Source organism: Rhinichthys klamathensis, unplaced genomic scaffold (assembly GCF_029890125.1).
Source record: "Rhinichthys klamathensis goyatoka isolate OS25496 unplaced genomic scaffold, OSU_Roscu_1.1 h1tg000485l_1, whole genome shotgun sequence".
Taxonomy (NCBI): domain Eukaryota; kingdom Metazoa; phylum Chordata; class Actinopteri; order Cypriniformes; family Leuciscidae; genus Rhinichthys; species Rhinichthys klamathensis.
Genome location: NW_026606972.1, coordinates 2027241 through 2092569, shown reverse-complemented (window position 1 = coordinate 2092569; position 65329 = coordinate 2027241). Strand labels below are relative to the sequence as shown.

Sequence of the window (65329 nt, the reverse complement as noted above, 5' to 3'; positions counted from 1 at the left end):
TCTTGGATCAAACTAGATTAAACAAATTCATTAAAGATACACTTAATTAGGGTGATCAACAGTCCTGTTTTACCAGGACATGTCCTGTTTTCACGTCCTGTCCTGGCCGTCCTGGCTGTTTTTTATAAAGTGATGAAAATGTCCTGCTTTTCAAAAAATTGCTTGGAAAGATCAGCTCTACAGCAAAATATAGATGGGCAAACAAGGACGAGGAAGAAAAACAGGATAAAGAGGAAGAAAACTAAAGATATAAATACATTTTATATCTTTTTATTTACCTTAAATGAGGTGTGTGCCTGTAAAAAGAACTTGTGGTGCTTCATATGGATATATGATTCCTAATTCCTTTATCTTCGTCTTGTATATTTATTTTTGTGATGCTAATAATAAGTGTGATGACATGACGTGGTGGGGGAAAAATCGATTCTGTTCAGTATCGAGATATTTTGTACCATGATTTTGCGCATGCAATTATATCAATACTGTAGCGCAAAGTATTTCAATATTTAGGCTAATTATACTAATTATATTATTAGTATAATAATATACTAATAATTATATTATTAGTATAATATACTAATAATATATATTACCCACGGTAATGGATCTATGAGTAGCCGACGGATGTATTCCGTCAAAATGGCTGACAAGCGGCTAGGGGTCACGTGACTGGGAGATCCCTATACAGCCCATGTTGCAAGCACAGACTATTTAGTTGAATCGGTCTTTCTTTTGATTATATAATCAGCATCAAACTATATAGTTCTTATTCACTGTGATTAAAGATTATTAAATGAAAAGTTTGAAAAATGATTGCACAACCACCAAATAGGTGCGATATGCATTATGTAAATCGGCATTTAACAAAAGAAAGTGGTATGGTGTGTTTTTCTTAGCGTCCATTTCCATGGTGTAGATTCGTCGCTCTGTTGAGAATGTCTGGTGTGTTAACATGAACTTACTCCTGGACACGTTTTTGGTACCAGCATACCTCCATAGACAGTAAAAGAAAGCATACCTTGAGTAAGCAAAGTTTGGGTTAATCAACCGAGAGTTCAGGGTTTGTTTGATGGTAAAATGACCTTGCTTTCTGGAATACACCACTAGAATATGGCCAATACATTAAGACATGAAGTTTTAAAAACAAATCCCATCTTAATTGTTTTCTCTAATCTAAGTGATTATGGGGAGTTTTTGTTTTAAAGGAATACATTTTCTTGTTTTTTTTTTTAAATTAGTTATTTTTATAGTTCTTATAACAAAGGCTCGTTTCTTAACGATATCCTCCCAAATGTGTTCTTTTTTTATGCTATTCATTAAGTTTCATAAAATTGTCTGAGCTGTTGTTTGAAAATGTGTTATATAGCCTACATAAAGTCGCTTGATTGCTTCATGTTACAGCAATACAATTACAAATACCTGCTTGGAAGACTGAAGTTAACATCCTGTCTGTGCCAATCCCTTGATCATATTCTGGTTCCTGCTGAACCCTTCCAGGAGGGGGCGATAGATCTCCATTTTTGTACCCAGAAGTCTTTTTGTTCATTGCTGTGCTTCAGACTAGGCCATTCTCACTGTAAACCCCTTGACATTATGTAATCATGAGCCTGTCAAAAGAGCTTATAAGTGATGTCATACTGGAGGTAGGTTGGTCAAGATTAATTTAATTGTAGAATTTGATTTGTATTTTTCATGATGTAAGGCTAAAATACCACATGTATAAAATGCTTTGGGAATTGGACAATAAGGAGTGGAAAAAGGTCTCTCTGTCTGTAAGAAGCCATCAGACTGGACAGATAAAAAAAAAAGGCAGGAAGGTTAGATGAGAGATTAGAATCAAAAACATAAATTTGAAGAACAAATTCTCCGTAGAGGCAGAAAAGTTTAGTGCGAGTGGGTGGATGTATAGGATATTTGCTCTGCACTGGACATTGCCTCTGTGGTGGAAGATGGAAGTAATTATCAGTGTCTGTCTGCCAGAGACCATACCGGAACCCTTCGGAGAAAAGAAAAAAGCAGTAGTCTGAAAACGGCATAGATGTACAGAGAGAAAGGCCTCAAACCACAGCGCGGCTGTTCCACAGAGGAGAAGCTCCCATCCCAGCCGCAGTCATCTAAAGCGGTCACTTCCTGTTGGATTTTCCCTTCTAGCATAAGAAAATGAGAATACTGCATCAAACAGTATCTGTGAAATCTAAATTAAATCCACACAGACAAACATATTGCTCAAGGATTCATCTCAGATGTGGTAGCAGCTCTGGTTTATAATTTTGTTCACTCACAGAACACAAGTACAACTGAAACGTTTTTAAATGCCACCCATCTGAATATTCAGATAGTCCACAGGAGAACCTTAAGATTTTGTCTTCCAATAAATCTCTGAAGATTCAAACTTTAATACCACAGCTACATTTCTGGAAGCACACAATTCTGCTTTTAAGGTTTTGAGCAACTGAACTGGATGGAAACATTTTCATGAAAGCTTTGCGCAACTTGAAGAATACTCTATGATTATCCTTAAACCAAAATTACAACTCTGGAGAGACATGTAGCCCAGACGGACATTTTGTACGATCTGAAAGCTGACACCCAGTAAACATAGGAGACGTGTAGAGACAATGTCAGATAATATATGACTCAAGAACTGTAAAACCTTGTAGAAAAACAGTCAGAAGGCAAAAAGCAGTGCAGAAACAAAACGTCTTTGTCTATATCTTCCATCATGGTCTTTTGTTTAGGGTTTCCGTTACCACACTGGGGGGAAAAAGGGTTGTTTGGGAATATGATGTCTAAAGTGTGTCTGAAGTATGTACCAGGACAGAGTTAACCAACACAGCCATTAAAACTGCCTTTTTTCACTCCAAATAAGGGCACAAACTCCAAGATGCTGTTTTTAAAGCCCAATTAAGCATGAAAATAAAACCCATTCCTAGTTAAAAATCGGTCATTAATGTCACTGTGTCTCAGCGTAGGCAGGTTGGATCTGCACATATGTTTTCCAGGTCCATCAGCCATCTCATTGAAGCCACGTTGGGTCATTGTGGTGAGAGTCAGTTTGCTTTGTTAGGTGAAATCATTTGTGCAGATGTTTGCATAAGGCTTTCTGTCCACTCACAATCTCCATTTTCAACCCAAAGGTCAGACATCTGCGGGAGAGGATCTGTGGGAAGAGGTTCAGAGAGTGGAGTTTCCCCCTCTTACCCCAGAATTGCAGAAACAGTCATTCAAGGAGAGCAGAAAAGGCTGGTTTGCTGGCTGAAGTCCTGTAGGTGCACAAGCCCTATCAAAAAGGAAGAGGCAGTCCTTGCATGGAGGTGCAAAGGGAGCTCAAGAGGAAGCAATGTTACGAGATTAACAGCTGCAATGCTGTATAAATCATATTCAGTTTAGATATTCAGAGTTGATTCTGCCAAACAGACATCTGAAATAGACATTTTGTCAGTCACATGTTGCATCTATCAATAATAAATTACTGGCTATATATATATATATATATATATGTGTGTGTGTGTGTGTTTCTCATCTTTTAGGCCATCTTTAACAGCTCCTGGCTCATTTCCTTCTCCTCGTCTCCTGTTGAGCCACCTGCAGACACAGAACACAAGGAAACATTGGGAACAAGCCAAACCATACTGCCGTGTTTTACATTATTCCCACACTCTGTCTAAACCTCGCTCAGATACAGTCAGTGCTGCATGGTAAAACTGAACAAAATGCCAAATTGATTTTTGATGCTATGCTTGTACATAATTGTTTGACTTTACTGACATGAAAAACTTTTTAATCTGTGGATAACAGATGCTAAATCAGGATTACAAAAGCCATTTGTCATTGTCTTTGCTGAGGAGTAAGTCTATGGTGAAATTACTCTTATCGGCACAGCAAAAAATCTAAACGTCAACCACATCCAGGCCAGAAACTGTAATGACGGCAGAAAACTCTGTCGTTCGGAACTAACCAGGTTGCACCCTGTTTCTATTTAGAGGGAAACCAGGCAAGAGCTACAGGGTGATTGCTCATGGTATGAGTCATTATATAACTATGTACCCCCTGCTAATCAAAAATGTTTAGGAGTAAAAGTGGAATTTTTGAGAGCTGCCTTAATATACTGTATCTTGTGCCTGAGTTGTATGGAACAACAGGAAAAGAATGCTTGGGAATTCTGTTGTCAAAGGGACAAATGTGATACCTCCCATGAACAAGCGAGGATAATCTTTGACCCTTTCTTCCAAGAAAGTTGAGAAATTTGAATGTTCAACACTCTAATAAGAGTAAACTATAGTCTTTGCAGACATCTCCAAACAAACAGCTGAGAAAACTGCTATGAAGAAGTTTTTTGACAAGATGTTGCAACTCCAAAAACATTGCTTGTAAAACGAGCCAGAGATGAGACATGAGATGCAACGGAAAGAGAGAAATGAGGCTCATACGAGAAGCCGTCCTGCAGGAATTGGCATTGTGATGAGAGAAGGGGGAGCGAAAGAGGAAGTCACAATGGGAGGAGAGGGATAATAGGACAACTAGGCCGTTTATCTTTGGTTTGACTAACTATTGGAGCCGAAGCAAGGACACTGCACTCTTTTGCCCTTTTGGCATGTTTTGACTGCGTTTTGCAAGTGCTCTGTTATATTATTACTGCTATTTTCGCGTTGCTGTTTTCATAGGCATTGTTGCGATGCATACACTGACACATAGTGGGTTGATTTTGTTCTCTACACTGGAAACATTGAGAATGTTTTAGTGTTGACTTATTCACGTTACTTGCTGTATGCGAAATAAAATTGAATGTAACCAAGTGATTGCATCTTCTAAAGCAATGTAAACAAGTGCATTTAAAAAAAAAGAGAATCTGATCCATCACCTTCATCAACCTTTTTTAGGATTGTACTGCACTGTTTTGTTTGACAATCTTTGATAGGGTTTCAGCAGCTGGGCTTACAAGGAATATGAGGATCTAATAAGGTTTTGATCTCACAAATGCTTCCCATTTTTCAAAAAAACTCGTATCACTTGTTGCCTCTCTCCCCAAGTTTGTAAGGTTTACGAATTCAGAAATCATTCATTAATCTCAGAAAACCAATGTTGATGCTGTAAGACTTTCAGTTGTAAATCGTCAATCATCTTAGTTAAATAATTGGTTGCAGAGATAACTGTGCTGGAGAACTGTTTACTATCAAGTTGAACACATGCAAACAGTGATCGACAGAAAGATGGACAGACAGCAGTAACAAAGAAAACCACAGTATACAGCAATGGGTCATCTATTTAAGGTCAAATGAAACCAGATGCTGAGGGAGGTTCTTAGTTTATCATATACACACTGCCCGATAAGTTAACCATTCTGGAACAAATCCAGCTTGCATCTGCTTGGGAACTTGAACTCTCACATTCCACATTATAGTTTATAAATATAGTCACTGTTTTTCTAGATTAATATATTTTGTAGATGAAACTCAGCTTAAAACTTTTTTTTATTAAAAATGAAGAGCATTGAGTTTGTTAAACTTTGTCAGCATTTCTTTCAAGTGGCAAGGGTTGGTTTTTAATAGTTGTTCGCAGCCATGTTACAACTGCTCACGGTTTAATTCAGTCGACATAGCTTTGCCAATATCTTGCTTTTAAATGGAAAAACCACAGAGCTTTCAAAAGATAGGGCAAAAGAAACTATAAAACCAATTTTATAGATGTATGGAGAGAACTGTGGTTTAAAGTTTTGCAGAATTGTGGAGGCAAGGAGAGAATATCCAAACAATGGCCATTTTCCCCCATTACAGTCTCGTTAACGCCCATTATATTTTAAAACCCTTTGCTATTAAATATCCAGAAAGAACTATAAATAACTTTGTTGATAATATATGAATATGCGGTAAAAGTAAGAGGACATTTAAGTCACACTTTATGTATGAACATTATCACATTGGCAAAATATCAAAGTGCAAACAAAAGAAGCTAAACATTTTCTCAGTAACTTCATTTTCTCTACACATTTTTTTGCAATGTCATTTATCGAAATGGTCTCAAGCTGATTTTTGGGGACAGAATAACCACGGGCGTTGTTCATATGTATCCATTGTTTTGTGAAATGTGAAAAATGTGTTTGTGCTACCTTTTTTATTAATGAAATGACGTAATTTGATATTTTGTTATCTGTTGCATGGCATTCATAAATGATTAAATGTTCCTTTTGTGGTCCCTCTGGCAGTTCCCAATCTCTTCCGCTTAAATAATCTGACTGGCAAGCTCTGCCAAACCTTTGATGTTTATTATCTGCAAAATGAACTCAGATGTTTCAGTTTTACTCACCCAGCTGAATACTGAATCTCCCCATATGAACATGGTGACGAAGGAATGGGCCTCTAATCATACCCCCAACCCTCTCTCACTTACATTTCTCTCTTCAGTCTCAGCCTTTTTTCTGGGTTGTCCAGATTTGTTTTAATATAGATTTATAGATATATACAACTGAACATTGGAAGCTGCAGTGCTCCAAGTCAAGGCAAGCCCGAGTCATGCTGCGTTCCCACAAGTCAAGATCATGCAATAGTACCTCTTTATGCTTTCAGCTCACCCACAAGCATACAATTAAAAGCAGAGTACCTAAAAACATTGACAAGCAATCAGAATCCACTCCGCTTTAAAGAGCTCGAGCATTTAAAGCGGCAAATGACAAAACTTGCAGCAGTGCTTAGAATAAATTAAACTGAACGATATTGTCCGCTGATGTGGATACTAATATTAGGTTTTTTTTATAGTTATCGTTCTTGGTGTGAACGGGCCTTAAGAGTTTCAAACAACATAATGATGTTTAATTAAACTTTATTTAGTACTTTATTTATTTTAGTGTCCTTGTTTCACATTACATGTACTTACTATAGTAATGACAGTAAATTATGTATATTTACTTACAACTAACCCTAAACCAAACCCTAACCCTAAGTACATGTTGCTAATTAATATTAAATGTATAATTGCACAGTAACCTTCTCATTTATGAACACAAATATTTTTCCCGCTTCTCATTTATGAGCACATGCTTTTGTTGTGTGTTCAAGTGTATTTTGTTTAAATTCTACTAAAATATAATTATAACCTAAGTCTGTTTACTAAGGAAATCCTCTGATCCTTTCAAACATCCATTCTTAAAACCCCCCACGTTTTTTCTCCGTACTGGTTTTGTGTAGAAGCATACACACAAGAAAGCGTGACACAGCATAAGAAAGTAATTCCTAGTCAAGGTCTAAACAAAAGTTTAGGAGGAGCATGACCAATCACAACACTATATGCTTATATAAACCACTTTTTAGCTCACCCCAGCAAAAATACTTCCAGCATCCCACTTCCACCCCGACTCTTCTTTACATTTATTACTAAACATTTAAAATATTTTTAAAATATATATTATACATTTAAAAAAAGGCATGAATGGAGTGAGACAATGAGTAAACATAAGACACAATGAGGAATCAATGTATATTCAAAGACATCTTCAAACACATCTGAGTGTCACTGGTCCTTGTCTGAAAGTACAAATGTTGTCCAATAAAAGTGTGTTCAAGTCTATAAAGTTGAGAGTGGTACTTTACTGTCTGTGCTATATGGATGAGTCATTCAATCATATTTTAATACAGATGGGAAAACCTCAACACTGGCGCCACATCACAGCTATAACAGTCTCTAGGCTAAAACATACACACAGACATGCACCAACACCGTAAAGCTGCTCTACAGATGTTTGTGAGTAACCACTGCTTCTTCCCCTGCATACATACATCACACTGCAAGTATGCATCCTATCAGGAGAGAAAGCACAGACAAGGAAGCAACAAAATCAGCATGTTAAATCTATCAACAAACAAGTCAGGTCTCCTGTGCACCCCAGCTTTAGTTCCCATATACACAGAGATTAGACCAGGGATAAAGACTATACTTTAAGAAGGATTGCAGCCGTTGTGTTCCCGAGCAGGTCCATGTGTGTATTTGCATGCATGCACCTTCATTGTAGGCAGAATATGTCTTCACAGGATGTCACTCTTCATTTTCAGACAGTAATGACTCTAGTGTGAACCTAAAAAAGTGTGCCAGGGCTGTTGGGCTCTTGTTAACTGAACTGTGTGCTAATCTCTGCCCCTCGCCTGTGCCCCCTTAACTTGACAAATTAAGGGAATGGGAAGGTTCTGCCAGGTGTGAGCCATTTGGAACCTAAGTGGGTCCACTTGCTTTTCCACAGCGGAACCTTGAAATGATTGAAATTCCTTTAGAAATGATAAACATGGGCTCAAAATAGAAATAACACAGGAAATAACATTTGGATAGGCGCCTTGATCTGCTCCTCTCTCTGAGGTAATTAAAATAATGTCTTTATCAGCATTTCTGGATGATAAAGGCCCCAATATACTCACAGCGAAGTTCTTTTTAATTATTTTGCTGATCTGTTCGAAATTCGTAAGATCTCATTCGTACTTTTCCGTACGATTGGTTTGAACCCCAGTGAGGGTAGGTTTAGGGGCGGGATTAGGGGTGGTCCTTCATAATGAGATTCGCTTGAAAATCGTACATTTTTGTACAAATCAAATCGTACTAATTCATACGAAATCGCCACCTCGTAAAATACTTAGGTTTTCCCGTGAGATAAGGTTGTAAACACTGTGCTGAACACTTTCCTCTCAATAAACACAATAAACATGCAAAACACACAACAAAAATTACAGTGGAGAGAAAAGAGCAGTTAAGAAAGCTTTGCTTGCATGAATTGCTGGTCCACAACAGCAAGTGGTAATTGTCAGATTTAACAACTCTTTTTTGACTTCTCTCAACTGCAACCTATACTCATTTATAAGGTGAGGGGGTGGAAAATTCCAATTTCGGTTGGTGACATTTTATGGTGAAGAACAAAATACACTTCACCTTTAAATCCATAATCCTTTTTGTGGTCATCTTAAAATACAGATACTTCACAGTTCATTAGAAATAATGCAAAAATAATAAGATTTTCCAAGATTTGTGGTACAGATGAAGTTTGCTTTGTCTGCCTAGAATGAAAAAGAAAAGCGACTTGCCATTAAACCTCTGTCATGCACAGGTTTAAGAGTAGCGGAGAAAGTGGATACCACACATCTGTGAAAACAAAGTGTGTATACTGAGGCTTTGCAGTTACATAAATCACCCTCTAAAAATAAATCAAGCAATGGTTCCTTAGACATTATGTTGTTTATCTTTAGGGGTGACGTCACACATACAGAAGGAATCTGGTGCAGGTTCCAGGTTTCATGTGAGGTTTCATTTTTCAAAGAATAAGAAGTGAATCCAGTTTCTCTTGCAACAAATCACACTCAGTTCATTCTGAAGAAACATCATGCAGCCAGCCAAAGTGTCCTGGACACTTGAAAAGGGAAAAGAGTGTGTTTGGTTGTTAAAATCCTCCCAGCTCCAACCATATCTTTACTTTCACACACTTCCTTATCCACCTTGTCTGTCCCATCTAGAAAATAAACTGTGTGCGAGATTTATCTTATTTGCATTGACAATATGAAGGGAAGATGAATTTGAAAGAAATGTGCTTTTGAGTTTACCCCAGATGCATAAATCATCCTGGTATTGCTCATTAACCACAGTTGCTTGTATTCCTTGCAAAATAGGCCGTCTTAAGGGCTCTTTACACAGAACGTTTTTATGTTTCGAAACGCAATGAATGGACTTTTGATGATGCTGGTTGACCCAGGGTGACTAGCTGGTTAATCTCACCAGTATCTCATGCTGGGGACCAGCATCCAGTTCACTATGCTGGTGGAAATCCCCAAGAGATCATTTTGGAGGCGTTTGTTCCTGATCTAAACCCAATGCCGTGATTTCTCTTGAACTCATTTGGGTACAAAAAGAAGCCGAACCTGGTTTGGTTTTACATGGGATGGTCTACTTGTGGTCTTTCATCACAGCGCTGTTTGGAATCTATGACAAATAAAAGCGCCATGCAGGGTGTCTGGCTGTGGTCTGCTGGGCCTTGTTTTATAAGGCTGTAATGAGGAACAGATTTGTCAACAATTAGCACATGTTGCTGTGACACAGGTCCCAATTACTTTGCTTCCTACAGTTCAAAACTTGTGTAACATTGGGACAAGAAAGTGAGGTCCTCTTCAGGATCTGGGTAATTGGAACAATACGATCATTTTCAGTATCCAAGCCTTTCCTGAATGCTTTGAACTTTTAGGTGTAGGTTCAACCTACAGTCAGTGCATTCTGACACAAAAATCAGGAAGAGGTTGTGTCGAACAACTTTGTTGAAACTATTGTGCTTGGATATTTTCTGTCTCTAAGAAACTGACTAAGCAGGGGGTGCAACCACAGAAACCGAAATTTCTCGGGACAGCAGCATGTGTCCAAATTTTAATCTTAACCGTTCTATTTCATCAGAAACGATCTTGAAACAGGGCTTCAAATGTAAAATACCGAACTTGTCCTTTAACAAATTTGACCTGCCTAGCTGCTCCTGCTGATGAAGACTTGCTATTGCTAAGAAAATAAATCTGTCAAAATTTACTCATCTCCATGCCATTCCAAACAGTATGACTTTCTTTTTTCCATGGAACTCAAAATGAAACAAAGACAATTTCCACAAAAGTACAATAAATGGAGACTTAAGCTATCAAGCATCAAAAACACAAATGGAGAAAAGTTGTTTTCCAAGCAGTTACAACGAATCATGACTGAAGCTTTTTACAAAAATATAAAACTGGTCCATATGACTTGTGAAGTCTCAAAATATTTTTGTGAGTAAACAGACCAAATATTACATTTTTAACGAGCCTCGAGTTGAACTCAAGAACCAGGGGTCTCATTTATAAAGCGTGCGTACGCACAAAATGGGGCTGGAAACGTACGTAGGCTAAGGTTATATATCACAACCTTTGCCAGTTTCAACGCAAAGGTTGTGATATATAAAAAACAAACTTGACGGGAGAATGTGCGCACCTTTAAGCAAACTTTGAGCCGTGCGTACGCCATAGACAGTAAAAGAAATGGACAGAGCGATCTCATTGGAACTCAGTTGAGACAGTTGAAGCCCACTTTTAGCGCTTTTTGAGAACTTCCGTTCCTGACGCGCAGACTCAAACCGACTCAAACTAAGCTTGATGACGTGAGCAACCTGTCTGACAGACGTGAATCTTCTAGTAGCTGTGCGTGAAAATTGCCTACGTTAATCTTGCAGAGACGGGGAACTTGAGCAAAGAGTCCTTTATCGTGAGTGAGCAGGAGTAAGTATTCCGTTGCTTTTATGGACTCATTATCTATGGGCTTCTCTCTTGACGGGACGTCCCCCCGATTGCCTGCGAGCTTCTCCTCCTGTCTGTACGGTCATTTCTGTACAGCGCGACAGAGAGTCGAGTGGTTATGACGCAATCGTTAGCCTATTTTTACTAAAACTGTTTCTACGGGGCCATAATGTAACATAGAAGGTAATGGAGCCATTTATACATTGTCGTGTTTCTTTAGAAATAAATAATGGACAAATGGAGTCTTTAAACGCCTCAGATGTAAAGTTATTCGCTGTCAAAGTGACGCCAAAATGAATGGTAGTCAATGGAAATGCTAACGCAAGTGAAGTTCTGCTACAAGATGGCGGTACCCGGCCGGCTTCAACTTCCGGTCGATGGATTACCCCCTTGGCGTACGCACGTTTTGGAGACGGAGCAGTTTGGCGACACCGATGGTGAGCTGGAGCTAAATGTTTTTTTGGTCACTTTTAGACCGAAATCTAAAGAAAATTATACATACAGTATACAGAAAGATAATACAAATATAATTCCACTCACCAAGCCTATCACATGAAGCAAACATCCATCCCTTTTTAAATGTCCATCCCTTTGTTCTTTAGTGAAACTGTCTATCTAAGCCTATCTAAAACCGTAAATCTTCATTATTATCATAAATACAGTGTTCTGTGAAATATGTTCACAATAACAGTTTAAATAAATAAAACTATGTTTTACTTCTGATATAAACATTTAGATTAAATATGCCATTCTGATGAATGGAGTTAGACACTTAAATTACATGAAATCATTACTGAGAAGTTACAACATTTTTTTATATTCAATGAATAGAAATATTTGTTGTGGATGCAATTTCAAACACTTTCCCTCTGTCATGCTGTGTTTTAATGTGTTAACTACAGAGATAATTGCTTATCATGATAATAGCAGATTGTCTGAGAAAATAGTTTCGTGCAAATAATGCACTACAAGGTCTATCTGTTTCCATTAAAAATATAAATCAATTAAAAATACTCTATGGCCAGTGGAAAGGATTGAGAAAAACTTTCTCTGAAATGTATTTTACACTATTTGATTTATTTATTCAAAAACAAGGCAAGGATATAGGCTACTAAATTATTTTTTATTAATGTAACTAATGTGACGGCACATCCGTATTTCATATTTTCCAAACGTCTTGTACCGTTAAACATGTTATCACGTGGATGAATAATCATTTGCAAATGATATGTAGACGAGGATATGCATAGTAAAACTAGGCGTTGTAAGCTCCATATATGGTTGTTTCGGAGAGGAGACGCAAGTGCGCACATTCTTCCGCTGACTGGGATTTATAAAGTGAATTCTGCGCAGGTTCTGGCGTACGCACGGTTTTATAAGTCAGAATATTTATTTGCGTATACGCCATTTTTGGCTTTCGGACGCACGTACACTTTTAGTAAGGATTCTACGCACAGTTTTATAAATGAGACCCCTGGTCATTCTGATTTGTGAATCAATCATTCAGACCAGGTTAGTGAACCAGATCAACTTATTCATTGAAAAGATTCAACTCGAAAGAATCATTCAAATGTTCTTCTGTGTTGTGCAGAAGCAAAAAATTCATACAGATTGGAATGACATGTTAGTAAATGATTGCAGAATTTTATTTTTTGATTGAACTACTTCATTGCTAGCCTGACTAAGTCAGACTTCGTACTTCCGCTCAATTTCATTTCGCTTCTGTACTCAGTTTGAGACAGCGGCCTATCTATCCGTTTTCTTCCGGCCTGAAAACAGCCGGGCCAATCAATGAACAGAGGGCGGGCTGAAAGCCGTGACGTAGTCGCTAAGCGCCGAGTTTAAGATTAGGTCAGGGAAATCGAACCGCGGATATGGAAACGCGGATGCAATTCGCTCTGTTGTGGAGAATATTCCCGGCATTAGCAAACTGAAGCCCGAACAAGAAGAGTGTGTATTAAACATTTTGAATGGAGGTGATGTTGTGGCCCTACTCCCTTTGGGAAAAGTTTAATTTATCAACTATTACCGATCGTCAGCGAGAAACTGGGGAGCCTTTTGACAGGTCAGTGGCTCATTTCTTTTCCAGGTCTTAAATATTGCCATGACATGCTGTAATCTTGCAATAAAGTTGCAGCATTTCCGACAGACTCGAGATGAACAAAGAGCTGTGCTTAACAGAACTAATCCTAACTTTGACAGTTGGCTGCAAATATTTTTTTGTTTCTCTCTACTGTCAAATATCAGTTTAGAGGCCCTGATCGTACCGTGGATGCGTAGATTAACTTCACATAATCTGCACAAGTCGTTTACAGCCATGTTCACTCCGGTATTTCGCTCGCATCATCAAGTGTCATCAAGTCTCTATTATGCCATTCCAGACTCTCTGTCTACGAAGCAAAGTGAAGTAGCAGAGTCTGGTATTACCAGGCTACTTCTTTGCGCCCAAAGCAACATTTAAAGATCTCACCTTGAACCCAGCACCTAAACAGAACAGATCTGCTAAATATGATTTCCACCAAAAAGAATCTTTGTTTTAAAAAGCAACCAGGCTAGATGTCCACATGAAGTATAACCTTTACTTTAGGAAAGAAAACACATTTTCAGCACTTCATTTACTCCTGACACATTCAGGAAGAAAAAAAATGAAATACGAGACATGTGGAGCTTGGTGATACATACTGTATAGACACAGACTTAGCCACTTTATAAGTTGCTGAGATATGATCCCCGCCAGCTGCACACAGTAATGTTAAGTAAGAATTGATGGAAAACTCAAATCAAGCTTTGATCTCATGAACTGTCTTCGTGATTTGTCATTACATTTGAATGACAACTGCATCTACAGAACATAAAGGTTTATTAAATTATTAAAGAATCAACTTATGGATCAACTTATGGATCAACATTCGCAACAACAATAATGGCTTTGTAACAGGAACGTTGAATTTGGAAGCTGAAAGCAAGTTGGCACAAATATTGCTGAGGAACGGCTCTGGAAACTGGTCCACTGGATCTGTTGCCAGTTTGTTATAGTTGCCAACCAAATTCGTTCTGCATAATATCAGCAAGACATACAAATCCACTTGTTCATTGTTTCTCTCTCAAACTCTCACACACATAGCCATTTGACCTTGCTTTTGGGCTTTTTGTTCATGGTAGATAGAGTGTAATGCGTGTAAGAGACACATTGAAATCTATCCCAAAGTCCGCTCTGCCTGAGTAATGCCCTCCTCAGCAGCTGCATCATTTCAATCATTGGAAGAACCAGAACGTGGCTTTATACATAAACTTTTAGTTCTTAGTTTAAATTAAACTGTTTTGTCTGGACTAAAAGATAAAAGGTCATGAAGGATTTTCCGTCAAACAGATTAAAAGAATGTATTATTGTTTGCAGTACTTCACATGATCCAACCATAAATTAAGTCTCTGAAAGTACATTAACAAATTTAAAACAAAACAAATCGTTTCATTTTTTTTTTAAGTGCATGAAAGAAGATGCTTGAAAAAAAAACAAGCAAATTTTTCTGTGCCTAATTTGCTCATTCAAAACAAATGTTGATCTGATTTTGTTGCAATTTAATTCAGCTTCAATGGTTACAATTTAGGTTCCTGTCCCTCCAGAAAGCTGTAGACAAAAGTTAAGCTGTTATGTACAGTAAGTGCATTTGACTGACGTTTGTTTAATGTAGTGCAAATAAAATCTGCCATCACTCTTCAAGGCCAGACACTTCTGCCTCAAAGAGACACACAACATGTTCTAACTTGAAAAATGCACAAGGACTAGTGTCCCAACAATACAATGTGATAATTTAATCATTTAGTAAATATGGTCTTAGTTAAGTCTGGCTAATTCCTAACATTTGTTTTTTATTGTGCTTTACTGGCAATGTCTGTTTAAGAACAGGGTTTGAGGAGAATGTCCGAATTTATCTTCATGACAAAATGTTCCTATTCCTGGGATGTTTGATTACATCATGTCTTGTGCAACTAAACGTGGCGAAACCAAGAATCCGTTTTTTAATCCAGCTCCGGCCATAGTTTAAACCCACTGGGTATTTTTACACATTAGTAATTATAACAATACAGTAAGTTATCCATTGCACTGTCTAACATGGAATTTTTCAAAATTCAGTATATTTTAATAACCTCAGACGACCATTAATAAAAATTATATTGATTAATCATATCCCTATGGAAGCACTGTGTCCATGCCAACAGCAGCAAGTTCCAATCAGCTCGTGGACGCCAACAAAGGATGTAAGTTGTATTTAATTCTTCTGAGTTCTGAGAAACATATAGGCTAACAACAAAAATATAACTGGGTTTGGTAAAACATTTTGATCCTATCATTTCAAAATGCTAACTTTAGCTGATAGCAGGAAAAGCGTAGCCTGCTACGTCCCAACCTGGTCCCAACCAACCATAGGTCCCAACCTCCCTGGAGACTCAGTTACTGCAATACCAATATCATGTGTCATTCACCGGTGAGAAAACTTTATAGTACAGGTAGTAACACTACAGTACCAAACGTAAACAAATTCTTAAAACAGAATTAGATGCAGTAAGTTTTTGGTTTCGGTTTGCAGTGCCACTTGTTGTCAAGGAAAGTTAGGTTGCTGCTTGTCTGCCATTCTCGCTCGTACGTGAACGCGCTGATAAACTCTGCGTGAACAGCCTGCGCAGTGGTATGCATACACACATTGGGTCTCATTCATGAAACACGAGCAGAACGAATTTTTGTTTAAATCGTGTGTAAAGTGGTTCTGGCGTAAATTTTCGGATTCATTAAAATGTTCGTATTTTCCAAATGTTAGTTGGTAGGCCTACACAAGAAATCTACACCTGCTCCCAGCCACGCGTAAATAGTGCGCTTAACACCCGAACGTTTTGCTCATTAATAAGGCTGCATTTTAATTCACTTTAATCGGGTACATATTTGCACAGCATTTTGAAAAAATATTATATATAGTAATTACGGTTTTTCTTATTATGAGAGCCAGTAATAGCATCTGCGATGGTGGTCCTTCTCCAGTTTGAATACTATTTTTCCGAAGTGAACTAATTCGTTTTTTGCTCTCAAGCTTAATGTCGAACCATTTTCTTCTCACTTCTGGGAATGTTCGATTAAAAAATGAAACTCCATTAACTGCATCTGTAATATGCTGCCAAGCTTCCTTTTTTTTAGGACCTGATATGCCACTATGTACGCTTGAAAATAAAATGTGGCGTTTTGAATGAACTTCTGATAATAAGACTTCAATTTCTGCATCTGAGAATTATTTTTTTTTCATTCGCATTCATGTCATAATATGATGCCCATTGCCCATATATAGTTGTCAGTCGGATTTAATGGGCGGGATTTATGGTAATTGAGAATGAACGTGCACGCGCATCCCATTTACGACTGATTGGAATTCATTAACACACACACACATTTCACTATCACATCTGACGTTTACGAAGTATTTGTGAATCAGGAGTAGAGTTTTCGGGAAGGTCTCTTTACGCACAAATCACTCGCATATTTACTCATATTTACGAATGTTTCATGAATGAGACCCATTGACGTCAGGAAACACATGCTATAGGACCGTTCGGACAAAATGCAACGATTGAACGAACATTTTATGGTCCTACGCCTTCCACAGAGGACATATATTTATACAAATTAATTTAGATCGCTTAACAGAGTGATTGCTGTCAGGATATGAGGAGACTTTCAACCAGCATAACAAAAAAGCATTCTGCAGAGAATCAGCTACGGCACCTTTAATAGAAACAAGTCGAAATCAGAATGATCAAACATCTATTTTTCAAAAACACATCTGGAGAAAAAAAATCATAAACACAAGACTACGGTAGAAAAGGTAGACTGAAAATACAATGGTTACTAAAAGGTTGGTTTTGGGCACAAAACACAACACTTTTTTCCAGTACCTGGAGGCTGAATATCCCTATTTCGCAAAACTATTGTGAAAATAAAGATTCATAATCTGTTTTGGGATTTTACATTTATGGATTTGGCTGATGCTTTTGTGCATCTAAGATTAAATTTACCAATTTGGTACTTTCCTGTTATCCGGACCCCACCTCAAAAAACAGTAAAATTGAATTTTTTGCAATAGTTTATTCAAGTAGTATAGTAGTTTATTATCAAAAAAGCAATATAAGATCATGACAATACTTGTGGTGGCCAATGGATCTTCACTTCTTCCAGGATAGCATCGAAGGGGTCCTCTTCTCCAATTGTGCTCCTCCACATGAATTCCGCCAGGTATGACTTGAGGAAGTGCCTATCAGTGCCCCGGTGTTTCTTGTTCCTCCACTTGGACGATCCCCACATTCTCTCCACGGTTTGGGTGTGCGCGTCAGTATCCGGATCCTCGAAGTTGTAGCGATGGTTCACCTTGAAATGCTCGAACCCGGCCACCTCCAGCTCCTGCGTCTTGTAGCCCCTCCAGCTGTCTGAGATGACAGTGGTTCCCTCGGCGATATTCTCCAGAATGGCAGCCAATAGAGTCAGAGCGTTGCGATTGGGCACCTCCACCAAAAAGCATCGATTGTCCTCGCGGCAAATTCCTCCGAAGATCCATTGTTGAGGTAGCACACGGCCGGCGTTGTTCTTGCGCTTGGTGAAGAGAGATTCGTTGATTTCCACGATCCTGCCCGGCCCTCCGATCTTGCCTTGGTTCCGCGCCAGAAGAGCCTCTACACTTGCTTGCCGCATGTAGTTGTTCCAGTCCACGGTAGTGTTCTTGTTCATCCCGAGTTCCCGCTGACATAGCTTTACAGAAGTCATCTCCCAGGCCCAGAGGTAGATGAAGCGCACCACAGTCACGAATGGAAGACGGGAGAACGCGAACCAATTGCCAGAGCGAATCCTGATCTTCTGGCGGCATGTCCGTAAGTTACATCTCCAGTAGTGCTCGTTGGAGGTGTAGAGCTGCATCTGGTGGTTGTTCTGGCATCTTCGCTCCGCCGGAAGAAGTCCTCGTTCTTGCAGAAATTTGATGGCGTCCTCTTCATTGTTCGGCAGGCTCCAAAGATTCATCATGATGTTGAATGGCTAGTTGGTAGTAATTAGGCGGGAGTTGAAAACAGTGATGAAAACAGTGATTTTGGCGCGTATTTGAAATTTTATATTGTGGGGTCCGGATAACAGGATCAGTTCATGCATTCAGTGGGAATCAAACCCATGACCTTGCATTGCTAGCATCATGTTCTAATGTTTATGTTTGAGCTACAGGAATAGTATCCATATAATCTACAATTAAAACTCCTGGCAAACAGAGTGAAAGATCTGGCAATCATTTTTAATAAGATAACTTTAATATACCCCCCACAGGTCAAAGCGTTCTAGCTGTTAAATGCAGTCCAGGATGGATATTTGGAATGGCTCAGACTGTGAAAATGGACCTGCCAAAAATGACTAGTTCTAGCTCAATTTCTAGCTCAAGAAATGAAATAATACTCTATAAAAAAAGACTATAAAAATGTCCACAAGCCTTTTAGGATTATTTGAATTTCCATGACTGTTCTAGGCCTGGATTTCACACTTTTGAAATTAAATGATATTTTAAGGTTTACAGTTGTGTTAGGGCTGTTTCAGATATTTCACTGAAAAAAACAACAACAACAACAACACAAAAATACCAGAGAAAAAAACTGTTTCAAAGTGAATGAGAATTCACTTGTTCTTGTCTAAAATGTGCTCCTCAACTTGTCAGGAATTGTTCTTATTTGGTTTAGTGAAAAACATATACAAACGTCTTTTGAAAATGGACACATCAAAGTCCTTTCTGCAGGGCAGGTCATATTTCACAGGGGTAAGTGCTGTTCATTTTTGAGGTAATATAACAAACATATATGGGAAAAAAGCCCCAAAGGCATGCCAGAGATAAAAGCAAGAAAGTCTCCTAGTGCTTCAAACACATTTTATTTACAAAGCAAGATGCAGTTCTTTCATTTTGTGGAAATTTCATGTTTCATGTTTACGCAACTCTGAGAACATAATGTAAAATGCATCTAATAAACGCTAGACAGTTCTCAAAGCTGAAAAGTTCCTCAAGATTCCTCACAAGCATTATTTCACACAAAAAACTCAATCTTGTCATCATTTAAGCACTCTTATGTTGTTCCAAACCTGTACAACTTTCGTTCTTCCCTGAAACATCAAAGAATAATTTTGAATAATGTATTGCTTGTGAGTTCGAACTAGTGAACTTGAGAATCAGATTTTGTTTTAATTTTGTGACCTAGATGAACTGATTCAATTTGTTTACAAATTGGACACCATGACTTCTCTCAAGTTTGGGCACATGTCATGACATAATTTTCATTTTTGGATGAACTACCATTTTAAAAAATATATGCAGAAACATACTGTCCACTTCGTTTGAATGGGGTTGCCTCAGTGTCTCTTTTGAAAGACTCACAAAGTGCTGGAAGCCTGGTGGCGGTACAGTTGTAAACGGGACATGTGGGTTTGCTCGCCTGCACAGAGACGCAGCGTGTAATTTAAAACCAGGCACAAGCTTGGGGGCTGCACTGAGCCTCACACACACATATGCTCATGCACATACACACACATAGTCAGACCGAACGGCACGCAGAGTTCAGGCATCCAGCACCACACAAAGCTCATGACAGGACAAAAAGATAAGCAAACAGGACATATCCAGATTGGATGAGCTTTCGGATGCATTTCCCTGTGCACAGGTATCTAAAGAACTTAAATTATAAATGCATGTGTTTGCATGTGTGTAGTTTATGTACGAGAAAATCTTTCCCGCAATGCCAGTGGAGATGGATGTTCAGTAAGTCGTGCACTGGACTGCACTTTTGTAACAGAGGGCTTGCATGCTTCCTGCAATTTTAATTTTGGCTGGGATCAGGGCATTGGCTGGAGCCAGTTTATGTGAAAAGTTTGTTTAGCAATTGTGTCTCAGAGCAAGATGCACTGTCTAACTCTACATGCCGGTTCAAAAAAGTAGCAAAGACTGGGTGATTATTCTAAAATGCATGTTTGTGGTCTTCTATTAATTTATTTTTAAGTACAGACAAAGTATTGATTTTTTTTATGTTGGTCTATGTGAGTCCAAGGGTTCCTCTGCTTAAATATGTGTGCCGGCCGGGGAGGTTTTTCATTTGAATAGAGATTTATTCATTGTGTCACTTGTTTTTTAAAGGCTGAGTTAAAATTAATTCAGGAAAACACTCTGATAGAAGAAGAAAAAAGTATTTTCCTCTCAGTGCAGGAAGTTCAAATGGTTTTAATTAAGCACTGCTGGCCATGTAAGCTTGTTCTCTCTCACACACATTGTCCTGATAACTGGGATCTACACGGTGTGGGTGTGGGGTGGAGTGGGGTGGGGGGGGATAAATTCTTCTCAAGGTCTCTAACCTAAAAGACTAGGGTGTCCTCAACTTTGGACCTGAAATAATCAGGAGCATTCTTTTGAACACACTGGAATTTGGGTGGCATGGAAATTAAAAAAAGAATGGAGATGAAAAGAAAATACACACTCCCCCCTCATGTTGGACAGCGAACAGTGCCTGTGTTCTTCTCCATTTCCCATTGAAGTTTTCCATCCCTTGGTTCTCCTTTCGTTCTATTATTGTAGTAAACCAAGGCCATCATGGCAGCCAGGGTCTCACACAAGGGCTGCGTTATGCTGGTTCGTTCACCTGAAGTGCTAACTGCTTCCTGTTAATGTCCGCTCCATTAGCAGAGCTTATATGTTTCAGACAGAAATCCGTACAGGCTCCCTTCATACCTGGGATTAACATGCGTTTCAGTGATCGGATCACACTTGACAACATCAAAAATTATCTATAGCCAAGGCACATTGAGACTGGTCTCGGATCAATTAGAACAAGGGCCATATATTATAATTTTGTCATGTTTTCTTGTGACCTTGACTTAATTTGTTTTCTAGATCTCAACATTTCAAAAGTAGTTTTTTTAAATAATTTCAACATCAAAATCTCAAGATTTGAAACTTTCTTATCTGTAATTCTGCAAATGCCAGACAATCTTTAATTAATGCATCCTCTATAAGCCATTTTCCATTTTTCTTTGGTAAGTACTGTACGACTGGATGTCTATCACAGTCACAAAGGTGCAGATGAAAGGCTTAGTAATTATCACATAGTGTGTTCACATGATGTCAGTCATATAATTGTATCACTGGAAAGAAAGAACATGGAACAGTTCCTGCAAATACAATTTCTACTATTTAATTGAATGTGATGCATCTGTGAAAATAGCTGCAAAGCAACGTAATGTAGACTGGAAGAGTGTAGTCTGTCAGAAGTTCAAGACTTGCCAAGACCTGTTAGTAGTTTTACAGTGTCTTGAAAGGCAGGGAAAGCCCTGAAGCCTCAAAATCCATCTGTGAATTTAAGATTTTCACTGATATCTGCTAGTGAGAAGGACGAATGAGTGCTAGTGCCATGAATCGTTCATCAGGGAGTTACTTCATAACAGATTTTTGGGCAGATGTTCAGCAGACTCAAAGATCAGGCTGGCGGCACAATGAGTACAGTACAGCATATGTGTTTATTACTAGATCTACCCTTCCAGCTTGGTCCTGTTTCTTCTGTAAGCAAATTAAAGGTGTGCTCTAAATAGCACACTGTTGTCTCATAGAAGGAGGACTATAATAGAACTGTGAACATTCCCATTCATCTTAATTGACACACAGAACTACTCAAACAAACAAAGCAATGTTCTGAAGGTGCTACAGAGCCAGTCTTTACTTTTGAGGAAGTCAATCAACATATGGCTTATAGATGTCTCCTCACAAAAAAAAAAACATGTAGGAAATGAAGAGGACTACTTTTCCACTGTTATTAAATAGTAAAAATAAAATGTAGCATTTAGCCACAAGGCAAATATTGACATTGCAGGGTGTGGGAAATGAAAGGGATTATGACATAATTCGGGTTGTAGCTCATTCTGTTTTTATGCAATCACTGGGGAAAGCAGTTATCCAAATATTTTAATTAATTTTTAATCATAGTTACATTAGGCTGCAGTAATCCTTGACAGTAATGAAAAGTTTAAGAAGTTTTCCTACTAAGGAACAATTTATGATGGGCTATTCAATTGTTGATCATTAATGCATAACCAGGTGGAAATGCAGCCATGACACAAAGTGGATGTCAGGTGTGCATTCATTTCAATAATTCAATGCTTACTTTATACAAAATGATATCACAGTTGCACGTACTTGTCTATAATGTGTTTATTTCAAGATATTTTTCATTCCTATACTGATCCTGTGTCTACATCTACTTTTTATGACCCAAGCCGCCACTCTTAGTAATTTGGAAAGAATGTGGCAAAGTGATATTGAAATGTAGTGCAGTCCACAAACCTGGAACTACATCACAGCCATGCCATAAAAATCAACTTTGAATGTCTGTCAAACAATCAAAATCAAGAATCTAAAGGAGAACTCCAGCGCAAAATGAACCTTTGGTCTAATAAAACATTGGTGCCTAGTCAACCATTCTCTGAGATTTGTTTTCATGATAATCGAATGTAAGGAGTTTTATCTCTAAAAACTGTTTAGCGTATAACGCCAGTAATGGGGGCATTTAATAAGTAAAAAGAAATCGCTAGTTTATACCACTAACAAGGCTCAAAATAGCCCCACACGAACACAGTAACACAATGAGGGTCCCTACATGCAAAACGAAGCATTGAGAACTTTGTAAGTGTACAGACCGTTTAATAAGAAGATAAAGATAAAGACAGTCCACTTCGTGTATACAGACAGGAGCCATCTTTGGAAAACAGTCTCGACTAGTCAAACCACGAACGACGTGCTGAGTGAGCTGAACTGTATCAGAGACTGTATGAAGGTCAGTCAACTTCTGAACTGTATGAATGGCGTTTGTGGTTTGATTAGTCGAGACTGTTTTCCAAAGATGGCTCCTGTCTGTATACACGAAGTGGACTGTCTTTATCTTTATTCTTATTCTTACTGTGTTAGTGTGGGGCTATTTTGAGCCTTGTTAGTGGTATAAACTAGCGATTTCTTTTTACTTATTATATGCCCCCATTACTAGCGTTATACGCTAAACAGTTTTTAGAGATAAAACTCTTTACATTCGATTATCATGAAAACAAATCTTAGAGAACGGTTGACTAGGTACCAATGTTTTATTAGACCAAAGGTTCATTTTGCGCCGGAGTTCTCCTTTAAATATTATTTTAAGATAATGAATTAATTGGGTAATGTTTCGCACGGGTGATGATTTGTGAGCAGTAAACAGATTTTAGAGATGATGTAATAGGACTGGCGCATATCATTTCCTAAGTCTTGAAGTTAAAAACAGTTTAAATAACACACCATCAATGAAAGTAAACAGGGCAATAAATGCTAATTCTAAGAACACCGATAACCAACAAAAAACAGTCTACAAAAGGGTTGTAAGCAAAATCTATCTGACAAGTCTAAAAGTTCATCTTCCTAGAACATAATTTTTATGGAAGCATTAATATAAGTGCTTTAGCAAAAATATGAGCTTCACCTTGTGGCATTTGAACCCTTCAGATGCTAGCACGAAGATACAATTATTAGTTGTCCACTGAGTTTAACTTGAACCTGCATTATTCCTTTAAAAAGAAAGCATTGTCCTACAAGGTTTTACTTGTCATGAATTTACAGTTCGATAAAGGTTCTTTTCACTTATACATATGCCCTCTCCCTCTGTTCAGAATACAGCTCTTGGCTGTGCAGTTATTTACATTTCCTTTGCCTTTTCTTAGGGACTGCAGCTGTGCCCTCTCACTCTGACAAAAGGAAGCGCTTGGTTCATAGAGGTTACGCTGAGACTTCACTTGACTGGTTTACCCAGCTGCTGCTTTTTGCCATGCGGCTGCTCTGCGGTCTGCTGCTGCTGCTGTGCCTGGTTACCTGGGCAGCTGATGCACGAAAGGGTGGGAAGGGACTTCGAGTGCGGAGTCGAAAACGTTCAAGTACAGTCAAGCGGTTTGCTGCAGACTGCAAGGAAAGTTCAGTCAATGGGGAAAAGTTCTTTGACTGCCAAGACCGCCAACTGACAGCGGTACTATTGGGCTGGCCGGAGGACATTCACCACCTCCAGCTGGCACGGAACAGGATTCAGGTGCTGCGAGACAACACCTTCAGTCACTTCCGGAACCTGAGGAGCCTGGATCTCCAACAGAATGAAATCTCCCGCTTAGAGGAGGGAGCGTTCAACGGCCTGAGCAGTCTCACCACTTTACTGCTGCAGCACAACCGTCTGCAGGTGGCGAGCGAAGGCACGTTGATCCCCATGCCGCAACTCAAGTACTTGCGACTCCATGATAATCCCTGGAGGTGTGACTGCCAGCTGGACACCCTGGTTAGGTTCATACAAGTGCCCAGTAACCGTAACATCGGCAATTACGCTCGATGTGCAGAGCCTAGGGAATTTGAGGGGAGGCAACTGAAGAAGCTGGATGCAGAGCTGCTGTGCTCCCCTCAGCAGAAGAATCAGACCTTACCGGCTTCACAAAAAAAGTCTGATGCAACCTCTCTCTGCCACACCTATGTCCACCCTGTGCCCCGTCTAGACTGCAGGAACAGAGGTGAGAAATCTATTTATTGCGTAACAATGTGAGGTTCCTTTTGTAGAGGGACATTTGGGGAGAAGTGGGATAAAAAATACAGTTGGGGTTGTGAAGTAACAGAACACATTGCCTTGTTTGGGAAAATCCAATCATTCACAATTGGCAAATGATGGTGACCATAATGGCCAATGTAATGGTTCACACAGTATTTTAAGTTTATGTTGTGATGTTGAAAGTGTCTACAAACAAAAGGGTTACTTAGACAGAGTGAGCGACATTTGGCTAGTTGTGTTAAAACAACGGTGGTATCACGAACAATTCTGTCCACCAAAGAGCTTTTAATAGGTCCTCTATTCAGTGATTAGTATTCCCACTAAAACAATTAAAAAAAATTAAACTGTTAGACCTCACTAATGTAGCCTACTACTCAGTTTATTGAATTATCTGTAATTTTTTTTTAAATATTTTCCATTTCCATGAAACATGAATATGGAAAGATTTGTGAAGAAGGCTGCCAAATGAAATGCAATTAAACAATTAAATCTGACAGAAAGATGAACAGGGTTAGTTTGAAAATTAGCAGTTTCTTTTAAGTGAATTGAAAAGTTTTTTCTGTGTCATCATGTACTCTAGTGGTTACTCTGCAGTACCCGTAAGGGCAAAGTGTAATTTATTTCACAATAAACACTCTGAAAAAAAAAACATTTCTGAAAGATTTATCATTTTTTGTGCTGACTCAGCATGTGGTAAGTTACTCTAATTCAAAGCAGAGTGGAACAAACGTCTGGAAACATGAAATATAAGATGCAAAGAACTAGCGGAAAGGGAATGAGTATCTTTCCAGCTTCAACATCTGGAGACCCTGCTCTAAGGACAGATTAATGTCATATTCAGACTGTTATCAAAAGGTAAAGGCTCACATAAGATCTCCTTGTGACTCTGTCCCCTAAAAAAAGTCTTAGGAAAAAACACATTGCTATGGCTATACATGCAAATCTCCATGGGAATCCGAGAACAATGCTGTCTGTGTCATATGCGTGTCTTACAGTGTTTAGGACAAGAGGGGATTTATCTGACGAAGAGATGGCTGTAAGATATGACAAAGAAAATGGGAATACATAATTCAGTGTTTAACTATGAAAGAGTCCTTTGTTATTGCAACATTTTTCTCTTCATATGTAATTAAATTAAAGCAGAATTCTGTTATTTTCCCAGAAAGTCAAACATATCATCAATCAGCAGATTTTATTGAACTGATATATTGAACACTACTTCAATGCCACTAAATTGCACATTTCTGTTACAAAAGCTGAAACTGTTACTGATTAATCTATAAAAACGATACATCTGACGATCTCTACTTGGCAACTTAAAAATGGCATTTCCCACATATTTTTCACTTATATTATCTGGAACTCTTAGTTTCAATCTGAATCTTGAGTTTTCCATCTTGTAAAGTAAGGTTTATTATTTTGAAAAACTAGCTAAACATGTTCTGACATTCATAACGAGACAAGAGACACAGCCAGGCCAAAGACGGAGTCATCAGGGTTAGATGAGGCAAGCAAAACGTGTGTGATACATTACAGTCAATGTGAACTAAATGAAGTCAGATGGGTTTCGAAGTCAGTGGGATTTGGGCTTCTCCACTTGTCAGAAATAGTGAGTCAGCAATCTGGAGCTGAGGGAGGCATCCTGAATCAAAAGTCACACTTTTTTAGTATTACATCATCTGTTCCGGGACCTAAGGGATAAATGGCTATATTTCTTTGTCAGCTTTAAAAAGGCTTTCGCAGAAAAAAAGCTGGGAAAGCTTTTCCTTGAATTAGAATAACGGCATGTAAATTTCTTTGGCTACAATTCAGAAGCCTCCAGATCCCAGAGAAACTGTAAAGTAGTATAAAATCTACTCTAGTAGCAACTGTGGATAAATCTGTTTATATAGGTGACAGAACAAAAAATGTAGACTGCAAAATGTAAAATCTGAGCAAGATCTCTCACTCTGGGGTTTAAAACAGGTGCTCTGGCGGGTTCAAGCGGGAAGTGCAGCTGTATCTGTTCTGCATGCTGCGCATTCACACATGTCAAGCTGACGAGTCCCACGATAACATTTCCGAATATCACAGAGACAGTGATGTCTCGCAGAGTTTCGAGTGTTACCACCAAACGTGTGCCATGTGTACGATTTTAATAGCTCTCTCCGTGGTGATGTAAATAAATATGGCCAGACAGGGTTTGCTGGAGCCCTCTAAAGTGTTGCGTTGAGCTTTCGAGTGCCCAGATTCTTCCAAAATAAATAGAGAGCTCCTTCACAATGATTACTGTCACACATACAATTTAAGATCCATATACAGATACTAGTTAGTTTGAATGCTATTATCAGTAAAGAGTCTGAGGAAATGACTTTAAAAGACCACCACTGAGGAACCAACTGTACAGAACTTCCAACAATTGTCATGACAGATGTTTCCATGTATGGTTATGGTTAGCCTGCTGGAAATCATTTGGCAAGCACTTGGACAATTTTGTACTATACAATATTCCCTTGGAAATCAAAATGAAGCAACATTTGTAGGCGAATGCACTGTCAATCAAACTTGTGTTAATTATGAAGGTACCACTACAATAGGCCTACATGATCATAGTAATTAAACTCTCTCTTCCACAGACCTTAAAACTGTGCCGGCTGACATCCCGCTGGATATTGTGGGATTGGATTTATCCAGAAATAACATCAAGCAGCTGAGACCAAAGGAGTTTGTAAGCGTTAAAGACATAAAGTTCTTGAACCTGAGCGGAAACAGTCTTGAAAGCATCGACACAGGTGAGCCATCGGTACATGTCAAAATCCCGTCATCAAGACGTATACTTATTTGATGGTTGAGGGATGAAAGAACAAAGATTATGTACAAAGTACAGGAAGCAGGTGTTTGGTGTACAACAATGTGTAATACAAGGAAGGAGTCTCAATTAAGAATACGTCTGAAATTAAAGCTTTAAAGCATCTTGTCAAGCACTGACTGAAAAGACAACACCCGTTGTGGAATCCATGGTTGGTTAACTGGAAATCCTTAACTTTCCTTTCTGTTGGACTCAAAAAATGAGGCATTCTACAGTATGTCCCACAATCACTCATCAAAAGGAATGGGTGGGTGAAAGGACCTAAGAAAATTATGAGGTTTTTTGAAAAGTAGTCATGAGAAAAATCAAAGCGTGCCTCAACCATGCAGCTCAGCTATTAAGAGCTGTTATTGTGGAGAAAGCAATAATGTGACAATTTTAACATGCTATTAAAAAAATATCTGTGGGGTATTTTGAGCTAAAACTTCACATACACACTCAGGGGACATCAGAGACTTATTTTACATCTTGTGAAAAGGGCATTTTAATGATGGCTAAAGTGTTACCAAGACAGCACAGCTGGGTTGGTTGAGAGCAAATCTGAGTGGTGGGTTCCTAAACTTTCTGAAAATCTTATCATCAGAGCCTGTCAGATACTGTGCAGTCAACTGTGTTTGGTTTAAAGCAAACCCATTTCAAAAGTCCTTTGTACATAATAATACATGGCATGCATTTAATTACCTGACCCGCCTGCATTTTTAAGTCAAGTCTACCCCAAAAATGCTTCCTCAGACATTTTTTGGTATACGACTAATTCACATTAGCCGTTTTCTCTCACCATAGAGAGAAATACAAACAAAAACTAAGTACTTGCTGATGTTGCTATAATTATAAGACACTTAAGCCTTTCTAAACTGCTTCAAAAAATGCACTTAATCACAGTCAGTTGTTTCTAATGAACAGACCAGCAGGGTGTGTCATCTAATGGTTCCCAAGAGAGAGATGATAACACTGATTCAGTCACACAACAGAACTGCAGTCTTCCTTCTGTTTAGTTCATCAGTCGGCTCAGAGATCACAGCGAGAGCACAGCTTGAACAACAGACAATTTCCCTCACTTCAATGTAAAAGATGTGTAATTCATTCAGACGTATCCTCTAATTAAAGAAATGATTTGGATTAAATTAAAACGCAGAAAATAACGTGTAATCAGTAAAAAAAAAGAAGAAGAAAGTAATGATGGAAAACTTATGATGGAAATCTATTGAGAGATTGTACCAGAATGTTTAAAATCAGAAATGTCACAGTCACTCCAAAGGGAGTTATTCTCTATATCAGTAAGCTCTGTTTCTGAACTCCCTGAACCGCCTCGATTGTAGTCTTTAGAGTTGTCTTCCGGGAATGTACACGTCACAATATCCCTCTTTTAAATAATTAGGCTACCGCCCAAGGGATAGGCAAAAGACCTGGTTGAGTTGCGTTAGGTGGTTATGGTTAGGGGTGTGACATTCACGTAACACATTCGAAGCAGTTGACCAATCACAACACACTGGTCCATCCAAACAATCAGACCACATTGCACTCTCTGGGAGGAGGGGCTTCATAGAGACGGGAACTAAACAGAGAGTTACTGACAGACTGGGAAGAGAGTTGCTACAACAATGTAAAAAAAATAATAATGTGTTTATTAAACATTCAAGCATGAAAAACCCCAAAAAGACTTTGGAAAAGGGTATAATAGGTTGTGTTTAACTGAATAATTCAGTCAAGAATATATATTATATTCATATAATCATACTGTATAAATCATGTATAAATCACAAATATATAAAATCATATAAATCTATTTTATTTATAATTACACATAACCAGACATATTTCACAATGTATTTTCTTAAAACTGAGGGAGTTTAAATTCTATGATATTCAAAAGCATATCACAGTTGCAGTCAACACAGTTTAATTTGTACTTATTTTTATTTTATTTTAGTCGTAATTAGTTTATTATGTGTTTTTTTTATTAATTATTTAAATTTAAAACGTTTTGAAACAAATCTGAAGAGACAGTCTATCTATTTACTGTTTTTTTTCCGCTGTTTTTTCCTGTTTTCTGTAGCTGCCTTTATGGGTCTCCTGCACTTGGGAGAATTGGACCTGTCCAACAACAGCCTGCGATTTTTTCAATATGGCGTTTTGGAGGACCTGTACTTCCTGAAGAAACTGTCTCTGGGGGACAATCCCTGGATTTGTGATTACAACATTCATTACTTGATCTACTGGCTGAAGCACCACCGCGGTGTGTTCCACACAGGTCTGGTGTGCAGTGAACCAGAAGAGTTTCGTGGTTGGCCGGTGGAAAACTACGTGAAGACCTACAACGCAGACTGTCCTAAAGACAAGCAGCTGGGCCAGTCACCTGGCACTGACCCGGTGGGCATCACAGCCCAGGAGCTCACTGCTGTAATAGACGAAGAGGAGCTAGCTTCAGAATTGGGGCCCAGACCTTACAGAGGGCCCAATAAATATGAGATCATCCGTCTGACTTAAGGCGGAAACTGTGATGTTGTTGGGAAACTTTTTATTTTGTCATGAACAAATAGTTTTTCCAGCAAAATTTAGACTGACACGGTTGCAGATTTATTCAGTCTAATCAGAATTCATGCGGTTGATGTTTACGTACAGTATTGTGTCTAGTATTTTTTATGAGTTATTTTGTAAATTGAATCTTGATAAATAAAATTACAGATTTTTTTTATTCACCGATGGGTCTAATGTTTCTTCATTAACTAAGTATGCACAAAGTCACAAATGCGTAAAGGGGTAGGTCATCTAAACATAAATATTCCATCATCATTTACTGATCGTTCACGTATTTGAGTTGAGTATGTTTTGGGTCTAAAGGGGCGGTAACACTGCCAAATGCAAAGTTTCACATTTCACTGCTTTCCAAAGTTCAAGTTTGGTGAACTCGCCTCACATGAAGACGTGTGACCGCGGCGTGACCTCTTGGCTGAATTAAAAGAGCGCATATTTTTGCAGTAAAGTTGAAGATTGTATATTTTTACATTTTGAAAGTAATACTATTTATTATACACTCACCTAAAGGATTAGGAACACCTGATCAATTTCTCATTAATGCAATTATCTAATCAACCAATCACATGGCAGTTGCTTCAATGCATTTAGGGGTGTGGTCCTGGTCAAGACAATCTCCTGAACTCCAAACTGAATGTCAGAATGGGAAAGAAAGGTGATTTAAGCAATTTTGAGCGTGGCATGGTTGTTGGTGCCAGACGGGCCGGTCTGAGTATTTCACAATCTGCTCAGTTACTGGGATTTTCACGCACAACCATTTCTAGGGTTTACAAAGAATGGTGTGAAAAGGGAAAAACATCCCGTATGCGGCAGTCCTGTGGGCGAAAATGCCTTGTTGATGCTAGAGGTCAGAGGAGAATGGGCCGACTGATTCAAGCTGATAGAAGGGCAACTTTGACTGAAATAACCACTCGTTACAACCGAGGTGTGCAGCAAAGCATTTGTGAAGCCACAACACACACAACCTTGAGTCGGATGGGCTACAACAGCAGAAGACTCCACCGGGTACCACTCATCTCCACTACAAATAGGAAAAAGAGGCTACAATTTGCAAGAGCTCACCAAAATTGGACAGTTGAAGACTGGAAAAATGTTGCCTGGTCTGATGATTCTCGATTTCTGTTGAGACATTCAGATGGTAGAGTCAGAATTTGGCGTAAACAGAATGAGAACGTGGATCCATCATGCCTTGTTACCACTGTGCAGGCTGGTGGTGGTGGTGTAATGGTGTGGGGGATGTTTTCTTGGCACACTTTAGGCCCCTTAGTGCCAATTGGGCATCGTTTAAATGCCACGGCCTACCTGAGCATTGTTTCTGACCATGTCCATCCCTTTATGGCCACCATGTACCCATCCTCTGATGGCTACTTCCAGCAGGATAATGCACCATGTCACAAAGCTCAAATCATTTCAAATTGGTTTCTTGAACATGACAATGAGTTCACTGTACTAAAATGGCCCCCACAGTCACCAGATCTCAACCCAATAGAGCATCTTTGGGATGCGGTGGAACGGGAGATTCGTGCCCTGGATGTGCATCCCACAAATCCCCATCAACTGCAAGATGCTATCCTATCAATATGAGCCAACATTTCTAAAGAATGCTTTCAGCACCTTGTTGAATCACTGCCACGTAGAATTAAGGCAGTTCTGAAGGCGAAAGGGGGTCAAAGTATGGTGTTCCTAATAATCCTTTAGGTGAGTGTATGTTATGTTTTTTTTATGGCAAAAAGATGCCGCAGAGTGTGATGTCATATCACGACCGTCACAGTGTCCGTAGAAATTTTGTGTGCTCAAAGTCTAGAGTAACCACGCACCACGGCTTAAGCATGCAAAAGTTTCATTAAATTCAACTAACTTGCTCATTAAGATTCTCTTCAATCTGTTGCTCTGCAATGACAATAGTTCAATTCAATTCAATTCACATTTATTTGTATAGCGCTTTTCACAATACATATCACTTCAAAGCAGCTTTACAAAAAATGCATGTGTCTACAATACAATTTAGAGTGATCTGTTATCAGAGGTTACTGTGTCCAAGTAATGTATTTCAGAAATGTACATATACAAATCACACAGTTTGCTAATAATGTATTAATTTACGGCAGAAACAATGAGATCATTGAAGTAATTATTACAAGAATTTAATTCGGACACATTTTAGGATGGAACAACGCATGAAATTGTTTACATACTTGCGCGGAGTATGTTTCAGGCCCATGTAAGCATATATGATTTATTTTCCCCTGCAAGGCACCCACATTGGTGTCTCACACAAGTTGGAGCCCACATGCTCATTTGTTATGAAGCCCATAAGCTAATTCTGCAACAAGATGTAGCACAAAGAGAAACTATACAGTCTATAAAATGGAGACGTGTATAAGCACATGAAGTCAGTCCTGTGATGTATATGTCTGGAGAAAATTGGCCATAAGTGACTGAAACATTGGAAAGGCATTTTTTCTGAGGGGGAAGGGCAGGCATAATACCAGAGCCTTGTTTTTTTTTTTTTTTTTTTTTTTTTTTTATCTCCATCCTGTCTGAAAAGAAACAGATGCAATCTGCAGTTTCTGTCACTGCTTTGAGAGAATGCAATGAGTGAAAAATCTGGGAAAAATGTTCTGCAGTTCAGGTGGAGGGCCATATGGGGACTTTATGCATTTGAAGGGAAACATGTCTGGCAGGGAATCAAAGTAAATAAATGGATGAAGACCTCTTCCTTTTAATTAATAACTGTTGTCAGCAGCACAGATGTTTTCAGCATTGAATCTGAGTGGTGTGATTCTGCTAAACTGTTTAGTTGCCTCAAACATGAAGAAGGTGAGGAGTTTGAGCGATAAATGCCCCGAGTGAGTGAAAACTGAGGCACTGGTTAAGCTCTCAGTGGGAGTGAACCTACCATCATACTGTGACCTATAATGCAGAGCAGTAAGTGCTGTTACATTTTCCACAGAGGCTAACTGGGAAATGGAGAGCTTATTCACACAATGACGGGAAACTGGCTAATAAAATAGGCTAAATGATTTAAGAAAATCATAGTATAGTCAAAGATTGATATCACATTAAAGGCGCTATAATCAATTTTTGTATTTTTGCTAACTTTGTTATACTTAGCCTTTGTTCACACTACAAATCTGTTTTGATTTTCAAATCTGCAATTTAGGACTGACTGTGCTGTAATTATTGTCAAGTGATGAAATCTGTTCCATTTGTTCAGACAGTGTAGACAATATCTCATGTATCTACATGCATTACTGTAGAAATTATGTAAGCATGAGCATAATGCCAAGACACTTTGCACCCCAATTCACATACACTATTCTATGCCATTTTATATTATAGTATGACTAGTGATTAGCCTCACTGAAAAATGCACTTCAAATACCCAGATTATGCACCTAAATAACCGAACAAATTGTGGAATTTTGGACACTACTTGAGCTCAACTGCTGCAACTTTCCTTATATAACGAAGACTCTGAGCTGAATAAAATGTTCGAGTTAAGAAAGAAAACACTGCTTGTGGGAAAACTGGCTATATCAGGAATGGTTTTCTTTTGTCCTTTTAAAGATAAAGTAGCCTACTTACAAAAACTATAAATAACTTTCATAACAGCACGAGGGCTGGTTCATGCCCAACGATAAAAGGTTCAGGGACTGCAATGCCAAAATAAAAACACTTGGGTCAATGACAATATCAACACATCTTTTTATAAACGGTGTGTTAAAGCATTGCTGAAGGGATAATAACATGCAAATAGGAAACCACAACGAAAGTTTTACACAGATGTAGGTACATAAATTGTTCTTTTACAGTGGTAATTGTGTCCTATTCAAAACTTCCCTTTAGGCCCTATGAATGAAAGCATTCTGATAGCCTATCTAGAGCAGCCTGAGCCAGTAATTTCCACCCTCTGCTGGCAGAAAAGCGTTATTGCAAAATGCGTTATTGCAAAATGCGTTTTTGCAAAATGCATCGCGACGTTCACCCCAAAATGAAACTTCTGTCATCATTTAGGTCTACACATTCTCAAGGTTTTTTTTCTTTAACACATGGCTTCGCAGAAAAAAGGCATTTTCCAGGCAATGACAAAGGGGAGTAAAAAAAGAATGCAAAATCACCATAAAATAGGATTTTTCTATATGACTCATGTACTATGCCATTACTGTATCTAAAACATTGAGCGAGGAACAACCCGAAAATTAAGTAATTATTCACTGAAAATGTTGACCATATCTTGAAAATATCATTCATTCGTTCGTTCGTTCATTCATTCATTCATTCATTCATTCGTTCATTCATTCATTCATTCATTCATTCATTCATTCATTCATTCATTCATTCGTTCATTCATTCATTCATTCATTCATTCATCCATCAAAATATTATTATAAAATACATGTTAACATTAAACATTATATTTGAAAACTATTTTAAGTAAGAGGGTAGAACAAATAACTAAACTACAGCTACATGTTTTATTTTACTATACAAAAAACCCCATAAAAATAGAAAAAAAAGCTCACAGGAAAAAGCATACATTGACAACAGTTAGTAATATTTCGTTGGTTTTCTCTTATTTTTCAATTTCTTTGTATGACGGCCTGGCCAAAATGATCACAAATAAAACAATTAACTCCAAGCACAACTACGCAATATGCTTAAACAATATTGTTCAATTATTATTGATGTCGGTTTTCTTAGTCCGGACTTTTGGCCATTACCAAACGTGTCAAAAGAAGTCTTTTATTTTGAAAGGCGACTCAGGCCGCCGCCATCATCATCATCATCATCACGTAACAACAGTGCGTCGCTGCTGTCAGTGGTTGGATCGGGTAACTTTACAGCAGCTGCTAAAATTATTTACTTAATGCACTTGTTATGGTTTGTAAAGTTTTGAGCGCATGCAGTAAGTTACACCCAGCAGAGATGTTTATTTATGAAACAAGTGCAGTATGCACTGTTGATCAATCACTGTTATTCTCATGACATTTCAATATAGCAACAGCTAAAATTATATTCACGGACTTCCAGTCAAGGACAACAGGAAATGCTTCATCTTGCGCTGGATTAAATGCACGAGGTTAGTTTCCCTAGTGGTTCGGTTGCTTTGACAACATGGGAAGCCGTTATGCGTTTATGCTGGAGTAGTTGTGTTTCTACAACAACACAAGAGTGAATCACTGGAGACCAGCTTGCCTTGAGCTTCACATCTAATCACTTGAGAGCAGAAGAGCCAGTAAGGACTCTTGTGCTGCACATGTAGTGATTAGATGCTTTGTTCGTGCTAACTAGACTCTTACAAGTGATTTAAAATAGTCAGTCCTGATGAGATGTGGTTGCATCTCTTTACATTGGCTGGCTGAAGTCATTAGTGTTGATTGAGATTCTTTTTTTAAGACCTCTTGAAGGGAAGAGAAGTATAAAAATCGTTTTCTTTTGTTCCCTCACTCCTTTTTCTCTGTCTCTGCCTGCTATGGACCAGATGAACCCTCCAGCATTAGGGCAGTCATCTGCCCTGTTCCCAAACCTGCAGCCTGCAGGAGTCGGGAAAACCGCAGTCCTCCTGGCCGGCTCTACGGGACTCACCAGCTCTGATATGGAGCTCCAGAAAATGCTCATCGATGAGCGAATGCGCTGTGAGAACCACAAGACCAACTATCAGACCTTGAAAGTGGAGCACACCAGGTGAGTGACTGTGTGAAACTTCAAGGTTGATCATTTCTACAGTTCTGGGATGCATTGTTGGGTTCAATTCTGCAAATGTGTTTGCGTGTGCAGACTGCAGGATGAATACACCCGGGCGCAGAGTGAACTGAAACGGCTGCTCAGTGATCGGCAGGTCGCTCAGGAGAAACAGCAGCTGCTGCTGGCCGAGCTGAGAGGAGAACTGCTGGATAAAACACGAGAGCTGGAGGAGCTCAGACTGCAGGTACACATTACTGTCCGCTTTAGACTTCATTTTGCATAGATAAGCAACACGGAGAGTAACTTTCAGTATTTATTGTAAATAATTTCATTATAAGTCACTCAAAAATAATATGTAAAACTCTAGTTTTTTACATACTAGTTGCTACTAATTAAAACTTAATAATACCAATACTAGTCGCTTATACATTCAGATATAAATACATATGACAATATTCAAAGTTTCATGAAAATTCTAATCATTTAGATTATTATTGCACATCAATTAATAATTATTGCAATACAAGTAAAACATTTGGATACACCTTCTAATTCTTTATTATGACTGACTATTCCACATTTTAGAATAATATTAAATTAGTAAACCATTAGGAAATATGAGGAATTGGAAAAATATTAAATTAAATCTTATATTTATCTTCTGTTCTTGTCACACACACACATACGCACACACACGCACACACACACTCTCTCACACTATGCTTTGTCTTTGCTTTTATAACTAAACTAAACCTTTTTCATTTCATTTTTAATAGTTGTAATTAACAATAACAACACTATATAAACATATTTTGGTGCTGCAGAGATAAGCAAACATAAGTGTTTTAATACGCTTAAATAAAGGCCCGTATGTTAACTATAATGTTTACGATAAAGATGTAGTTCTAAAAAACATTTGAAATATTATTAAAGCATAGCAGAGTCCACACCACAACTATAACGATAATGGCACAGAGAAACAATATCATTGGAATCACTTTCAGAACAATTTTTTCCAGCTGATGAATGATAAAAAGATTGACAGCCAATCAGAATCCATCCTGCTTTAAAAAGCTTGAGCATTTAAAGCACTAGACGACATAACTGCAGCAAGAGCTTATCATAAACAGATTGATATTGTGCATTGGTGTGGACAATAATATAGTCATCGTTATAGATATCATTCTTATTGTTGAACAGGCCTTTAGACATTTGGCTGACGAAGTAGCACTTTTTTGTGTTGTGTTGATCATGTGTTTGTTTATGTGTTTAAGGTGCTGACCCCTCAGCGGTTGGAGCTCTTGAGAGCTCAGGTGCAGCAGGAGTTGGAGGCTCCCATCAGAGAACGCTTCAACAAACTCCAGGAGGTAACAGACGCCCCTCTGCACCAGCTGACTCCCACTCCGCAACTATTAACTCCTCTTGCCATGACAACCACATGAGTACATGCTACACCAGAATCCTGTCCATCACAGATGGAAAACAAACTGATAGCTTTGTCTATACTGCATGTTATGAAAGACTTTTAGTTACTGTTTAATGTGGGTTTAGTCTTGAAATGCTCTTCTTTATTTCTCTCTGTGACAGGAAGCAGAGAATTACAGGTCAGAGTATAATAAGCTTCGTTATGACCTCACTTTCCTCAAGTCAGAATTTGACCACCAGAAAGAGGAGCACGCTCGAGTCCTGGAGGAGAGACGGATACGACATGAAGCTGATGTATGTTTTCTCTATTTTGAAACTGTGTTTTGACCCCGCAGTGTCTCTTTAAGAAGGAGTGTTATTCTGCAGGTGGCTCGACTCGAGCATGATAAGGAGGATCTGGCCGCTCAGCTGCAGAGCGGAGATCCGGCACGGAACGGGAAGCGTGTTGAAGCCCTGCTGAGGGAGAAAGCTCAACTGCACCAGCGGCTCAAAGGCCTGGAAGCAGAGGTCACTGAACTCAGAGCAGAGAGAAATAACTCAGGTGCTCAGGCTGAAAACGTGCAGCGGATTCAGATCCGGCAGCTGGCCGAATCCCAGGCTGCAGTAAAAGCCCTGGAGGTGAGCGTATTAAAGTAAAGAGTAATGATAAAATAAGTTTATGCTTTACTGTTTAGTAAAAACATTATAGTTCAGTGTATAAAGTCATATATATATTTTTTTAATATTAAAAGCTATAACAAATTTGTCAGAGCGGTGGCACAGTGGGTAATACACATGCTCATGATACATGAAGAACCATTCACTCAGTATCCCAATCCCATTTCCTCCCTTTCTCAAAGCTGTCATAAAAAAATGTAGATTATATACAGTATTGGTCAAAAGTTTGGAATGTTTTTGAAATAAATCTTTTATGCTTATCGAGCCTGCATTTATTTAATCAGAAACACAGATTAAAAACAGCAATATTGTGAAATATTATTACAATTTAAAATAATAGTTTTCTATTTAAATATACTTTAAAATGTAATTTATAATAGCTGTATTCTCAGCATCATTACTCCAGTCTTCAGTGTCACATGATCCTTCTTAAATCAGTCTAATATGCTGATTTTATACTCAGTTATTATCAATGTTGGAAAGAGTTGTGCTGTTTAATATTTTTTAATAACCTGTGCCACATTTTTATCAATTTAAAACATCCTTCCTGAATAAAAGTAATTCATTTCTTTGAAAAAAAAGATACTGCCCCCAAACTTTTGTACGGTAGATTGTTACAAAAGATTTCTATATTAAATAAAGATTGTTCTTTTTTAATTTTTTATTCATTAAAGAACCCTGAAAAAGTATCACGTGTTATAAAATAAAATGTTTTACCGCACAACTGTTTCCAACATTGATAATAATCAGCATATTATAATGATTTCTGAAGGATCATGTGACACTGAAAACTGGAGTAATGATGCTGAAAATTGAGCTATTTAATATTCATAAATATTAAGTATAAAATAATTGATGTACTGTGGAGTCAAAAAGTCTGAGATCACATAAAACGTCGTCAATGAAATTGAATTCATTGAATATTTTATTTTAAATATATTATGTTCTGCATTTCAGCATGTTTTTATTCAAATGCGACACAACATGTGCTGTATCAATTAAAACAATTAAGATATTTGATCAAGATCCATCTGTTAATGTGCAGGCGGAGAAGCAGTCTATTCGTATGCAGTTGGACCGGACAGAAAGTGAACTTCGTCTATCTCAGGAACAAAACACACTCCTCACAGGCAAACTGCACAAAGCCGAGCGGGAGATCAACTCGCTCAGCAGTCAGGTACACGAACACAGCCTGGGTGACTTGACCAGTCAGATTCTATGATCTCATGTCCCCATGCTTGATATCTGTAGCAATATATCCTGGCAATTGTGTATGTTTTATTGTCCAGGTTGAAGAGATGAAGCACACGCACAAGCTGGAGTTGAGTAACGTAAAACTAGAGTGTGTCAGAGCCAAAGGAGAAATAGAAAGAGACAGAGACACACTGCAGTGCCAAGTAGAGGGTAAACATATGCTTCCTTCTCTTTTACTTTCTTTTAAGCTGTTTTACATTAATAACAGTGTCTTCCTCTCTCAGGTCTGCAGTCAGATATTGAGGTCATGAAGTCAGCGTTGGAGAGAAATAAAGACTTGATATCTGAAAAAGAGCGAGAGATGGTGCGCAGGGTTCAGGCAGCGAGAGAGGAGGAGATACACAAGATGGCCACCCTTCAGGAAGAGAAGTAAGCACTAATATTATCAGACAAGGTTCTAATTTCAAAGCCTCATGGGAGTTTCTGCATCTTAATGCATTTATTTCATTGTCACCAGGCTGGAGCTGGAGAATCGTTTATCTGAGCTCGAACAGCAGAGAGCTCTTCAGGAGGCAACAGGAAACTCCCAGAAAGAGGAGTGGGAGGAGCGTCTCCGTGCCGCCCAGCTGGGGGAGGAGTCTGTTCGTAAGGAGCTGCAAAACCTGAGGTAAGTTTCTTGAGGGTCATTTATTTTTTATTAAGGTCCACATTAAATCAGAATGAACCCTATTTACTTCCTATGAATCATTCACAATAAGATCTATTTAATGGTGTTACTTTAAATATCCTGTTTCTCTCTGGAATGTCTCAGAGGTAAAATGGGTTGCAAATGCCATTTATGTTGACTTTGAGTTACTTAAAGAAATTACTTAAATGCTCAGTAGCTGTAAATGGCAAAATAATATGATTTTCAACCCCTGTTTGATTTCCTATCCGATTACATGTGATACAGAGGCAAAGTTCAGCAGCAGGGTCAACAGCTAGAAGAGCTGGAGACCTCAAGAGCAGAAAATGCAGACCTGAGACGGGTAAGTGCTGTAAAATGAGTGAAATTACTGTGAATGCACATAATATTGAGGTGGAAGTCATGACGTTTCACATAACTCAAATCAATTTAGTGAATTGTGTTTATCAGCAAAACGCTGAGCTGAACCTGCAGATAGGAACTCTTTCTCACTCGGAGAGTGAGCTGCTGGACACCAACAGCAGACTGAGAGAAAGTCTGGAGCGAGTGAGAGAGGACCTACGGAGCGCTCGCACACAAATGGAACGGACCCAACAGGAAGCCGAGAGGTACGCCTTACGGTAACCTGGATACTAGCAACGCTGTAAAAGGGGAACCAGAAATATTTCAGAGAATGCTGACAGCTTGCTGAGCGAGCATCAAAATGTGTTGTTTAGCATTTTTTCAGATTAGAGGCTTAAAATAGAGTTGATTGCTAAGATGAAATGTTGGTTCCAAAGCAAGATTTAGCTTGTATAAAAGTGCGTGATAGACATTTTTCCCCTCAATGACTAATATGGACGATTTGTTGATGATGGTACATTAGATCTTTTTTTGTCCTGAAGTCATTTAAAAAATGAAACCATATCAGCAAATGTGAATATATCAGAGCCATATACCTAAAATGATATAGATTTAATCTTTCTGTATGTAAATTATTTATCCTGTTTGTCTATCCTTTGTCTTATTTGTCTATTTTCTAATACGATTTAGTTTTTTCTATGAAAATAGCCTTAGATGCTGACATGGTGTAAAACAGTCAAATAAAATAAATTCACGCTAAGATACACTTAGATTTTTTTTTTTTAACAATGTAGTGGACAGTGAGTTAAATGAATTGTCAACGTTTTATTGTCACAGGTTGGTGGAGGAGAGAAGGGTGGAATGGTTGGAAGAGAAACACAAACTACAGGACAGAGAAGCGGAACTACGGGAGAAATACAGCCAGGCTAAAGAGCGCCTTCAGAGGGCAGCATTTGCTCAGAAAAAGGTAGTGCATAAAGCCTTCAAACTACATTTTGCTTATACTTTGACTCTCTTTGGGTTTAGGTTAAGGTTTTTTTTTTTTTTTTTTTTTTTATTGTCATAATGATTTCTATTAAAGGTGCATTATTGGTCTGTTTTCTTATCCAGAGGAAAACCATGACTGAAGTAAAAGAAAACAAACTCCAAGACAAGATTCAGCTCCTAGAAGCCAAGATAGAAGAGCTTGAAATTGAAGCAAGCACTGCAAAAAAGTACTTTCTTGTTCTGTTTATAACACTACTTTGGCTATAAAGAATAATCTAGAGATGATATTTTCGTTGTTTTAAAGTCAACGTGACATCAATATTATATATATATATACAGGTCCTTCTAAAAAAATTAGCATATTGTGATAAAGTTCATTATTTTCCATAATGTAATGATAAAAATTAAACTTTCATATATTTTAGATTCATTGCACACCAACTGAAATATTTCAGGTCTTTTATTGTTTTAATACTGATGATTTTGGCATACAGCTCATGAAAACCCAAAATTCCTGTCTCAAAAAATTAGCATATTTCATCCGACCAAAAAAAGAAGTGTTTTTAATACAAAAAAAAGAGTCAACCTTCAAATAATTATGTTCAGTTATGCACTCAATAGTCAATACTTGGTCGGGAATCCTTTTGCAGAAATGACTGCTTCAATGCGGCGTGGCATGGAGGCAATCAGCCTGTGGCACTGCTGAGGTGTTATGGAGGCCCAGGATGCTTCGATAACGGCCTTAAGCTCATCCAGAGGGTTGGGTCTTGCGTCTATCAACTTTCTCTTCACAATATCCCACAGATTCTCTATGGGGTTCAGGTCAGGAGAGTTGGCAGGCCAATTGAGCACAGTAATACCATGGTCAGTAAACCATTTACCAGTGGTTTTGGCACTGTGAGCAGGTGCCAGGTCGTGCTGAAAAATGAAATCTTCATCTCCATAAAGCTTTTCAGCAGATGGAAGCATGAAGTGCTCCAAAATCTCCTGATAGCTAGCTGCATTGACCCTGCCCTTGATAAAACACAGTGGACCAACACCAGCAGCTGACATGGCACCCCAGACCATCACTAACTGTGGGTACTTGACACTGGACTTCAGGCATTTTGGCATTTCCTTCTCCTCAGTCTTCCTCCAAACTCTGGCACCTTGATTTCCGAATGACATTCAAAACTGAGCAACAGTCCAGTGCTGCTTCTCTGTAGCCCAGGTCAGGCGCTTCTGCCGCTGTTTCTGGTTCAAAAGTGGCTTGACCTGGGGAATGCGGCACCTGTAGCCCATTTCCTGCACACGCCTGTGCACGGTGGCTCTGGATGTTTCTACTCCAGACTCAGTCCACTGCTTCCGCAGGTCCCCCAAGGTCTGGAATCGGTCCTTCTCCACAATCTTCCTCAGGGTCCGGTCACCTCTTCTCGTTGTGCAGCGTTTTTTGCCACACTTTTTCCTTCCCACTGAGGTGCCTTGATACAGCACTCTGGGAACAGCCTATTTGTTCAGAAATTTCTTTCTGTCTTATGCTGGGTACACACCAAAAGATAATCGGGCTGATTTTGGGCGATTTTCCCCCTTCCGACAATCCTAGCTATGTCCCGATTATCTTGATGGTTCTACAGATTTTCTTATCAGATTTTCCCTTGGTGTGAGGTGTGTTAAGAGTGTCCGAACCACCACACACTATAGGAGCAAAACGCTTAAGTCTAGGATTTTTTGTCCTCATGTTTGTGGTCTATCACATTTTGAAAATCTTATAAGATGTAAAAAATATTTTGGTGTGTACCCAGCATTACCCTCTTGCTTGAGGGTGTCAATGATGGCCTTCTGGACAGCAGTCAGGTCGGCAGTCTTACCCATGATTGCGGTTTTGAGTAATGAAACAGGCTGGGAGTTTTTAAAAGCCTCAGGAATCTTTTGCAGGTGTTTAGAGTTAATTAGTTGATTCAGATGATTAGGTTAATAGCTTTTCATGATATGCTAATTTTTTTAGATAGGAATTTTGGGTTTTCATGAGCTGTATGCCAAAATCATCAGTATTAAAACAATAAAAGACCTGAAATATTTCAGTTGGTGTGCAATGAATCTAAAATATATGAAAGTTTAATTTTTATCATTACATTATGGAAAATAAAGAACTTTATCACAATATGCTAATTTTTTGAGAAGGACCTGTATATATATATACACACACATTTATATATATATATATATATATATATATATATGTGTGTGTGTGTGTGTGTGTGTGTGTATACAGTATATATATATATGTAAAATTATCATGTAAATTAGATATAAGAAATTAAATGTACAATATTTTATGTTGTGTGTATGGTTTGAAAGGGCTGTTCACACAACACGTTTTTTCATTGTTTTTCAACGGCTAGACGGGCATCTTTAACTTTTGCGCTCGCATGTTTTTCAGCGTCTCGCACATGATATGGCATTCGAAAATTCAGCACTAAAGTTAAAATAACGCGTCTCGACCTTAGAACTTTATTTCATTTCACTGACCTGCGTCTTGTGTTTTTAACGGCAAAAATACATTCTTCGGGAACCGGCCCTTTGGGTATTTGTTGTTATTAATGTGCGTGTGTCTTTTTGTGTAATATTTCTCATTTATTTATGCGTTTGTGTGCTCAGGAAATCCTCATACTCTGAAGAACATGCTCAGCTCAGCAAGCGTCTAAAAGAGCTGCAGAGGAGACACAACGAGTTTCGCCGTCTGTTGCTGGGCAACCAGATGACCTCCTCCACCCCTTTGGCCCAATCCCTCCTCATCCCAGCAGAGTCCATCTTCTCAAACATACAGGTGTCTGCAAACATCCCATCCACATAGTAGAATATTCTCTTGTCAGCCATAACAAAACCCAGGATATAAATCTACCGCTTTCCCATCCTCCTCTTCTCTCTTATCCCCTCTTCTTCCCACTCATCTATTCCTGCATTTCCTGTCTCAGGAGGAGCAGCACCAGAGGGAGTTGTGTGTGCTGCGGAGACGCTTGGAAGAGTTGGAAAACAGTCAGCAACAGCAGCTGGAAGAGCTGGCTGCTCCTCTAGACAGAGACAGAGAGAGACTCTCAAGCCCACGGGACGTCCTTCCAGACCTTTCTTAACCACTACTACCTGTGTTTTCATTCATCCTGTGCCAAAAACCAGACATACTGTGACATTTGTGAGCCGTTTTCTTTTAAACGACTCGTACTTTGCAACAGAAAGGTCAGAGATGAAATAATAAAAACCTGTTGCACTATTTTGTAATTATTTGTCCGGTGTTTTTTTTTACTGAGGGGGTTCTCTCACACTCAAAACACTCACCCATGAAACGTGTTTTTAATAAAGAACTACATCGTGTCTTTTTTTAATTGTTGATTACCTGCAAACTGGAACGTCTGCTAGAACTGCCAATTTAATTTAAGTGGTGGGCCACAACACAAAGATAAATTATTTTAACATAAAAGTTTCTGTTTATATAATATATGTGTGTATATATATGATATAATATAAATGTGTACATCTATATGTACATGTGCGTACATGTATTTATACACACACACACACACATATATTATATAAACAAAAACTTTGATGTTAGATGCGATTAATCGATTTGACATAACTAAATTTCATTTTTAAAGTTTAAATCTGCTTTAAGTCAAGTCTATGCCTGTGTCTCAAAACCTATTGAGCTTCCTACCCAGACAGCACATGCCCAAAACGCAGCGCGCACAACCCGATCTCATGAGAAAAACAGTTTCACGTTTTGGTGAATTCATATAAACTTACGCTAGTTTAAGCATCAATACCCTCATTGTGGCGTAAGCTGATCATTCGAAAACGTACGAATCATTGAATTCGCCAATACATTAAATAATTACGAATTACCATGAGCCTATGATGTTTTGCGCACACTATGTTGTTTTTAAATGATGCTCAAAAATCCTGCAGTTGATGCCCAAAAGTGCTGTACACCATGCAATGATTGCTTTCTTAGGCTCGTGCAGCCAATGTATCACTCCTGCTGACTCGGATTGATATGCTGTTTGTTGAGGTAGGCAGCTCTTGCCTCTGCGGTGAGTCGATACCCGGACAGTGGCGCACACTCCTCCTCCTCCTCCAGCGCGCATCTTCTGAGGCACCAGGAAACTTGCCGCTTTCAAATCTGTCATACAGTCATGAACTGGACACTGCTCGTGTTCGGTAGTGTGTGCTTACTGGTCCTGGGTGAGGACGCGTTCGTACAAGGGAAGCGCGACGCGCGAACAGTAACTTTCTCTCGGACTGCACGCGGACACTCGAGATGCAGACGGGACACCTGGACTGGACAAGCGAGTTTCACAGCATGCAAGACTCCACTGTCTCCCAAAGACCAAGAGATTCTGCTCAGCCACACACACGAGGTGAGAACGAGACACTGAAGTTCACACAATCCAAATGCAGTATGTTTTTTATACTGTTTTGTCTTCTTTTTTTTTACTTTTGACATTGAGATGAATGTCAAAAAGTTGCCTGATTTACCTGAGTTCATAGTACATTTATGGCGACAAAGTTTATAGTCGTGTTAAAAGAATTTCTGTACATATTTACTAACAGTTATATATTATATATTTTAATAATATTTTAGTCATTTTAAAAATAAAGTTTTAAAATGTTTTTTTACATAAGATTTTTTTTCCCGTCCAATGTTGTTTTGGACACTGAAACAATTTTCTTTAATATATTTAAGAATATGAGCCTCATTTTATATATGGGCCATTCTACAGAATTGGTGCAAACTCCTGTCCGACAACCAAAAAACACATTTAAAAAAGCATTTAAGTATTCAAATTTTAGATGTTTACTGAGATCCTTCTATTATCTATTAAATCCCACAATACTATTTAAAATAATATAAGTAAGCTTAACATATATATATATATATAAATAATCAACATTTATTGGATACTTTCAACAGGGAGGGGGCTGTCCCGAACCCTAAACCCTAAATTTCAACTTGTGAAAATATTGAAATATTTCTTTTCAAAAAAATTTTTACATTGTTGTTTTTAAAAATATCTTTTTTGATTTCTTTTAAAAAGCAAAGTTAAAAAAACATTTATTTTATATTTTATTTTTAAATCATGAAACTTTATGCAAAAAAATGTGTCCCACATTTTCATGTCACTATACAAAATAATGTGTGTTTTAGTCCATTGGCCATTTAGTCCACTGATTTTAACCACACCTCTACATTTTTGATCAGGAAATATTCCTGTGTGCCTCTCTCTCATAGCCTCTCTTTCATTATAGATAGGTACACTACCATCATTTTGAGGGAAATGTGTTCAAAAGTCTGAAAATCTGTGTGTAACTTTAAGGACGTCACTACCAAACACCTTTTTTTCTGCAATTAAGCAAACTTTTTTGTGTGTAATTCCATAAAATTGTGTTTTTATGTGTGTACAACTGTTCAGAACTGTGCTAGGTAACCATGTGCTGGCTATCATCTTTGAACTAGGCTCAAAAGTATCTTAAATTGTCACTACCGAAACATTCATGACCAAAATATGCCATCATTGTTTTGGTAGTGACAAAAGGGAACACATAATCATTTATTTGGGGGAAATAAACAAAATTATTGTACAGTTATGCAAATCATTAGTATCTTAGTATGTTTTAGTAGTGTTTTAGTATGCAATTAAGTTAAAATTTTGTAATGTGATGTGGTCGCTACCAAAACATTACCGTCACTACAGAAAATGTGCCGTCACGACCGAAACATGAATGTTTTGTCTAAAATAAAGTATACTGAATTATCAACTAAGATGTTATGATAGTGTTTGGTTCAATGTACATTCAAACTAATGAATCCAATAACTTTGAAATCAGTATGATTAACCTATTGCCTTTTACAGAGAAAGATTGGGTTCAAAATACAACAAAGTTTATAAATTACACTTGAAATATTGTTAAAAATTGTAATTGTTATTGATTTACCTGTGAAAACTTTTTTTTTTAAATAGCAAAAAATATATTTACAAGGCAGATGTAAACACAATATTAAGGTCAATATAAACACTCTTATTAAATTATTTATTATTGTGTTTCGGTAGTGACAAATTTGGGGAGAGGAAAAATATTCTAAAACTTTCTGAAAATACAATATGATAATTAACTGCACAATTACTAGAAATGTGTACCTTGGATATTATACAATTTGCATACAAAATTTGTGGAAAAAGACACCCTTTTTTCAAGATGTTTCCAACTTTGAACCAATTTTGTTAGAATGGCCCATATATGTAAGGTTCTACAGGTTTGGAACAACACAAGGGAGAGTAAATTATAGGAATTTAAATTTTATGTAAACAATTAATTTAAATGACAGACTGAACAGGACAGTCCACTTCCATCAGTAAATGTGCAAGTCTGTCCTCTGGTCTTTTTTTCCAGACGGGGTTTCATGGTGATGATGGATCCAGTTTTACCCTCACATGGGTTGGAGATGGAACTGGGGTTAGTCATCCTTGCCAAATCATAAAAAGGATAACTGTATATCATAGTTCTCTATTAAGGTTAATACATTGATAATATGGATGAACATTGCATATGGATATGGATAAAATGCCTTTTGTGTAGTGTGTGTGTGTATTATGAAATCTTGCAGAAGTAGTGTGAACCCTTTTCTGTCCATCTCAGGTAATCCTGGTCCTTTCCACACTCAGCGCTCTCTCAGATTCATTTTATGAAGGCGGTTCGACGCGCCTTTACAGGAGGTCAGTGGTGCAGTTTTTACCTGTTCTCAAATAACATACTGGTGCTTCTGATAATCAGCTATGCAACCATGATAATAGGCTGATGCCAATCTCAAAAGAGCCAAATATCGCTTGGTTATTGGCCTAGCCAGCTGTTTACAAGATACATTTAGATGCAACCAATCAGGACTTCCTTACTGATAAGTTAAATCTTTTTACAGTGATGACTATGGAAAGTCTTTTCATGATATCTCCCATGCCATCAACAACACATTTATAAAGAAAGACTTTGGGATAAGTGCTGGACCTGGGAACCCTCAACAGGTAAATAAATGTGCTAACATTAAGTCTGTAGCCATGGCTAAAGTCACTTGACAAACCTGTCTCAACTAATTCTAATTATTAGCTAATAACTAATAGTAATAGATATAGCAGATTAGTAACATTACCTTTGTTCAGTAAAACTTTGTGACTGGGCATAGTTGTCAATTCGTGAGAAATATGTTTTTTTAAAACATTTTGACACCAGAGAGATTCTGTCCAATCAGAAAGGGCCATGACGACTGTCTCAAGATAGCTCATGGTTTTAACAGACATTGCTATTGACAGCAAACACGTAGTGTCAAAACCCACCACACACAAACATCAAACGACACCTTTTTAACTTCCTATGAAGTGGCGTTGGTGTGAAGCTAGTTTCCTGCTGTTGTTTCATTATTCTTTGGGAACCTATAGATTTCATAGGGTTGTAATTATTTTCACCAGAATTATACACTTTTTGTTGCCATTACAGGTGATTCTAACAGCCAACCTGCCTTTCACCGAGACGCTAGGAGGAGTTATTCTTACGTCGATGGATGCTGGTGTGACGTTCAGATCAGTGCAGCTTCCATTCCACCCAGCACAGGCCATTCAGTTCCACTACCAGGACCCAAAATACCTTGTGGTCATCAGCATTGATGTAAGTAAGGTTTCCTCTCCTGTATCATTAAGCCCCCTTAACAGTTTTTGAGTTGACTCAGGTCTTTACAACCCCCCTATTGTATTTGTACTTATTCTCTTTAGGATGGGCTATGGTTCTCACAAGACTTTGGTAACAGTTGGTCTGAAGTTCATGAAGGAGTTCACACATTCACATGGTGAGACCAATAACAGGGATCTGAATGAGTTTTAAGAACACACGAAACATTTGAGAATGTCTGTTTACACACATGTATTAAACAAAAACTTATGCTACATGCGATTAATCACGATTAATCGTGATATATATTTTTATATATATTTATATATATTATTATTAGGGCTGTCAAAATAACGTGTTAATTTCGATTAATTAATCTGAGAAGAAATAACGCGTTAAAAAAAATAACGCAGATTAATCCATTCCGTTTTGACCTTTGCGGAGCCGTTCTAGCCGTATAGCCACCATTCGTGTAAAAAGGAGGGAGACAAGAACGCGCTGCTTGGATCATTGTTTGGAACATTTACTTATAACAAACGGAGTTCGTCAACTCTAAAGTACCACATCAATGCAAAGCATCCAGGAGTGTGTGCGTGAGTCGGTGAGTGTGTCTGAGAGAAAGCGCGCTTGTGTGTGTGTGTGTGTGTGTGTGTGTGTGTGTTGTAACTTTTCACGCGCTCTCACGTCGACGTCACACAACCATTAGGGACTTTAAGCAACAGCTGCTTGTCACTACTCGATCCGTACCGGAAACACGATCTGTACTGCGCATGTGCGAGAACGCGTCTCCTTCCTGTCTGATGTCGAAACCATTTACGGCAGTTGTTGTTTGACACTACACGATCCGTATGGTAACCATGATCGTAACTGAAGCCCCTTAACTGACTTTTATTTATCCTTCGTCATTTTATTTATTGTTTATTTATTTTTATCTTTAATTTATTTTCTTCTCCCTAAAGTTGTGTTATTCTACGTGTTCCGTTTCCTGTTAACACTTTTATTTTTTTCAATTCTGTTTAAGCCAGTTACTGTTGTCAATTTTACAAACACATATGCATTAAGTGTGGGCAGTATGATGGTTGTAGTGTGCGATCAGCCTCCTCTACAGAAGTAATATTGTAATATTAACAATATTAGGGTACTACATGTAATATTTCATTTTCTAAAGGTTTGTTCTACTTATTTCAGCATACTTTAACAAATGTCTGCACTCAAGAAAACACAGAAACACTCAGAATAACATTATTTATTTATTAATAAATGAATTCATCCATACCTACCTCCATCCATCTATCATCCATCCCTCCTTCTATATCCCTCCCTCCTTCCTTCCTTCCTTCTATATTTATCCCTCCCTCCATTTATCCCTCCATCCATATCCATCCCTCCCTATCTATCCATCCCTCCCTCCATATCCATCCCTCTGCCTATCCATATCCATCCCTCCCTATCCATATCTCCCTCCCTCCTTCCTTCTATATCCATCCCTCCCTCCCTCCCTCCCTCCATATCCATCCCTCCCTCCTTCCTTCCTTCTATATCCATCCTTCCTTCTATATCCATCCCTCCTTCTATATTCATCTTTCCCTCCCTCTCCCTCCATCCCACACGCTCTCACTCTCACCACACGCTCTCACTCTCACCACACGCTCTCACTCTCACCACACGCTCTCACTCTCACCACACGCTCTCACTCTCACCACACGCTCTCACTCTCACCACACGCTCTCACTCTCACCACACGCTCTCACTCTCACCACACGCTCTCACTCTCACCACACGCTCTCACTCTCACCACACGCTCTCACTCTCACCACACGCTCTCACTCTCACCACACGCTCTCACTATCACCACACGCTCTCACTCTCACCACACGCTCTCACTCTCACCACACGCTCTCACTCTCACCACACGCTCTCACTCTCACCACACGCTCTCACTCTCACCACACGCTCTCACTATCACCACACGCTCTCACTCTCACCACACGCTCTCACTATCACCACACGCTCTCACTCTCACTCGCTCTCACTCTCACTCGCTCTTGCACACTCATGAACAAACAAACATGGCATTGACCTTCAGGCCTTGTTCATCAGCACAGGATGATAAAAATGTTTCCATGTCATCTAGACACTGGAATAAAAACAAAAAGTCATCCTTTGCGTCAGGAAGTTCCTCCAGGACATTCCTGAGGGCATTTTTTTGTTAAATTCCGCTCATCTGCAGGAAAGAAGGCTCTGTCACCTTCCCACAGAATAAGTCTACATGACTGCGTACCAGGGATGGAAATTAACTTTTTTGTCCACCGGCCACTGTGGCTGGTGGATTTCAAAATCTACCAGCCACTCAATGTTTTTACCAGCCACTTTCTTGTTTTTAACCGACAATGTGTAACTGCATGTGAAAATTAATACTACAAGAATACTTAAGCAGTTTATTTAATCTCAAGTCTCAATGAAATACTGACATTTTCTCTTTCTCTCACCCTCGGCCTCATCCACCTAGTCTGTCATTTTTTTTTGTTTTGATGATAAATTGAGCCAGCCTCCAAAAGTAATTAACCTGTCCTGTGATTTTTTTTCTCTCTCACACAACACTCTCCAGACACGGATTTATGAGCTATAGTATGTTGGTTGCCTTTACATTAGAATAATATTTAATATAATCTAGATATGAAATGGAATAAATAGCATTCAATACAAAATGAATATGTCTCATATATTGAAATCAAGTTTTATGTGATAAAATATTTGCTTTGTTGTGCATTAGAACCACATCAGGCATTTAGTACAAAATAATTTATTGAAGCATCCAGATACTTCACCACGTGACAGCAGCTAGGCTCCTGATTGGTTAACGCGGCGCGAATTGACGCTAAAGTTCAGATTTTTCAACTCCGGCGGCAGACGCGAATTCGCGTCAAACGCGTGAATGCACAAAAGCACTCAATAAAATCATGCGCGCGGAACGCGTCAGACGCTCGAACTTGCCGCGCGAATGAGGCGTATTCGCATCTACCACGGCGCGCTCTACACCTCATTCGCGCCGCAGGAATTTTTTACGCGCGTAACGCGTCTTTGCATTGACTTAACAATGAAATCACTCGCGAATGTAACGCCACATTTTGTTTGAAGGTGTGCCTCCTCTAAAAGTGTCCGCCGTCCGGGTGAAACAGTATGCTATTTTTATTTACCCGCCACGGTGGCCGGTAGGTGAAGCGAGTTTACCCGCCACAACACAAAATCACCCGCATTTGGCTGGTGGCGGGTGCTAATTTCCATCCCTGCTGCGTACCCAGTCCTGCGCTGTAAGAAGGTCTCTTACAATGATTGGCTGTAAATATATAAATAATGGCACAAAATAATGAATCTATTTATCTAGCATGCATGCAACTGCTTGATATATGACCAATAAAATAATTGACCTTATCAGTGTCCTCTTCAACTACAACTCTTTTGCTGAGCGACAGCTGGTGGTGGTGGATTTTGACACCCTAAAGACAGGCTCAAGGTTTCCCTGAAGGAGTTGGGATGCTTCCTTTGTCCAAAATGCAAATCTTTGTCCATGCCTTTGGAAAATATGTAAATGTAGGAACTCTATTTTTATAAAAACCTTTTTATTGTCACTTTTCTAACAGTGGCTAAATACAACCAAGATAATGAAATTTTATCAGTAGAATCTGTCATACCCTTCTAGGCAAAACCTCTCCATCAACTGAATGCACCACCACTGGCGAATCAATGGCACCTTCTCCTAAAAACACACACACAAAAAAAAAATACATATTTGATACATATGAGTTTGATGGGATACTTCTGTGAAAATCCAGCTTACCTCTGTGAATAGTAATGGACAGGAAGTACAGGTACTGAGAGCATACTGTGAAATACAAATAACACTGTAAGACTTTGATTTTTTTATCTAATTATAAAATATCTATTTTATTATCTACCTCTGACAAATGAATTATTCTTACCATCAACATGTAAACAGCACAGGAATTCTCTGAACACTGTTGAAGAGAAACCTGTAAAAGGGAAAGTCCAAAGTAATTTTAACAACAGTAAACAGTAAACAACTGCTAGCTTGTTTTAACATTTATACATGCATACTTAAATTAGCTTTACACAATTCCATCCTTTAAAACATACCCCAAGGTCTCTTCCTGTTTTTTCAGTCCAGGATCCTGGGTCAATGGAGCTTGCAATGTGCCTGGCATTCCAAAGAAAACACAAAATACATAATATGTAATTAAATTATCAGTTATGTATACTGATAATGAGGATTTTAAATGAACTTGAAGCCTGAGAACGTGGATCTTATGTGAACTTAAAGCCTGAGAACGAGGCTTTTATGTGAACGAAGCCTGAGAACGAGGCTCCCTTTGCAAATTGTAACCAAATAACATGCCTGGAACAAGGCTAGTAAATCAATTATCTTTAGTCTCAACCTAAATATGGTTCTGTAACTGTCATCTCCAAAACCATCAGGACGAAGAGAATCAAGGAAAAGTATCTCCCTTTTAGCTACCAACATAACCTGCAATGGGTATTTTGTTAATATCCATGAAAATAGAACGCACTTAATCCTACCTTTTGTAAATGATACATCTTTTCCCTTATGGAAAGAACATTATAAGTTACTGAACACGCATACATTAAAATAAATACCGTTTCTGGCAGTGGTCCAATCAGATCCAAACCAACCACCTCCCAAGCTTCTTTTACCTGCATGCCACAAAATTAGTATTAGTCAAATGCTGGTAAAACTGTACACAAGCTTGAGACTAGCTTGTTAGTTTCATCAGTATGCTAAAACATTGTAAGCAGTACCTTAATGGAATGCAAAACTGGCACAACAGTCTTGATTGGGTCATTCAGCTGGCAGCGGTGACAACATCTGACCTAAAAAGCAACACATTTTTTCAACAAATTGTCTAGAAAAATAGCCAGTTGATGAGAGGCGGTATTAAAATTAAGTGACATGGCATCTGTGGCTTTAATATGTTAAGTCCATATGCTACTGCAGTTGATACAAGTTGGTGATAATACAGTAGACAACATTTTAAGTGGATAAAGACCTTTTTATTAAAGTTATATATGACTTTTGAACAATACCCATTCTTGTCTTAGGACAACTTCGATTAACTTTTTTGATCCACATCAAATATAACTTTTAAAACAAGGAGGTATCAAACAAAGGTGGCAAAAGTTGACACAATCTTAAGTATAGATATAAGATACCCATTAAGTTTGTAAAATTACCCATTCTTTCACGTCCTGGATAATTGTAGACCAATAGTAGCCAGCAATAACCCGGTTTTGAGTGCCTCTGACGCCACTATGATTGCCAGTCCCAGGATTATTATGGCACTCCGTGAGAACAGACCTCTTCTTTTCCTCTGACAGGACAACTAGCCGCATATACTGCATACTGGGGCCGATGTAGAAGAGTCTGTCGTCTGTTTTAAAAGGAAAAAAGAAAACGTCTGAAAGAGTTGAAGTTCAAAGTAAATAGAAAAATATCATATTACTATCTGATATCTGACAGGTTTAACTACATTAAAGTCACGTATTAATACACAGATATGGGAGCTGAACAAGTAAAACAACTCAAATTTAAACAATTAAAATAACTTGATATTTTAAACTAATTTATTCATTTAGCACATGAGGTTGTACCAGTCAGTCAGTTCTCTTCTATTTTTCATTATAAAATCTTCCGGTTCTTTCTTACCCCCGGTTTCACACAGACAAGGCCCAGAGTGTAAAATGCATATTTGAGCTGTTTTAACTAAAAGCAACACCGTGACTGATACATTTAAAAATATGTCAGTGCCATTTTTTGTCTCAAGATACACACGAGTAATGTTTATTTTTTCTAAAGCATGTTTATAAAAGCTGGCAGTAACGATACCCTCATTTCACAATTAGATACATATCACGATACTGAACTCACGATACGATATTATTGCGATACTCCCAAGAAATATTATAAAAGGTTAACACAAAATGCACTGTTGATTAAAATGCTAACTTTGATATTGCATTGTGGGTTTAAATTAATAGGCTTGGAATTGGTGCTTGTAACCCAAGGATGTTTCCACCAGAATAAACATATTCATGATTCTGAAGCTGAAAATACTTAATTATTTTAGACGAATATAGCCTACTTAACATTCTGGTAACATAAGACGTTTGGCATTGATTATCAGGACCCACAAATATTCCCCATTTATTACACATTATAATCAACATTATAAAGTAGTTTAATGTAGTAGTACTTACACAAAAACTCTGAAAACATCAAATTTCTTCCTCACACAGTAATTTTTATTTTGGGTGAACTATCCACGATACATATTGTCACTATCCACAATACGTATTGTTGCATTTTTGTATTACGAAATATTGTGGCACGATATATTGTTACACAACACAATTGAACTAAGGCATAATCCTGGATTAGTCTTACTTGTCATAGTTACCTTTGATGATAAAATTCGCAGATGACCGTTTCACTTTCCGACGCTCAGCGGGATTGTCAGGCATTTCTCCTTTTAAGAGAAATTCTTGAACTTTCACATAAAATGCAAAAGAATCCATGTTTTTTTCGCACATGCAGGACAGTAAAGTACAAATCGTGCCAGTAAAGTTCGGATCGAGTAGTGACAGTGAAGTTGTCGTAAAAACATTGATGATGACAGGAAGTGGCGGAAAAACTTCGTTCTCGCACATGCGCAGTACAGATCATGTTACCGGTACGGATCGAGTAGCGACACTGCTGATAGAACGGCAACGGCAGCCGGAAGTAAACGGTTAACTGCCGTAGCTAAAGAGCGCAAAAATCACTAAGCAACAGTAAAGAGGACGGCATAGGGGATAATTTAATCATCAGACAAAATACAAAAAATAAACTGATTTTAAAAAGTAAGAGAAGGGTTGATTTTGGCATTTAATGATATACAGAAACGATTATAATGCCACATAACCTAAAACATAACATTAACTTTCTTAATCTGTCACGTAGTATCGACTACGGCAAATCAGCTGTTCTCCCGTTGTAGACGGTTACAGTAGAACGTCGCGAAGTAGCAGTTAATGTCGCGCATGCGCAATAGAACGACAGAATGCCGTTGCCGTTCCACCAGAGGCTGTTGCTTAAAGTTCTCACGCACAGAAAAATCGCGCACCAAAGAGAGGACACGGAAACAGACAAGACAGAGCACGTTACTTATGATATTAAAAAAATCTCAGCTCTCAGATTCTGTCAATTTTATTACGAAAATCAAACAATAACTACCGTTTTGGCGCTTGTAAATGTGACATGACAGATCCCTCTTGAACCGATCATCTCTCTAGCTAATAGTAAATCAACACGAATGACCAATGTTGAAAGATACAGTAGGGCAGCCTAAAACTTACCGAAATGTATATTCCTCGATCAATCAGTGTTTTTCAACCACGAAAAGAGGTCAATAAAAAAGCTGGAGAACAATTATGTCACATAACATTTAGCCTAAATTACCTCAGGAAAGCCATTTCATGACCATATAGCACGTTATTTGGCTATAAAAAAAGAGCTATAGAGAGTATTTTTCTAAATTTATGTAGCCTACTACTATATTATGTAGGCTATTATATTTTTACTTAGCCGTTATCAAAGTTGTTATTTGTAATAAACACACATTATATTTAATTTGAGCTATTTTTAACCTTAAATACTACCAGCTGATATGGCTCTCTGTATTTTTACAGCATTGGGTGAGATTTTTTTTTCTTGAGAAAAATGAATGCCTATCTTGTGTACCTAATATTTATCCAAATGAGTCAATATTGCATCAAATCACAAGAATTAAATTAAATTGAAATCGTGAAATTTGTGTCAAGCAATAATAATAAAAACGTAGCTTACCAGAAATTGTACCATGTAAACATTGTAAGATTGTGTATGCGATTAATTTAGATTAATTAATTACAGAGTATGTAATGTAAATGTAAGTGTAAATGTAAAATTTGATCTTTTTACAGAAAAATTTTTAATCGATTGACAGCCCTAATTATTATATTTATATGTATTATATATACTGTATATGTGTCTGTGTGTGTATACTGTATAATAACACATATATTTATCCATAGATATTTATGTGTGTATATATATATATATATAGAGACTCACACACACACACACACACACACACACACACACACACACACACACACACACACACACACACACACACACACACACACACACACACACACACATATAACATTTATATAAGTAAAATAATATATATATTATGTAAACAAAAGTTTGGTTAGATGTGATTAAATTTTGATTAATCGATTTGACAGCACTTATAAATTATAAATATATATAGAAATATAGAAATACACACACATATATATATACGTGTGTGTGTGTGTGTGTGTGTGTGTGTGTGTGTGTGTGTGTGTGTGTGTGTGTGTGTGAATAAATCAGTTTCATTTCCATAAATATGATTTTTTTTTTTTATTACTATTATTCATTTCAAGGGGATCTGGAATTACTCTCTTCTTCAGTTCCAGCCCAAAAGGAACAGGTGCCTCTAGTTTTTCCCCCCAATAAATCATTAGACAAGAATAATCAGAGATACATTTTTTGTATAGCAGAAAGAAATTGGTAATTTATTGCTAATTTATTGACTCTATTCATTGTGTTTAAACCAGTGGAGGCAGCAAGACGAGGCGAGCTTATTCTGAGACGGACGCAGGATTTTGGCCAAACCTTTGCCACCATCGCCAAGAACATCTTTTCTTTCGGATACATTGGTGGTTTCCTGTTTACCTCAGTCATGGAAAAACTGGTGTGGATCATTACAGACAACATGCGCACTCAAGCACGTGTTCACTCTCATGAACACACTCCGTGTTGACCAACCTTGCTCACTTTCCCTTCTGTAAGAATCATCATGGCATGTTTGATTTATGAGATGTTGTGTTTACAGGGCTCTCCCCGTGTCATCTATGTGTCTTCAGACCAGGGTGACCATTTCAAAAAAGCTCAGCTACCATCAGCCACGACAGAGCAGGTGTGAAGAGCACACACAAGCTTGAACACACTTTTAAATAAATGTATTTATAATGAATTAATTATACATAAATAATGGATTATTATTATTACTAAATGTATTTATAATTATTTGTTATAAATAATATATGACTGATATTATATTATAATTACTTAAATACAATAATTATTATTAATATAATTAAGTGTATTTATTTATTTTTCATAAATATGTTTGGGGAAATGTGCAAGTTGTGCCATTACTTGTTGGTCCTGCTGATTTGGCAGAAAAAAAAACTGCCACAGCCTCTCACAAAGATGATTCAAGAGCTACACACACTCATAACACTGTGCGCAACTCTTTAACTCACTGTTGATGTCTGTTTGCAGTTCTACTCCGTCCTGGACGGCGACGAGGACATGATCTTCATGCATGTGGACAACCCTGGAGGTGCTGTTTCACGCTTTTTAACTTCATCCAGTCCTCTTTCCCCATTCTATCAAAGCTGTAAAAGAGAAGGATCCTTATTATTTAACAGCTCAACCACTGTTGCTGTCAGTTTAACAGTGTGGAGGCAGGACTTGTCAAGCGAGTTCCACTTTGTGCTGACATATCATAGAATGTCTCTGCACAAGTTGCTAGACTCTTTTGGGTCAGTGTGTACGCTATTCATCTTTGAGTCTGGAGGTCTTTGTGTAGCGACGATCACTGGAAACAGATAAGAGTGAAGATGGTGTAGTCTTTCAGTCAGGCCTTCGCTGTCACACTAGAGGAAATTGCACACAAATACACCCCTCATTGTATTTACATGTCTGTATGACATACAGTACATGGTTCAAGTGAAGAGTTATCTTATTTCCCAGCATGCTTTTACATGTCGATCTGTTTCTCACTGGACGTTCGATTCACATTTTGTCACATGAAGCCGGTTAGATGGGTTTGCGGTGTTTGAATAATGATGCTTATGGCTGATCTCTTATCTCGTCTGAGAGAAAGCTGTGTCAGCGGAGTGTTTGTGTGTGATGTGATCTCACATGCTTACAGAAGACACATATTTTGGGACAATCTACACCTCTGATGACCGTGGAATCCTGTATTCTAAGTCTCTGGAGCGCCACCTGTTCGGTGGGGAGGGGAAGAGCGATTTCACTAACGTTACATCTTTGAGAGGGGTCTATCTCACCAACAAACTGGAGGAGGGTATGAACATTTGTTTCATGTTATTTCAATTGTCCTTAAAATGAAAGTTCTGCATCAAGGATGTACATCTGAGCTTCCGTTTATCATATTTGATGAGAAATCGCTCAGGTTTAAAAATATCTTCACTTGTGAATGAAAGGCTAATGGGTTTGGAATAACATGAGGGTGAGTAAATGATGACAGAATTTTTATTTTTGGGTGAACTATCCCTTTAAGTACCAAATAGCCAATCACAATTGTAACGGTGCTGAAGTCATCACCTCTTGGCCCGCAGATGGACGCATTCGTTCAGTCATTTCGTTCGACAGAGGTGGCCGATGGAGATTTCTGAATAAACCAGAGAATGTGGATTGTCCAGACAACTCGAAAAAGGTAACAGCTGAGGACTGAGTGAAGAGAAATTGTATCTGTTGAAGTTTTGATGAGCACAGATTTCATTGCTCAGTTTCCTGTTCAAACAGGAAGTCGCGGAAATACATATTTTTAAAAATTAGCCAATATTGGACGAACATTTTACAAAAGAAATAGGCTATTTTAAAAATGTTTATGAAAACATTGGCGTATAGATTAGCCTCAAAGCTTTTGACGACTGAGACGCTAGATGTTTTCTTCAGTATTGTGATGTAAATCCTTGTAAAACGGATTATCAAAAAAGAAAAAATGTAGGGGAGGGACTTCTAGAGTGAATTTTCATTTCATGCAGACTTAAAAGGTTACTGTAAATGTGTGTTTCAGTGTAACCTGCACATCCACGGAGAGCACAGTCACTTCAGCGGAATCACTCCCATGCTGCCTCTCTCTGAACCCACCGCCACGGGTCTGGTCATCGCGCATGGTACTAGTCCCTCCCCTCTATCCTCACAGCTTCCACCTTGCCCGACAAACTGGTCTAAATGTCAAATGTCACTGCAGGCAGTGTCGGAGACTCCATTTCTGCTGCCCGGCCAGATGTGTACGTGTCTGGGGACGGAGGTTACACCTGGTGGGGGACTCTGAGAGGACCTCACCACTACAGTATCCTGGACTCTGGAGGCCTGTTAGTGGCTGTGGAGGCGCATAGAGACAGACAGATCAGCTCCATAAAGTAACACTATCACTTGCCCTGTTGAAAACATCTCTTTTATGATAAATGAAGTCATATTTCGACATGTAATTTGTGTTTGCTGTCGTATATGACTATGTATGTGGATGTTTTCAGGTTTTCCACAGATGAAGGACAATGCTGGAAGACATATAATTTTACAGGCCACCCGATCTTCTTGGCAGGACTGGCATCAGAGCCAGGCACTAAGACAATGAATATCAGCATTTTCGGCTACCGCCCAGATGATGATGATCAGCCCATGTGGGTGGCTGTCACCATAGACTTTGAACACCTGCTCACCAGAGAATGTAAGAAACTTTTCAAGAATTATGGGCAGAATTCAAATACTGTAATAAGTGTCATATGAATATCATTGAGGCTCAGACCAGCGTTGGGGAAAGTTACTTTTAAAAGTAATGCGTTACAATATTGCATTACTCCGCGGGACATAATTGCGCTCTTTTGCAAGGGAAGACAAAAAACGTTGAAATTACTAGTTAACTTGGCTTTGTGCTCATGGTTCGAGTTTTGATTATTAGATTATGTAGTTGTTTGTTTTTAGTAGTTTATTACTTAATATAAACAAAATATAAAAATGGTCTACTTTTCTTAAGAGATAAACCCTGCACCACCCATAGACATAGGTATCTAAACGTGAAAAAAAAAAAATTATAATAGCCTGATAAAACATCTGATCTTATGAGATATGCTGGTTCATTAAGCTGAATAGCCAATCAGAGTGATCTCTCTCACCGACGTGCTGTGCCGCTGCCGCAGGTTCAATATGCTCAAGGCCAACAGACACTCAATGACAGCCCAAAAATCTCCAACTATCAACTTGCGGTTACTACATTAAAAATGGAGAAATTACAGTTCCTAAATTTTTACTATCTCTCTGAGTTCTGGGTTGTTGCTAGGTGGTTTCTTACTGGCTCAAGTCTCTATGATATTCTAGTCCCTTAATAATTCATTTTTTTGTGTAAGAAAACAAGATTTTTTCACCAGTTTTATCATCTACCAGGTGAAATCAGTTAGCCTGGTTCTACCAGACTCTCGTACATTTCATTCTGAAGGAAAATAAAATTGAGCGGAAGTGCGTAGGAGGGCGGAGCCAGGCTAGAAATCAGTAGGATTGCTTAGAAAATGAACACCATTGCTCACTCTACTCAATATCATTCATATCTGTGCCACAAATGTGGCAATTTAAAACATAGGTTAAGGGGTTTGTTTAAATCGTCATATTTCCTAGGTGGTGAACAGGACTATGTGAAGTGGTTGGCGCACTCCGACTATGACTCTGACCCAGAAACAGACGGATGTCTCTTGGGCTACAAGGAGACATTTAGAAGACTGAAAAAACTTTCAGCATGTCGAAACGGGAGAGGATATGTGGTCAGCAGGCAGCAGCGCCCGTGTCTTTGCACTAGAGAAGACTTCATGTGGTAGGAAAAATGGCAGAATTAGGTTTGGACTTCTGCTTGTACCCAAGGGTTTTCTGAACATCTATCCTGTCAACAGTGACTATGGCTTCTATCGACATGAAAACAGCTCGGAGTGTCTCCCACAGCCTGACTTCCTGAATCAAACTCAGGATATTTGCTTAGATGGGGAGCTAGAGGACCTTCAGACTTCAGGGTGATTAAATGCATCTTGTTTTCTATTTCGGACAAATACATATACTCACACTTCACTGTTATAATTATACCACTGTGTCAAGCAGGTATCGTAAGATTCCCGGCGATAAATGTGAGGGCGGTTTCAGCCCTACGAGAAGAAACAATGCTTTGAAAAAGAATTGTGGGAAAGACAGTTCACCTACTTCCTCAAATTTGCATACTGAGAAATCAGTAAGTAGTCCATTTCTGAGAATTATTCAATCATTTGAGGGTGGCCAAAAACATTCAGTAAAAATCATTTTAAATACATTTTGGGCCATTCTTTGAGGATGGATGTTACATACAATATGAAGAGCATAAATCCTTTGAATAAGTAAAATTTGCTTACGCATTATAAGCAAGACTGCTGTATTTTGGAATTAACATGGCTGTTGTTCAGCTGCATATGTGATTTTTTTCAATAGTTCAATAAACAAGATGTTAATATTGAGAAACTTCCATTGTGGTCACAAAAGTATCAGTTACTTTTGGTCTGTTTTTGCTTTGTCTGTTTTTTCAGTGACTCATAAAGACTTGTTTGCTGCAACCTACTGTTTTAACAATATAACTTCAGATCGAGTCAGATAAAATTCCCTCCCTCCAAAATGCACAGACTAAAATAAGAAAAATATAAGTATTATTATATATAAATATAATAATTGTTGATACATTTATTTACTGTCTTTTTATTTGCAGCCAGGCATGCTGGTTCTCATTGTGGTATGTACTTGTGTGGGGGTCATCGGTTTGGTTATTACTGCAGCTTTAATAATCACTTCAAGGAGAGGACACTGTAGGCAAAGGTAAGGTAACATGATAAAAACCTTCATCATCCTGTGTTCGATATTACATCCATTTAAAGCCACGATTAGTATCTGACATACGAATTACCTTGCAGAAGTCACATTCTCTTCTGGTCAAATTGTGTCCCCTGCAGGTCACCTGCGTATCGCTTTTCTGTTCTGCAACTCCAGGAAGATGAACTGTATGTTAACTATGAGAGCAGCCCCAATGGCAAAATAAATGGTTTCCAGGACCAGGAGGATTCAGATGATGTGAGCTTGATTAAGCAAACAATATTATCCTCTCTTGCATCCATTCAGTTTGCCTGTTTATATTGATTTAAATTTTAAAGTATAATAACACCCCCTCACACACACAGATACCCCTGTTATTTCCTAATAAATGCCTGTTTATTATTGTTATTATTATTTTGCATTCACTTGCTGACCTTTTGACCTTTTCTTTAGGATCTCATCGAATGAACAACATAAGCTTGGAACAACTCAAGATTTGCAGACAGAAGTGAATTGTTTCAAATGAATCTCTTCTCAACCCCTGCAGGCACTGTAACTGGACAATAAACGGCTAGAAATAATGTTGAACTGAAAATGATATCTTGCTGCGGTCAGGTTCTTGTTTTGTTTTATGAAGTGTCTTATAGGCACCAGAGGATAATGTATAATTACGAGTGAATTTACCTTCACACTCTGTCTTTTGCACTGGAATCATTCATATTCCCTCAAGCTGCTGCTGGCAATCCTCCTTGAGGTTTGGGACTATGTATTTTCAAATAGACCATTCTACTGTTTTTAATTTGTAAATAAATTAAAATGCATTTAAACAGCCTGGATTATTTATGCTCTTCCAATCATCCACATTTAAATAATTGTTAAACACCATATTTAGTATATTTATATTTCAGAGTATATAATCATAAAATAATTTGAAGTTTTTTTTAAATAGCTTCATAAAGAATAAAGTATGTTACATTACATAGTGCAAATTGCTCTACCACTGTATAGCTAATACAATATAGAAAAAATTCAAAAGAGAAAGAGGCCAAAGAGTATGTCTTTGAAAAACAAATAAACCACACACCTCACATGAACATATATTCACCTCACACCTCCTCGGTAACACATACTCTCAAGCATACACTACATACTACACTATACACCAACATGCACCAGACACACATCTTGGTTACACTTTATTTTAAGGTGACCTTGTTACAATACATTTAAGTACTACCTAATAGTACATGTACTTACTATTAGTGTTAGGGTTAAGGTTTGGCTCAGGGTTAGTTGCATGTAACTTTGCATAATTGACTGTTATTACTATAGTAATAACATGTAACAGGGACACTCACTAAAACACAAGCCTGACTCAAGATTCAAGACTCAAGAATATTATACCAACACAGGGTATACGACAAAATAAATACATTTATAAAACATTTATGAATTACACAATATAAAGACGTAGTACACTTTTGTCTTTGAATCGCGTTGAGTGTTTTTTTCAGTCCATTGTCTGTCCAGTCACATTATGCTATCTACATTAAAAATCTAGAATTTCCTATTCAAGCATAGCTTACTTTAGTTTAACGCAACATCTATGTCTTAAAATTAATTACATATTAATTAATATCTTTTTTTATTCAAGAAATGTTTTACAATACTGCAAAAACACATTTCTTCGAAATCTAGAACATTTCCAAAAAAACATATATTAAACAAATGAAGTCAATTTTGCACAAAGGTAATTTTTTTATCTTTTTTTTTTATTTTATTTTTATTTTTTTATTTTTATTATAAATTACAAAAATAAGTCAGATACTTACACAAAAACAAAATTCAAGGAATTAACACATTCCTTATATCACAAATATATAAGTATAAAAAAAGTAAATTATATATATAAATCTACACACACAAACATATACATACATATACAATATAATTATTCCATATAAGTAAGATAAAAGGATACAAATAAAAGTATCAACCATAGAAAGCAGAAAATTCATCTTACACAAACAATACATAGAAGGTAAGTTAATCACAATAATATCAGGGAATACCAAATATACTTTTATAACACTCTATAAATCTATTACTTTTCTTATTATCTATCAGGATAAGAGAATTAAGAAGTAATTTAAATTCCACTAAAAATAAAGGGAATGAGGGTTGAGACCCTAAGAATTTCTGTTTATGAATGAAAAATTTCCCCAATAAAATACAAAAATTAACCACATGAGTAAGAGATTGATCCTTACTATTATCATAGTAACATATTACATCCTTGAGAGAAAATTTATAAATTATCATGGGAGGGTGGAATATGAAATGATTTAAATCAGACCAAAACTTCTTTGTATAGTCACAATGAAAAAAAAGATGAGTAAAAGTTTCATCAGCGCGTCCACAAAAGGAACAGGAGCTATCAACATCCATATATTTGGATATTATAGAATTTATAGGATACATTTTATGTAAGATTTTAAAATGAACTTCTTTTACCTTGTTGGAAATGCAAAATTTATGAGGTAAAAGCCATGTTTTTTTCCAGTTTATATCAT

At 38.0% G+C, this 65329-nt stretch overlaps 3 protein-coding genes across 6 annotated transcripts; all 3 read left to right on the top strand.

The window, feature by feature from the left end:
• The first annotated feature begins 19814 nt into the window (after positions 1-19814).
• Positions 19815-30458, top strand: lrrc17 (leucine rich repeat containing 17). Its single transcript, XM_056237260.1, has 4 exons — positions 19815-19988; positions 24052-24876; positions 27527-27682; positions 29816-30458. Exons 2-4 carry the CDS (start codon positions 24156-24158, stop codon positions 30244-30246), a joined length of 1308 nt encoding a protein of 435 aa, XP_056093235.1. The 5' UTR covers positions 19815-19988; positions 24052-24155; the 3' UTR covers positions 30247-30458.
• Positions 30459-35084: 4626 nt separating this feature from the next.
• cep83 (centrosomal protein 83) lies at positions 35085-44527 on the top strand. Of its 3 annotated transcripts, XM_056237254.1 has the most exons (17): positions 35088-35129; positions 35297-35377; positions 35780-35982; positions 36076-36226; positions 37257-37349; positions 37570-37701; positions 37774-38025; positions 39110-39241; positions 39354-39468; positions 39543-39687; positions 39776-39925; positions 40211-40286; positions 40394-40551; positions 41123-41252; positions 41396-41499; positions 43910-44078; positions 44227-44527. In XM_056237254.1, the coding sequence occupies exons 2-17, from the start codon at positions 35369-35371 to the stop codon at positions 44380-44382; spliced, it is 2175 nt and encodes a 724-aa protein (XP_056093229.1). In that variant the 5' UTR covers positions 35088-35129; positions 35297-35368; the 3' UTR covers positions 44383-44527. The 3 variants fall into 3 exon arrangements, with proteins under 3 accessions (XP_056093231.1, XP_056093229.1, XP_056093230.1); XM_056237256.1 differs by lacking the exon at positions 35297-35377 and having other exon boundaries at positions 35085-35129; XM_056237255.1 differs by lacking the exons at positions 35088-35129; positions 35297-35377 and adding an exon at positions 35509-35533.
• Positions 44528-45380: 853 nt separating this feature from the next.
• si:dkey-159a18.1 (sortilin) lies at positions 45381-63585 on the top strand. Of its 2 annotated transcripts, none has more exons than XM_056237252.1 (21): positions 45381-45666; positions 47699-47761; positions 47945-48021; positions 48222-48324; positions 48794-48961; positions 49066-49139; positions 57506-57552; positions 57680-57816; positions 57958-58041; positions 58410-58470; positions 59068-59220; positions 59495-59592; positions 59956-60055; positions 60133-60304; positions 60419-60612; positions 61554-61746; positions 61823-61939; positions 62025-62151; positions 62656-62762; positions 62897-63014; positions 63210-63585. In XM_056237252.1, exons 1-21 carry the CDS (start codon positions 45442-45444, stop codon positions 63222-63224), a joined length of 2433 nt encoding a protein of 810 aa, XP_056093227.1. In that variant the 5' UTR covers positions 45381-45441; the 3' UTR covers positions 63225-63585. The 2 variants fall into 2 exon arrangements, with proteins under 2 accessions (XP_056093227.1, XP_056093226.1); XM_056237251.1 differs by having other exon boundaries at positions 59065-59220.
• The last annotated feature ends 1744 nt before the right edge of the window (positions 63586-65329 follow it).

What these genes read in the sequence shown, in the direction of transcription:
- lrrc17 (XM_056237260.1), top strand. Translation starts at nt 24,156, where the DNA reads ATGCGGCTGCTCTGCGGTCTGCTGCTGCTGCTGTGCCTGGTTACCTGG. An exon ending in TCTAGACTGCAGGAACAGAG is followed by an intron (nt 24,877 to 27,526) that starts GTGAGAAATCTA and finishes TCTCTTCCACAG; the next exon opens with ACCTTAAAACTGTGCCGGCT. An exon ending in TCTTGAAAGCATCGACACAG is followed by an intron (nt 27,683 to 29,815) that starts GTGAGCCATCGG and finishes TGTTTTCTGTAG; the next exon opens with CTGCCTTTATGGGTCTCCTG.
- cep83 (XM_056237254.1), top strand. An exon ending in GCCACCCTTCAGGAAGAGAA is followed by an intron (nt 39,688 to 39,775) that starts GTAAGCACTAAT and finishes CATTGTCACCAG; the next exon opens with GCTGGAGCTGGAGAATCGTT. An exon ending in ACCCAACAGGAAGCCGAGAG is followed by an intron (nt 40,552 to 41,122) that starts GTACGCCTTACG and finishes TTATTGTCACAG; the next exon opens with GTTGGTGGAGGAGAGAAGGG.
- si:dkey-159a18.1 (XM_056237251.1), top strand. Translation starts at nt 45,442, where the DNA reads ATGAACTGGACACTGCTCGTGTTCGGTAGTGTGTGCTTACTGGTCCTG. An exon ending in GGGTTGGAGATGGAACTGGG is followed by an intron (nt 47,762 to 47,944) that starts GTTAGTCATCCT and finishes TGTCCATCTCAG; the next exon opens with GTAATCCTGGTCCTTTCCAC. An exon ending in GACCTGGGAACCCTCAACAG is followed by an intron (nt 48,325 to 48,793) that starts GTAAATAAATGT and finishes TTGCCATTACAG; the next exon opens with GTGATTCTAACAGCCAACCT.